Here is a 70,575-nt window from a genome sequence, read left to right on the forward strand (position 1 = left end):
TTATGAGCCCTGGGTGAGGGTAAAATTGGGGAGGAAAGAAATTTTGGTGAGCCAAAAGGGGGGGCAATTTTGGCAAGCCGAGATGGGGGCAAGCGATGTTTGGCAGACATTCACGGGCGCCTTTTTAAATAAAACGCTCTAAGGCGGCTTAGGAAAACAGTATGTAAACACAATAGATGCAAATTTTCCTGTTACACTGCGCCGCAACACACCCCGACAGATTATTATAATACTGAGATAATCAAATTTTCAGTCACCCTGAAAGTAATAGATCACTACTGCTATGGTTTGTTGAAATACTTCTTATCTGAAGGGTCAAGAGTGTCAAGGAAAACAAGTTCAAAGGTCACTTGATTCACTGACATTTGCAACATTTTAATTAAGAAAATAGCTGTGATTGGGCAAACACTTGCTGGAAATAAATGTGAAATTGTGCAAGCCAGAGGTCCTCTCTCAAAGGTCATCTGGGGTCAAATGGGAAGTTACTCGAATTTGAATGAAACCCTGTGGCAAATGTGCTTGACACTCGCACATTGGCCTAGTTGATTGGCCTAGGATAACCAACCAACCAACCAACCAACCAACCAACCAACCAACCAACCAATCAACCAACCAACCAACCAACCAACCAACCAACCAACCAACCAACCAACCAACCAACCAACCAACCAACCAACCAACCAACCAACCAACCAACCAACCAACCAACCAACCAACCAACCAAACCAACCAAACCAACCAACCAACCAACCCAAACCAACCCAAACCCAACCAACCCAAACCAACCCAACCAGTCAATCAATTTTACTTGGCGACTGGTGTGGAGAACGAGTAAACAAAGTCACATACGGGTCATTGACAGCATTACAAAATAGACCAAAAAACACATTTTCACACATTTTTTTCTTGATTTCTTTATTCAGCATGATAGATACAGATGTTTTCTTACGTGTAAAGTCACAATATATTTTTTCAGTAGGGAAAGCAATATTTGATCTCATTTAACCTTAAGGACTGAATTTCTTTTGATCTCTTTTTGACCCCCCCCCATAATTTCCAACCCCTCTATGCAAACTGACATCTTGGAAAGCCTCCAATGGTGTTGCCGGTTCTTTAGCTTATTTAACATGCATCACTTCATATACTGCAAATTCTTTTCTCGGTCCATGTGTTGCGTGATGTAACGCTTCATAAAACTACAATAAATCAGGAGGCAAAGACGACGTGGTTTAGTTGCTATTCTGCCATGATGGAGACTCCAAAGGACCCAAAGAGGGCGTGATTTATTATAACGCACCCAGGGTATCGGATCCGTTACATCTCCTTTCCTTTAGAAAAATGATTTAAAAAAATTCTCTATGCTCAAAGAATTTTTTCCACCAAATCTGTTCAAGTGTCCATATTGTCAATTTGACTGTCCATGTGGTCATAAATCAAACTGTTCATTTTATACCAAGCGATTTTTGTTAAAAATCATTATAAGTAACACAAGTACGGTATCTCCAGAACAAGGATTATGATTTTTGGATATTTTCCTTCAATGAAAACAATGACTTTGACAAATAAACAATATGCCAAAAGCTCTGCTCTGATGGTACCAGTTCATACTTGAAAAATTATTGTCTCTTTTTTAAACAGATGATTGGCGACAAAGTTTGGTATGCTGTGTAATTCCCAGAAAGTTTGTTCATCGTTGCTGAAGTCTCATTGTTCAAATTGTCCATTAAAAGTGTTGATGAAGTTCAATCATAGAATGATTTGTTATTAGATTATGTGACACATGTTATTTTAAACTTAAAGTTGCTCTATCTGTCATTTTTTTAGCAACAAACTTTTGATCTTCAATTTTGATTTTTGAAATGTTCACAATATAAATGTAATCTGTCCATGTAATGATGTGTTTTCCATGCTTGAAGAAGGCAGCAATGACCAGCAAGTCAAGTCCCATTAAAAGCAGATCCTTTCACCACTAAACAACATCCACTGTGTTGCTGGGCTTCTGTTGATATTTCTTGAGTCCAGGTGCATCTCATCTCTTGATGACCAACTAAGTCCATTTGCATCCTCACGGTTTTAAGGGTCTTGGATTACAAAATTTAACCACAATAGTATAGCTTCCTCACGGTTTTAAGGGTCTTGGATAACTATATACATACAGGTTACAGTTCAACTCAAGGCGGTTGAAGATTGACTCATCATCAACAAAAGTTCAATCTGTACAACTCACTGTCACTTGCTTTATTTAATTTATTATGCTTGCAATCTTGCTTACATTAGCTCAGCAAACAGTTTATGATACACGACGACTTACAAACGTCAGTTCTTCCAAGGACGATTATACAGTGACATTCTTAAATTTGGACCAGATTCACATTCATGCATTCGCCGATACGTACTTCCGTCAATTCTCTAAAACACAGCCGTAGGCAATTAGGTACGACAGCTCGTCACCTCAACTTTCGCCAATCGGCTTCTCACGGAAACTGACGAAGTTCGTTCAGAAAGCTTATATTTTACGCCCGATGACCAGATGAAATCTTGCATTTTCAGTCTTAACGACGTCCACAGGATTGGACTCGTTTCAGTACGGGCGGAGTCCTCCACAATGTCAGAAGACCACTCTGACACCATGTTGCGTGATGTAACGCTTCATAAAACTACAATAAATCAGGAGGCAAAGACGACGTGGTTTAGTTGCTATTCTGCCATGATGGAGACTCCAAAGGACCCACAGAGGGCGTGATTTATTATAACATACCCAGGGGTATCGGATCCCGTTACACCATGTTCCCATTTTGTTGCGTCTGGATCCGTCTGTTGTCTTGTATTCATTCTTGACAGGTGTCCTGCCTATCTCCATATTCCATTTCCTTAATCTTCTGTAAAATTTCTTTGACTGGAACTCCTCCTGGAACAAGCAGCTCTTTTTCCATCGAAGGAAAAGGAGATCTTTTTCCATTGACATCTGTGTATAAAGCGCCCTTCTTTTCAGTGAACTTAATTCCATCACACGTCTGATTAATTCTCTTTTTTTGTGGGGGATGCCCAGACTCATTATCAGACCTAGAGTGTGCCTTTGTGTATGCAATTGTAGGAGTAATGTTTCAGTTTTAATGTTGTCTTTCTAACTTTGCTAGCTACTACCCTGATCAGAATACTTGCCTAAGCCTAAATGTGCCTATGGATGTGTATGCAACTGTTTAAGTAATGTTGTCTTTCTAGAGTTATAGAATTATTGCTTATCTAGTATATAATGCACACCATGTTTATTATTGAAATTATGATTGTGATGATGCATGAATGATTATTTAGGATGGTGATGATTACATAAATTAATGATGATATTAATTGTAATACCATAATATATTTAAAGAAATTGCCCAGTATGCCAATCTTTCACACAACAGATGTACACTAATTTTTATTTCCTTTTGGTACGTGTTAAATTTGTTGTTCATGCATACCAAGCATAGAAGCACTGATTTATTGGCACATAGTGATTGTTTATTGCTTTATGCTGCTTTATCATTTTGCGCCAAAGTTATTCCTGAACTATTTAATTATACTATAGATTTTTAATAACATTGCAGCAAAGAGTATATTTAACAAGGTTTTAAGCGCAAAAACCATTAGGCCTACTTATTACTGCGTTTGTCAAACTAGTTCCCACAGACTACTACAGGCGAACCATAAACAATCTGTCAAAGTGAAGGCCAACCATTTCATGAAATGTGATAGACAAAACTGCTAAGCATATACCCAAGGGGGGTCACTCACATGTTAAGGTGGTACAGGTATGTGTAGTGGTCAAGAGTCCCATTTTCAGGCTCTCCTGCAGTTCTTTAAGGGGTGGGGTATGAACGTTTGGACAGTATTTATTGTGGGACATTAGAGCACATCAGACATATCGAATTGCATTCTGAATACGGAGAATGTCCTTCTGATATATCAAATAATTTTCATTTTTTGAAATTCGCAATGTAATACACATTTTATGGCAAATGATTAAAAATTGATATTAAATTTAAAAATTAGGTCTTTTGGGGAAAAAATCCATATCTTCAATATGAAAGGTCAAAATTTTCAATTGATTGTCGGCTTTTCCTCCCAGCTACATACACTTTAAGAATATGTCATTAGATTTATAAAATTTACTTCGAGGACTGTTATATATCAAAAATGTGAAAAATATCAAATTTTAATAATTTGTCATAAAATTTGTATTATATTGTGAATTTCAAAAAGTGAAAATTATTTGATATCAGAAAGACATTCTTCGTATTCAGAATGCAATTTGATGTCTGATGTGCTCTCATGTCCCACAAAAAATACTGTTGAAACGTTCAAAACGCTCATTCCAGATCCCTTCAGACCTACATTTGCATCATGCTCCAGTTCTTTGAGCCTAAAACTCTGAAAATTGTAGCTATTTAGCTCAAATTTGGAACCATTTTGAATATTTGAGCTCCAAAGCCTATAATTTGGCCCAATTTTCACAAAAATGTTGAAATTTCAAGCCCCTTTTTTGCCCCAAAATAAGTTCTTAGTTTCCATGAAGTTCACCTAAAGAACACCCTGCCAAAATTTAAGTTGAGTCCCCGATCATATAGCGCATATTTTTACGTTTTTTCGCGAAAATGCAAAGACACGCAATGCTCTATCGCATATACATTGAAGGCATGCAATGCTGGTGTGATTGTTAGACATGCATCAGCCCTCATGAATATGCAAGAATTCACAGCATACAAAGCATGTTGATGGAAAATCTGTAGTAGTCTGTGCTCCTTTTATACCCCATGAGAACTAACTGCCGATTGGCCAAAAAGAAGTTTTCATTATCAATTGGACGAATCAGCAACATTGTTGGAATAATTTCACCACACAAAAAAATTGGGGTGAATTATTTGCAAAGCTCTATTCTGATTATTGATTGAAGTTACGATATCATGTAATTGACCAATCAGAGCCAATGTTAGATCGCCAGGTAGTGCTCAGGGGGTTAATTTGGGAAATATATTGTACTTTGGCTGACAAAATGGTGAAGATTATTTTATCAAGATTGAAACTGTGGCATTATGTGTATGTTTCTTATTTCCCTGGTATAAATCTTCCCAGGTTCCAGTACAGGCTAGACACTTTTGAGACCAACAACATATTCATAAATATGTACCTTTCATAGATATACGTTTTGCAGTGGCATAGCTAAGGGTTGTGGTGCCCTGGGCAAGGATGTATAATGGCCCCCCCGCCCCATCTTTGAAACAATTGCGCGTGGAGCGTGCAGAAATTTGCAAAAACACCACTGTAATGAAATTTGGTTACAATGAAGTTGAATTTCAGTCTTAAATTGAACTTTCAAATGACTATTTGTGCCTAAATGTGGCACCGGGCATGTTGCCCCCCTTGTGCCCCCCTAGTTATGCCACTGACATTTTGATATCTAACAATATAAAAAAATTATCCATATTAATACATGAAAATATGGCTGTGAGTTTGAACTGTTACTGTTAAGATGGCGCTGTATCAAATACTGAAAAAAACACTTGCAAGTACAAAAATATCTATTGGATTATGAATTTCAATGCATTTGTATTATTTCAAATATGCGGAAAATATGCTTGCATATTAATAAAATCTATAGCACTTATTTTTAGCAGGCAGCATACTAAGAGTACACTATGTGGTTTATTTACTAGTGGTAATCTGACGTACTGTTGATAGGAAAAATAAATTATTTTATAAGAAATAAATTGGTTGTGTCTGCAATTATTTCGTGTGTAAGTAATAATGGTTAACACTGATATTAATAACATAGCTACTACTACTGATTTTGGCATTGATGAAGTAGCTATCTACTGCTGATATTGGTATTGATGAAGTAGCTATCTACTGCTGATATTGCTATTGATGAAGTAGCTATCTACTGCTGATATTGTTCTTGATGAAGTAGCTATCTACTACTGATATTGTTCTTGATGAAGTAGCTATCTACTACTGATATTGTTCTTGATGAAGTAGCTATCTACTACTGATATTGTTCTTGATGAAGTAGCTATCTACTACTCATATTGTTCTTGATGAAGTAGCTATCTACTACTGATATTGTTCTTGATGAAGTAGCTATCTACTGCTGATATTGGTCTTGATGAAGTAGCTATCTACTACTGATATTGTTCTTGATGAAGTAGCTATCTACTACTGATATTGTTCTTGATGAAGTAGCTATCTACTGCTGATATTGGTCTTGATGAAGTAGCTATCTACTAATGATATTGTTCTTGATGAAGTAGCTATCTACTGCTGATATTGGTCTTGATGAAGTAGCTATCTACTGCTGATATTGGTCTTGATGAAGTAGCTATCTACTAATGATATTGTTCTTGATGAAGTAGCTATCTACTTTGTTTGTCGTCTATTAGCTCCATGAGAATTAACATGAGGTTAACATGTAAATAATTGAAATAAACACACACAGGAGTCATATAAATTTTCATAATTTTGTTGATTTATTTGCAGTCAATGCAAAGAAGAATTCAAAATATGGATTTACATAAAATAGTCAAAATTGACATAAATCTGATAAAATGTCTCAATGTTTGTTGACATATAAATTGCTATTGGTAATACAGTAATCCACTCTTTACGGTGGTTTTATAGAGGGCGCTGACACTTCTCCCAAGATCTGTGGGATATATGGCGACTTCCAGTCGTTGTAAATCATCTGCGATAGTTCTTTCGCCTAGGTTTTTTGACTAAAATTTGTTCTATATTCTTTTACGAGAACTCGTACACTTATGGAAGACATGACCAAAATCGCTCTCACAGAGGGGTGTAGATGTAGGTAACCCATTCAGGTATTTAACCTCATGAGAACTACCTGCCAATTGGCCAAAAAGAAGTTTTCATTATCAATTGGACCAATCAGCAACATTGTTAGAATGATTTCACCACACAAAAAAGTTGGGTTGAATTATTTGCAAAGCTCCATTCTGATTGGTGATTAAAGTGAAGATATCATGTAACTGACCAATCAGAGGCAATGTTAGATCGGCAGGTAGTGCGCAGGGGGGTTAAAACCCCATTCAAAATTCACACTCCCTGTGTGGATGACCAAGGTCATGTCTTCATATAGGGGGTGTATGGATTTCAACTGGAATAGCCCAGTCTGGTGACAGACCCCAGAATTTAGTAATCAAATATCAAGTTGAATAAATTTCACATACAAATCAAATGGGTGTACTTCTTCCGATGATTGTCGTCAAAGAAATGACACAAATTCAAAACCCGTGCATACAGCAAATTTATTTGCAGTCAATGCAAAGAAGAATTCAAAATATGGATTTACATAAAATAGTCAAAATTGACATAAATCTGATAAAATGTCTCAATGTTTGTTGACATATAAATTGCTATTGGTAATACAGTAATCCACTCTTTACGGTGGTTTTATAGAGGGCGCTGACACTTCTCCCAAGATCTGTGGGATATATGGCGACTTCCAGTCGTTGTAAATCATCTGCGATAGTTCTTTCGCCTAGGTTTTTGACTAAAATTTGTTCTATATTCTTTTACGAGAACTTCGTACACTTATGGAAGACATGACCAAAATCGCTCTCACAGAGGGGTGTAGATGTAGGTAACCCATTCAGGTATTTAACCTCATGAGAACTACCTGCCAATTGGCCAAAAAGAAGTTTTCATTATCAATTGGACCAATCAGCAACATTGTTAGAATGATTTCACCACACAAAAAAGTTGGGTTGAATTATTTGCAAAGCTCCATTCTGATTGGTGATTAAAGTGAAGATATCATGTAACTGACCAATCAGAGGCAATGTTAGATCGGCAGGTAGTGCGAGGGGGTTAAAACCCCATTCAAAATTCACACTCCCTGTGTGGATGACCAAGGTCATGTCTTCATATAGGGGGTGTATGGATTTCAACTGGAATAGCCCAGTCTGGTGACAGACCCCAGAATTTAGTAATCAAATATCAAGTTGAATAAATTTCACATACAAATCAAATGGGTGTACTTCTTCCGATGATTGTCGTCAAAGAAATGACACAAATTCAAAACCCGTGCATACAGCAATATCTAACACTGTGGTATCCATTATATGGACATTTTGATAAATTGATAAAATATTGACCAAGAATTCACTAAAAATTTAATAAAACCAAAACTGCTCTATAAAGTTATACATTTTATACTTTTCAGTTAAAACCTGAAAAAATGATATAAAAACATCTAAAAATGTGATGAGAAATTGGGCTATTCCAGTTGAAATCCATACACCCCTGTGGAAGACATGACTGTAATCTCCCACACAGGGAGTGTAGATTACAAATGGAGTAACCCATTCGGGTAACCCCATTTGAAATTCACACTCCCTCAGTGGGAGATTAAGGTCTTGTCTTCCATGGGGGTGTGTGGATTTCGACAGGAACAGCCCATTGAAAACAAAATCAAAATCTGAAAATGTGCTTCTTTATACAACAGCTCACAGGATGTGCAATAATTTTAAGCTGGGGGGGGGGATTTCCAAATGGCATGCCATAATTTGCTTGCTCCTCCCTTTAGTATAATTATGCAAAATTTTTGGGAACACCATTTTCAAACCTTACTGGCCTAGATAATAAATGCAAGGAAATGTTGCATATTTGAATGCTTGCTACATCTTTTTGGCATTTAATTATTAAATAGGTGCCTGTCCCACCTGTCACTTGTCCCACTTTTTATTGAACAACATAAATTGCTTGTTCCCCTTTTGGCTTGCCAAACATGTGTTAACACCCCCCCCCCCCCGTATCAAAATTATTGCACATCCCCTTAAATGCACTATCAGTGACTGTCGGGACAGTGTGACAATGGGCTATTCCAGTTAATATCCATACACCCCCTATGGAATACATGAACTTAATCTTCAACACAGGGTGTAGATTTCAAATGGAGCCACTCATTCAGGTAACCCCATTTGAATTCCACACAGGTGTGAATTTCAAATGAGGTTACCTGAATTTATGACTCCATATGAAATGTACACCCCCTGTGTGGTAGATTAAGGTCATGTCTTCCATATGGTGTGTATAAATTTCAACTGCAATAGCCCAATGAGACCTGTTTCCACAAAGTGAGAGAAAAGATCTTTGTTTTTGAGTTGTGGCCAGATTCATGATATCTCTGGGTCAGTGTCGCCACAAATTTTCAATCCAAATTGTGCATCAAATCATTGAAAAGTAGCCAATTTTTTTCCTTAACCATTGTTTCCTATGCGACAGGCAACTACTGGAAGCCGCGGGAGCCAATGTTGAAAAGGCGCCCAATTTGTTTCTAAACCATTTGTTTCTTACCCTATGGAACAGGAAATGTTCAAACTTCACAGGGAAAACTTAAAAGTCACTTTTGTCCCCATTTGGGCGACTTTTGTCACCCAATGGGTCGACTTTTGGGCAACTTTTGTCACCCAATTGGTCGACTTTTTGAAGTTTTTATAGTCGAGTGCTCTTCCGCCCAATTGAACGATTTGCGTTCTAAATTTGGGTAAAACCGCCGAAATATCCGTTATTAGGCACTTTTTGGAATCTTAAAAAATTGGGCTATTTGGGAATAAGATCAATCAGAAATGCGATGCAAAAATGATTTTGGATCATTTCTTAGATTTTCTGATTTTGAAAACCAATCACTGATAGTGCCTATCACGCCAACAAACTGAGTTTGTAATGTGCCAAATTTGAACCCATAATGGAGAGAATTATAAATTTTTCAAAAATTATTAATAAAACTGAAGTTTACTTTTATTTCATAATATTTAATTTTATTGGACTATTCCATATGAAATCCTTACACCCCTGTTAAACACATGCCCTTAATCTTTCACACAGAGAGTATGTGTTTCAAATTGACTTATCTGAATGGCTCCATTTGAAGTCTACACTCCCTGTGTAGAAGATTAAGGCCATGCCTTCCATAGGGGTGTATGGATTTCAACTTAAACAGCCCATTTACTCATTAGCTACTGCTATAAACTAATATTTCTAACATCGGAATACTGTATGGTGGGAAATTTTTGCAGGGTTTAATTTTCACACTCTTCGTGGTCGAACAGGCAGGCAGCTGTGAATTTTTAACACCAAGAAAATATTACACTGGTACTAAAAGGGCATTTCGTGATCCACAGCCTTATCCCCCCACTTTTCTCAAAAAGAAAAAGATTTTTATATCAGTGGAAACCTCTGGCTACATAATGTTTTATGTACAGAAGATCTAATGCAGATTTATTTGTTTAGCGAAAATATCGCCAAATTGAACACAGTGGCCTATGGAACAGTGTAATGCACATAATCATGCATAACTCACAAACGCATAAAATCGGAATCAACTGAAATTTTTCAGAGATATCTTTTAAAAATGTCATAAAAAAGGATGCTAGGATCATGGAATCCTAGCATTTAATGTGAATATATTTGGAAACACAGATTAAACACTCACTAAACTGTCCAGAATTGATAAAATTGAGAAAAATTAATCCTGCAAAAATATCCCACAACACAATATTTCTGACATGTTCTGATAAACTTATCATGGCCTTACAGCAAAGGAAATATCTTACACTTCCCATAATGCATTTCTCCCATTTCAATTTTCTGTACTGATTTGCTATCTAGTGCACCATGGGTCGATAGTGACGAAATGTATCTCAATAAGGTATATTGCTGATAGCGTTCGATAAGCAAAAGTGATGCATGCTGGGAAGGAAAAGGGCTCAAATTTGCGATCTCGGGTGACAAATTTTATAGCTTTTGAGCCCTTTTCATTCCCAGCATGCATCACGTTTGCCCTTCGATCTCGATCAGCAATATACATTATGGATATCATCAGGTCCTGCAAAATATGTTTATTTCATGACTATCGACACATATTAAGCCAGTCTATTCCCAAAATGAAAAACCTGTAATTATACTAAACTGAGCTCAAAAAGAAACTTATAATTTTTTACAACTTTTTTTTCACAAGGCCATATCTTAAAATACTGTCAATCAAAATGAACCAAAATTACACACAGGATTACCTTAATGCTCTACTCAAAACACATGTCAGTAACCAAGCAGTTGTCCAACTGACACAACAGCAAAATGCACTGTCATGGGACAGCTTCCTGGACTTCCTTCACTTTCACAGCCCAACATTTGGCACCCAGGACAAAAAATCTGTGAGAATGCACACAAGATCCTTGCACAGATGATAAACCGGTGCTGCTTTCTGCTTTTCATACACTTTTTTCATGAATCAGGGCTGGGCTGTGAATGTGGTCCAGAAAGCTGTCCCATGTCAGTGCATTTTGCTGTTGTGTCAGTTGGATAACTGCTTGGTTACTGACATGTGTTAAGAGTAGAGTATTGAAGTAAATCTGTGTGTAATTTTGGTTCAATTTGATGGACAGGATTTCAAGATATGACCTTGTGAAAAATTATAAGTTTCTTTTTGAGCTCAGTTTATTTTGCAGTAAACCTTTGACGAGTGCGACTACCGTGATGTTGCAAATTCGGAGCTAACAACGCATACGGCGTACAATCCATCCATAAATTTCCACTCGGCAACAGCAGATCGCCTCAGCAGCCAATCAGAGACAAGTGCGTCCAACGCAGTAAATATGCGATGTATGCTTAAAATATGCACTCGTCAAATGTTTACTGCAATTGATCATAGAGTAATTAGTAATTAAGAGTTTCATTTGATGAAATGAGGTGATGTATCAGGCCAAAAAAAAAAAATTGTTGTGTTGCCCTCAACCGTCCTACCCTAAATCCTGAAAAATCAGGGTCGCAATTTTTTTTTTTTTTTTTTTTTTTTTTTTTTTTGATGATTTTTTACAGATTTGTTCAAAAACTCAATGTTTTTCACTTAAAATTAATATTTTATTGCAAGACTAGTCTTTAATTGTTGTCTAACAGGTATCCAGAAGTCAAAATTAACAAATGTCCCCTAATTGAACAAGCATTATTTAATATTTGAGGGGATTTTTAAAAACTGAAGGTTTAAAAAAGAAAAAAAAAAAAATAAAAAAATAATAATAATCCGACCGTCCTACCCAAATTTCCCATTTTTCCACTTGAGGGCAACACAACAATATTTTTTTTTTTTTTTCATTTACAAAGGATTCTCGGTAGGGTAAGATATCTTCTTTAGCTTTGCAGAGTTGTATAAAATAAGGTACAAAAAGTGAGTAAATTGGCGTCACATTTTTCAGTGCATCCCGGTGTGTCCATTTCTTTCTAAGTTGCAATTGATTTTACGATAAATCCATAAGCCTTTGCTGCTAGACCTGTGATGCTGTCACTCCAATACGCAGTAACATTGTTCGCTAAACGATCGGCGTGAAATCAAATGACGACATCTCAGGTCTAACTGCAAAGAATTATGGGATTTACCGATAAGGACAATTGGGTCACATATACGTTGCTGCAGCTGGGTTGCTAATCCCGATTCCAAAAAAAAAAATTAGATTAAAGAAATATTATTCTGCTTTGCTAAATAAAACATAGCTCAATCCTGAAATTGGATCTCACAATAAAAAGTCCAATTTTAATATTAGTCCGCTTTAAAAAAAAAAAAAAAAAAAAAGAGCCAAAAACATGCAATTTTTGTATGCCGTAACAATCGAGCCCAAATACTTGTATAAAATCTATAATATTGATGATCAGTATTAAGAATGTGTCAACAGTTTACTAAAGGCAGCACCTCACTTGCCTAGATATTTTATATTTTCAGGCGATTTTTGGATCATGTTTTTGATCAACAAATACAGCTAATACATTTTTATGCCAGTAATTAAGTCATACCAGATTAATGTCAGGATCAATTAATATTTTAAATAAAAAAGAAAAAAACCTATTTGCTTATTTATTGCATTGATACCATATACTGTAAAAGTGGAAATTTTCGCGCGATAATTTGTTCGCACTTTGCTAATTTTGAACAGTTACCCTTGTTAGACATGATCACATTTTGAACATGTGAGGGCGGGCTTCATTAAGCTTAGTTGTGCACCAAGATCCTGTCTTAACTGTGTAATCCAATAGGAAAATGAACAAAATTTGGATTTTGACCCTCAAAACTCCAACCTAGCATGATTTTTTTTTAAACTGCATTTTAATAATATTTGATACTATCAAGTAATGAAAGCCACATTTCATGAAACATTTGCGAAAGTTTTGTAAAATGGCCCTTCGTGCTCAAAAATTCCGCCATAAAATACATACACACATGTTATGACATAGGAAGCCATTGATAATGCTGGGACACACAATTTGGCCCATTTTCGGACATTCAGGCAAGCATACTTTTCCTCATAACATTGCCAATTATAGGCCTACATACATGATTGACCCCTCATTTTTTAAGTTAAATGATTCTCTTTTTAATGAAAACAATTTTAGATGAATTTATTAAATTTCAAAATTTTATGAACATGCCTACCCTTGTTTTTAAATTCGCGATTCTAAGTTTCCTTACATTGACCTATACACAAAAGGAATATATTCGAGTGTTTTATTTTCGCTGTAGCAGCTTAGAACGTGAAAAGCGCGAAAATAAATTTAGCGCGAAAATCTCCACCTTTTACAGTATTATCTAATTTGGTCAACTAAGAATTACGAGTACATGGCAGGTGAATTGGTATTCCAGTTGAAATACATACACCCCCTATGGAAGACATAATCTTAATGTCCCAACAGAGGGGGTGTAGATTACAAATGGAGTCACACATTCAGGTAACCTCATTTGAAATTCACACACCCTATATGGAAGACTAAGGTCATGTCTTCATATAAGGGGTGTATGGTTGTAGGCCCTATCTGCAATAGCTGCCCTGTAGACATTTGGCAATATCTGCATTCTATATTGTACACATGACACATGGCAGCTATTGCAGATAGCGCAATCTTTGCACACAACCCTTGATATTGATGTGAGCAAGAATACCCTATCTGCAATAGCTGCCCTATAGACATTAGACACATACGATACGTGGCAGCTATAGCAGATATGACAATCTTTCCCACAACCCCGTTATTGATCATTGTCTTCTTTAGCTGCTGATGGCGGATTCTCGTCCATCCATTGTAATATATTGCATTGTATTGTCTATTGATGTGAGCAAGAACACCCTATCTGCAATAGCTGCTCTATAGTCATTTGACAGTTTTTGCATTGGATATTGTACACATATGACACCTGGCAGCTATAGCAGATATGACAATCTTTCCTACATCCCCGTTATTGATCATTGTCCTCTTTAGCTGCTGATGGCGGGTTGCCGTCCATCCATTGTAGTATATTGCATTGTATTGTCGTTCCCACATCCCCGTTATTGATCATTGTCCTCTTTAGCTGCTGATGGCGGGTTGCCGTCCATCCATTGTAGTATATTGCATTGTATTGTCTTCAATCTTTCTATTGCTGGTTGAAACTCGGGTTGTAGGAGAAGTGTTGACTCGTAGTACTGTATGGCGTCGTCAAACCAACCCTGATAGAAAAAAAAACCAAAAAAAACCACACACAGATTAGGATAGAATTTTGTGGTTCTGAACAGAAAGTGTCATCCATAATGCCACCACTTTGATGCATGTTTAAACAAAAAATAGAGAAAAAAAAAATGCAAATAAGCTATTGCAGATAGGGCCTTAACACCATACCCCCCTTTATGAAGATATAGCCTTAAAGGAAGTCTCCGGCAATCACAACATTATGCCTTATATGTATAAGAGAAATAATTATTAAACACAAATCACATGGTTTTATTTAAAACCATAAAAATGAATAAAAACATCCGTCTCTCAGCACGCAATATTTTGTCGAGTGCAATGACGTCTCAGTAATACAATGAAGGCTGACGACAATGGAGCACAAATAACCATTACGTCATTTCACTTAGACAATTTCGGCGTGGGAATTTTGAATATCCCGTGTTGAGAGCCGACTGTTTTTATGGTCAATATGAGTTTGTTTTAAATAAAACCATGTGATTCATGCTTGATAATTATTTTTCTAACATGTAAGGTATGTTATGATTGCTGTGAGGGCACGGTGGCTCAGTGATTACGGCCTTGGACTCATAATCCGAGAGCTTGCTCGGCGTGCATGGGTTTGATTCCCCGTCCCACCACCGTGTTTATAGTGCTTTACCTCGCTTGCCTCACCCCACCCAGGTGCAATGGGAAGCTGTTAGGGGTAGTCACAGTCGTTGTACTGATGGACCCTGCGCCACTTGTAGGCTGCAAACGTGGTTCCGACATATTCTAATGACGGCGGAATAAATGTAAAGCGCTTTGAGGCTGTTTACGGCATAAAGCGCTATAAAAATATCTAAAATCTACATTTTTTTTATTTTTATGATTGCCGGAGACCCCATTTAATCTTCCACACAATCTAAAAACTATTTTGATAGGTAGTTATTGGTTAAAAGAGTGGTAAAGCATATATTGAGCCAATCAAAAATATGATAAGAATAGCAAGTAGATCTGAAAAGGGATAAGCTTAAAATTGTTGAGAATGCACACCAGTAAATACAAGTCTCCTACACCCTAGGAGAAAAAAATCAGTGTTTCAAATGAGGAAACGTGCAACGACTTAATTTAATACATTAGAAAAGGTTTAAAACCCAACTATTAGGCCATGATTCATATTTAATCCTCATTTAGGCCTGGGAAATAAATTGTCTGTGAAAAATGAGCAGGATCCGACTTTTTATAACAATTTGGCTAAACTTTCAAAATGTGTTACATTTCAGAAACACCAAGCTATTTGTGAGATGGTGTAAGCTATATGGGCTATAGGGTGATCTAGTCGCATTTTTCTGGAAAAATGCTGGACTCAGATATAATTTCTACAATGGATGACTTCATCTGACCTTCGACTTGCAGAAAGGGCAAGTTTTGAAGAACTGAGTCGCTCTGGAGTCAAGAAAATTATGTTTTCCTGGACCCTGTTTGTACAGAAAGTCAATGGGCGCTATTTACTGGTGTTCACCCTTGAGAGATCTCGAAGTTATTTTCATTGGATATTTAGAGAAAAATATTGCCTAATTAACCAATCACAAACACTGTAAGACAGTAGTTCTCAAGGAAGTTTAAAGACAGAAGATTTCTTACCCTTCCCAAAATCCTTTGCAAGATGATGCATCACCTCATTTTATCAAATGATACTCCCAATACTTTGTACATGTTCCTTTTGTATTTTCATTTTGAGAACTGACTGGCCAAACATGGGTCAATAATGCAAAATCTGGATGTGCTCTGTTCATTGAGGTACCCATGTTGCACTAGAGAGCAAATCAGTACAGAAATGGGAGAAATGCATTATGGGGAAGTGAAAGACATCTTCTCTGGGCTTAACCTCCTGAGCACTACCTGCCGATCTATCATTGCCTCTGATTGGTCAATTTCGTGATATCTTCACTTTAATCACCAATCAGAATGTAGCTTTGCAAATAATTCACCCCATTTTTTTGTGTGGTGAAACTATTCTAACAATGTTGCTGATTGGTCCAATTGATAATGAAAACTTCATTTTGGCCAATCGGCAGGTAGTTTTTATGGGGTTAATTAAGATAGCTCACCTTTGCGGAGTAAACATTAGCCAATGTAAAATGATTAATGACTAATTCTGGTGCGATTTCCACAGCATATTTAGCCACTGTGATCCCGTCATCATAAAACCCCGATGCATGGAATATATTAGCCAAGCTGATCAGAGCAATATCCTGTAATTAAATCATAACAAATAAACAAGTCAAACCAAGGCTTCCCAACTTTTTCTCTGTGACTCAAATTACATACAAAATATGGCGCAACCCGCAGCATAATACAAATCGTCACCCTGCAACAATAATTGCCAGAATAATTTGTGTAATTTTGAGAGCAAGTACAAAATATGGTTCAAGCATGCATTTAAACATATTTATTCACCAATTATTGCACAAGAACTAATAAGACAAATTTGGGTGTATTCATATTACATTTGGGCGTATTCCAAATACATTGGGTGTATTCCTAATACATTTGGGTGTATTCCTAATACATTTGGGTGTATTCTTATTACATTTGGGTGTATTCCTAATACATTTGGGTGTATTCTTATTACATTTGGGTGTATTCCTAATACATTTGGGTGTCTTCCAAATACATTGGGTGTATTCCTAATACATTTGGGTGTATTCCTAATACATTTGGGTGTATTCCTAATACATTTGGGTGTATTCCTATTACATTTGGGTGTATTCCAAATACATTGGGTGTATTCCTAATACATTTGGGTGTATTCCTAATACATTTGGGTGTATTCCTATTACATTTGGGTGTATTCCAAATACATTGGGTGTATTCCTAATATATTTGGGTGTATTCCTAATACAGAATTACGGAAAACAAAAATTTCACGGAATTTCAAGTAGAAATCAGAATATGGACTTTTGCAACAACAGGGAAAAATGTGACCTGCTCCCACTAAGTCACTAATTTTGTGAAAATTGAGTTTTTGATGTCATCATTTAGTATAGGTCTTCAGCTTTCATTTGATACCAAAATTATGTTTCTGGGGCATGTGGTTCTCATTGTACGGTCTTTCAACGGGAAATGGGGAAGCGACACATGCAAGAAAAATGGCTTTAAAGTTGTAAAATGATATGTTAAAGGGATTTGGTTTGGCTCGGAAAATGCTAGATTTGGGTGTTTTAGACGTAAAAAATATTTTATTTTCGATGGTAGGTTAAACTAAACATATTAAGGAATCAAAAAATAATGAGAACTGAAAAACAAAATCTGCAAGGTTTTTCACCCCTTTCCCAACCTTGACTCGCTGTATCTTGAAATGGCTGAGTGCGACTTATGGCGGGTTTCATCAGAGCGGGTCACAAATATGTAAGCTTATTCGGGTCCAATTTCCAATGTTCATTCAACAGAATGCACAAACCGATTAAATATTTCACTGAAATTTACTTCAAATTTATCATTACTTGCCTTTAGGGGTCATATATTTGCAGTTTCAGGACTTTTATTTGGCTATGTGTGCTTCACCATGTTGGATCAGTGTTTCTAGATCTAGGAACATTGTTTACATAGTGCTTTTTAAGAAATCGGATTCCCTAGAGTGGGCAACTTTTTATGGATATTTTTAGAAAACTGAAAACAACACATAAATTAACATTATAAAACGGAGAATTTCGGTCCCAAAATTAACCAATCAGGGGCCCTAATTTGCCTATTGCATGGTTCCGCCATATGCGGGGAGAGCCTCAAACTGACATGAAAGGAAGTATTACGTAACTTTACGCAATGTTATATGCCTGGTTCAATTCCCATTCATGCATGCTGCCAGATCAAGGCTCTCCTCGCATATGGCGGAACCGTGCATTGGGTGAATACTCATTCTTCTCACCTTTTTATCTTGTGGAGAGAAATATAACGCCACACGTAGACACGACACAGCTTCTCTCACATGACCTTGCACACGCCAGTACAACGCAGCAAGATTATACGGAACCCAGGATTCACTGTGCTGTAATGGAGTAAAACAAGGATATAGTATTATAACATAGATAAGAAAATCACTACTACAAGCTGTATGTAATCACTACTACAGGCTGTATGTAATCACTGATCACACGCCAGTACAACGCAGCAAGATTATACGGAACTCAGGATTCACTGTGCTGTAATGGAGTAAAACAAGATATAGAATTATAACAAAGTAAAATTTTTAATATTATTTCCGGGTATGCGACGGACATCGAGCGTGCAGAAGAGGCGGAGTCTCCTCCTGAAATAGCGTGTGAATTGGGCCTTAAAACAGGTTGAAAATAAATAAAAATGCCTAAATTTGGACAACAAAACTGCCTGAATTCAGGCAAAAGCCTGAAAATTCTCATGCCTGGGACACGAGGCACGACCCATTTCAAAAACGGAGCGGTCAATTGTCAAATTTCAAAAAGTATGTGATAGCTGATATATTCCTCAACCACATTGGTTATTTAGTTACGTTTGGTTTATGCCTTCCCGACAATACAGTTCTTCTGTTATTAGCCTGAAGGGGATTGTGCTTAAAATGATAAAACATCAAAGAGCTCTCTGTTGATTGGTTACTCAGATGATTATATCAAGTAATCAACCAATCCGAGGCATTGTAAGAAATACTGTTTTAAGTGATAAAGCAATAATCATTATTATTATTCTGCTCCCTATCTCCATGGTCTTGGCTTGTCTACCACTAAGGGTCAATAAAACCTGCATTTTGATTGGTTAATCAGATGATTATATCAAGTAATCAACCAATCCGATGCATTGTAAGAAATACTTACTGTTTTAAGTGATAAAGCAATTCTGCTCCCTATCTCTTCCATGGTCTTTGCCTGTCTACCACCAAGGGTCAATAAAACCTGCAACCAGGGAATAAATCAGATTGGGTAGTGACTGCTCTATATGAAAGTTTTCAAGCTATGCAGCGTTTGAAATAAGGCGCGTCCTTGCGTCGAATACCTGTGAAAGTAGGCGCGGACCCGCAAATTTCCTACGGTACGGGTCCGCATGACTCGTAAAAATTGAACCAAGCAAAAAGTAGAAAATCCTAGTTTTGTTGTTCCACTGGAAAATCTGGTTAACGTAATTCGTCCAACTCCCTGAGTACACTTTCATTTTAGTTTCCCATCAAATTTTCAACCCAGGTTTTCAATTTTCTACAATCTACATACCGTGATCGCCGTAGCTAATTATCTCTCAAGTAGGAGGTATTGCTAGTTATTATTTCTATAGTCTACATCAACATTTGATACTTCATAATAGTCGGACCCTTGTAAATTATAATTTTCAAAGGCAAGGGTCCGGGGTCGGACCATTGAAAATTGAGGGTCCGGAGGGATTTTTTTTCTTATTTCAAAGCCTGAAGCTATGGCAGCTGTCATTACCCTGTCATTGCATGGCCTGGAACAGGGAATAAGAAGAGTGGGAAATAACAGCAGGCTTCAGTAGCAGTAGTACAGCTCTACCACCAAGGGTCATTAAAACCTGCCTCAGGAATTACAAGCAGGGAATAAGGAGATTGGGAAATGACAGCGGTCTTCCGCAGTAGTACAGGTATGCAATCCAACGTTACCCTGTCATCAATTGTTTTCAAAAAGTTGCTTTAAACTGGTTTTTTACCCCATAATTTCCGTCATTTATTAAACCCCTGTCTGCTTTCCCAGCCTCGACTACAAAGTGGCTACACAATGGGCTATTCCAAAAAATCCATACCCACTATGGAAGACATGACCTTCATCTTCCACACATGGGGTGTAGATTTCAATTTCAGGTAACCCCATTTGAAATTCACCCTCCTTTCATGGAAGATTAAGGTCATGTCTTCCACAGGGTTTGTATGGATTTCAACTGGAGCAGACAACACTGAATGGGTGACGCCATTTGAAATTCACCCCCTGTGTGGAAGATTAAGGTCACATCTTTCACAGGGGGTGTATGGATTTCAAATGGAATAACTTATTTTGGAGCAGACAGCACTGAATGGGCGACTCCATTTGAAATCTTTACTCCCTGTGTGGCAGATTACGATCATATTTTCAACAGTGGGTGTAAGGTTTTCAACTGGAATATCCCATTTTGGAGCAGACAACACTGAATGGGTGACTCCATTTGAAATTCACACTCCCCATGTGAAAGATAAAGGTCACATCTTCCACAGGGGGTGTATGGATTTCAACTAGAATTGCCAATATATAACTTACATCTCTTAAGCCTTGTTCAGCAAATTCTCCCGTAGCTCCCATGGCCTCCAGGTGATCTAACATGTGCATACTAGTACCCAGACTTGACCAACATAAAGGAACTGTATCCAAACCAGAATCCCCGCCAGGATCACGGCCAAAGTCAACATAGTCGTCAATCCTGTTATTGAAAAATTACATATGTTTCATTAAAGGAAATCTGTACCATAAACTAATCAATGGCTAATATAGTTATATACCCCTAAATTAAACATACCAGACGCTCTATATGAATTTCGAATATTCCTAACAAAGAAAAAGCACTTTTAATCCTTTGTTTCTGCGATTCAAGGGAGCCGCCATGATAGCTGCTTGCAAATCCTTTCTGCCACAAGCGGTAGTGTAACCTTTCACACAGACCCACGGCGAGCGTGTGTTGCTGTATGGCATTCGCGACCCCTACAGCGAATTTTGGTTTTTGTGCTGTTTTTACTTTTTGTTCTCAAAAGACATTGTTGATCATAAATATTACTTAAAGGTGAACCTCATTGAAAATAAAGTTATATATCAATGGAAAGCTTATGATGTCAGGAAGCAGAAAAGAATATTTTTTATTTGCATAGCGTACCAGGCTAGACATAATCTCCATGCAAAGATTGGATTTTGGCACCCCCTAAATTACAAAACGAAATCGTTCAAATTGGGCGCTTTCGTTGATGACGTCAGCCCAGGGACACACAGTTACTTCCGGGTTTGATTGTAAACAAAATGTCCGTATATTACTGTGGCATGCATCGGGCCAATACACGAAGTTAATCATTGTCAACTTACTTAACATGAAAAATATCTTCAATAAAATAAGAATAATATGAAGGAAATATCATGATCAAATTAAGAATGAAGTTCCTGAATAAAGTGTTTGGATTTAAAATGGGAAAAGTGCTGGCGGGGTGATTTGGGATAGGCCAAGCCATCCACGATATGCATAGGGAATATTACAGTAAAGCACGAAGAGCGAAGATTCGCCAAGAACCGGAATGAAAACAGATTATAAAAAAATAACTGCTAGTGCTACCAGTTCAGATCGTCACACCAAGTTGAGATGAACTTATCACAATAAGAAAATGAAGGAATAGAAAAAGGTACATGTACAGGTTTTTTTAATTATTTCTTAGCTTTACAACCGGTCATGTATGATAGGCGAACTCGTATATAGATACATACGGGATGAGCTCAGTGACTGACTGAGTCTCACTACGCCGAGTGTTCAGTATCCGCGACTGTACTGTACTTGCAGACAAAATGACCGATTTGATATTCACATTCTGATATTTCCAACTTATTGCTACTTCATCAGCAAAATTTATTCCTGTAAATGTTCCAAATATAAGGGAACGATTGATCAAATTTGCTGAAACACCCCATGAAACACAGAGGACGAAGCCCGAAGCGAGTCGCTGTGTTTGTGCATATCCGTCCCTGCACTTCAGCAGCAATTTACGCATCGTGTTCGGTAATCCATAAAACATGAATGTTTCACAAATCACTAAATAGATTCATCAGGTTTGTAGATATACAGTAAAATAATTTTCTTTTGCACAAAACCAAAATATTTTACTCACTTGACGGTTTCGCCTATCATGGTCGATAGGCATCATCAGAATGATGTTGGATGATCCTTACTTCCGGTAGGACGTATCCCGACTGTAGAGGGTGTATTTACAGCCAGGAGAGGATCATACTGATTTACAACACGATTTAAGATAAATATCGCCACTCTACAGTCGGGATACGTCCTACCGGAAGTAAGGATCATCCAACATCATTCTGATGATGCCTATCGACCATGATAGGCTTAAACCGTCAAGTGAGTAAAATATTTTGGTTTTGTGCAAAAGAAAATTATTTTACTTAATGAATGTTTCACTTTTTCAGTACCGTAGGCTACACTGATTGTAGGCCCTACTATCATTAAAGAATCGTGACACAAGTGACAATATTTTAATTTTATTCAGATTTCAGAATTCCATCAAGTAACGGTCTACTAAGCCTAAATTGTATTTATTTTATAATAAAGTATCTGCCCGAGTATCTGTTTCTTTCAATCGCGATTGTGTGGAAAGAATGTATTACCGCAATACGCTATTATGAAAACCTTTATATGGGCTGGATTTGATGAAATCGGCGGCTTTTTATTAATTTTTGGATTACTGCAAGACGATATTTTTTTAATCGGACATTTTACAATGAATCAAGAATATATAGGGAATGTCACAAACAAGTATTTAATTTGTTATTCGATCATGTTTATTCAGTTCATAACATCGGTAGCAGCAAGCATTTGCGCATGGGATTGATCCCAGCGCGAAATTCAAACTCAATTACCCAGTTATACCCAGCCAGTTATGACTAATTTTGTCAAAAATTTACGAAAAATTTATGTGTTGACAATAATTCTATTATTTCTAATATATATAGAAGGAACCAGCAACTTGAAGATTCCTCTAATTTCAAGCTTTATTGTGAAAATCAGACTTGCCGGGCAGCTTGCAAAGTACAGGAAGCAAGTCTTGTTTACACGCTTCCGAGTAATATCACGTGACTCAAGAACCCTGAGCTTACGTCCACGAGCATTCCCAAGGTCATAGACGATTGATTTGGGTGCTTTTTGGGCGCCTTAAAAAAGACCAAAAATTCAATCATTTTTTTAATTTTTCAGCTTTATTTGCCATCAAAAAAATCGGAAAAAATAATTTTTAATATCCTGACATCATAACCTTTCCATTGATATATAACTTTATTTTCAATGAGGTTCACCTTTAAAATAAATTTTTTTATGTTCTTCTGTAGTTTTATGGGTAAAAATTGTCGCGTTTTCTTTTGAACGAATGTTGAATCTGAACTTTGGTAGTATTCGCTTCGTGTCACCAAAGTTCACGAGGGACGAGGCTTGTGGTACGGATTTTGCTGGTTTCAAAATCGGGGTACCGTTACAGCGTAATAAAAAATACATCGGGTATCAATATGGCAGCCACCATGGATCGCAAACTCACCGCTGATCGTCATAAGGAATTAAGATTTTCTCCTTTATTTGGACGATATATAAGCTTGGGACTTTTTACTGTTTGTCGCTTTTATTATTACTGCAACTATATAGCCATTGATTGGTTTATGGTACAGATTCCCTTTAAGTTAATACCTCACACTTATAATGAACCTTTGCCAGGGGATTCAAAGGGCAAACACATAGAGCATACATAGGTTATTTTCAAGGGTCGTAATTCTGAAGGTTCATTACTCCAAAGGCTTGTTATCTACGGCAAGGGTCGTTATTCCAAACGGCAGTGAACTTATTTCAAAATTCAGAGTAACGACTTTACATGGAGCCCTTCGGAATAACGATCCTTTGTAATGGGGGTGTGATTTATGTATCAATTGGTTTCACATTACCTGACATCTCCCAAATTCACCCAATATATCTCCCAAATACACCCAAATGTCTCCCAAATACACTCAAATGTCTCCCAAACACACCCAAATGTCTCCCAAATACACCAATATATCTCCCAAATGTCTTCCAAATACACCAATAGCTATCTCCCAAATACACCCAAATGTCTCCCAAATACACTCAAATGTCTCCCAAACACACCCAAATGTCTCCCAAATACACCAATATATCTCCCAAATACACCCAAATGTCTCCCAAATAAACCAATATATCTACCAAATGCACCCAAATACATCAAAACATTACCTGACATCTTTTGCTTCTACAGATACCCATGTGCTATAAAATGCCCTTAAATTAAGCCTCTTGAAGTGCTGGCATTCCTCGGCTGATGGCCATGGTAGCTGCGTGGAATGTAAAAGCTTTGATAAATCTGAAAATGCAAAAGGGCAATAATTATAGACGATGAAAAAGAAAGAAAATTTATAGTGCACTACACCTGAATGTCTCCCAAATACACCCAAATGTATCCCAAATACACCCAAATGTCTCCCGGATTCACCAATAATCTCCCAAATACACCCAAATGTCTCCCAAATACACCCAAATGTCTCCCAGATTCACCAATATATCTCCCAAATACACCCAAATGTCTCCCAGATTCACCAATATATCTCCCAAATACACCCAAATGTCTCTCAAATACACCCAAACCCACAGGCCTCAGCACACTTTACAGATAGTTGCTGAGCACCTGGCCCAGGCATACCAAATAAACCATTTGTCATCATTCAGGGAACACAGCTCTATAGTACATGCAGTACCCTAGTCAGCCTAAATTTAGAACAACCATCACAACCAGGATCAGTCCCCATGCTATAAAATGCTCTTCAATTAAGTTAAAATGCTGGCATTCCTTGGAAAGCGGCATGGTAGTAACTAAGTGGAATTTTAAAATCTGAAAATTGGGTATTCCAGTTAAAATCCACACACTCCCAGGCAGCGAGTGGCATAGATAGAGAGACGGCAAAAACTGCTCCGCCGTGTGGCACTTTCCATACAATCGAACACGGAAGTAAATCGGGACTGAATTTTGCAGCTGCCGTGATCACTGGTACGCGCCATTCAATTTGCACACTGAGTGATCGGAGCCTAACTAACACGGCGCATTTAAAACAGTCACAGCGACTTTCACCCAGTAATAATCAAATTTCACTGTATTTAATTAATTTGAAGGTCAGTTTTGTGGGGTTCATTATCGAACCCCAATGGTTTTAGCTTGTATTGATATTATTTATTAACATAGGCCTACTTGTTAAGGAAATTTACTGAATTTAGAGAATGCACGGCGCTCACTACCTGCACACTCCCTATGGAAGACATGACCTTAAATATCCCACACTGGGAGTGTGAATTTCATATGGGTTACCTGAATGAATGCTCTACACTCCCTGTGTGGAAAATTGAGATCATGTCTTCCATAGGGGGTAGTGTGCATCAAACGCCCTCATTTCAAGATATTTTGCCTTGTTAAAAAGGAAGCCCTGCCAGCAATGCAATAACATGGTCAGAAACCCACATACAGGCATCAACATTGGGGGGGGATGATTGTATGGACCACCCCGCAAAATATTGGGGGATTTACCCCGGATCTCCACCTATGGTAACATCCACCAATTATCTGTGCAGCTCCCCAAATTCCATTGGATGAAGGAAGTTTTTGATAAGCAAACAACTAATCACAGATTTCTGACAGGAGGAAACCGGAGATCCCGGGGATAACCTGCAAGCGAGCATGGAATCGGGATAAAACCAAGTGCACATGAGACCTTGCGCCGCACAGGGGCTTGGACCTGGGACCTCAGTGGTGCAAGGCGAGGGAACAACTGCTGCGCCAACTCGCTCTCCCAATTGCTTGGCAAAAGACAAAATGTTAAGATTTTTACAATTCCTTCCAAACAACTGATACGCAGTAAAACGCCTTCTGCGATTTTGACCTTTTCACTTGCAAGTATTTAGTATTTTGACACCACTAAATACCCATCACTTACCTATGCCTGGAGCAGGAGCTGCTGGTATCTGTGGGCCCATTGCATGATTAGGCGCTGCTTGTGGGACTATATCCTTGATATCAAACATCACCCCTTTTCCGGCACCCAGTGGTTCCAACATGCGCACATTAAACACTTGTTTTTCGATAATTTTCCTCGGCTCTTCCACCTTGTGCATTTGCCCGCTCCCGTTCATTTGCCCTGTACCATGGGAGGGCGCCTGAGGCGGTTTCTGAACCCCATCTGCTGATTTTCGTTGCTTTCCCTTTTCCTCTCTCTCGCCTTTCCGTTCCTTTTTATTCTCGCTTCCATCAGAACAAGCGCCATCATTGTCAACCGTACGGCTGCGCGTCTCTGTTTTGCATTCCCGTTTTCCATTCACATGTTGACATACCGTTCGACTTTCACGCTGTACATTCCCTTCGGCGCTTCTCATCGACTTCCCGACATCTCCCGATTCGTGTCCGTTGTTCACACCATGTGCGTATTCTTTACCAGCATCATTCTCCAGGGGGCAAAGTCTGTCAGGTTGTTTCAAATGACATTTGATGACCTTAAGAGCCTCAAGTGCTTTTGTATAATCAGGATTAAAGTTGAGAGCCAGTTTATATTGCTGTGCTGCTTGACTGTAGTTCTTCTGCGCCGCCAATGCATTGCCTAATGTAAAATGTGTCATAGGCTGTTGAAAAAATTGAACAAGATGATATATTATTATAACAAGAGTAACAATAGTTGAATAAATACAAAATAGGCTGGACTAATAACAACAATAAGTTTGATCGGTTACTCAGATCAGACTACTACAGACTAACCACAAACACCAGCATCACCCGATAAGGAGGGTTGATCATTCCATGAAGTGCAACAGATGAAACTGCTATGCACATACCGCATATTTTTACTGTCTTTTGTGTAAATGAGAAAACATGCAATGCTCTATCGCATATACACAAAGGCATGCAATGCTGGCGTGATTGATAGACACACACTCATGAATATTGATAGACACACACTCATGAATATGCAAGAATTCACAGCAGGGATTTTGACTGTTGATGGATAGTCTGCAGTAGTCTGTGATGATTCAGATAATTAGGCTATATTATGGAATTAAGCAATCAGGGCTCTGTAAGGAAGTAAGTTGAGAGCCAGTTTATATTGCTGAGCTGCTTGACTGTAGCTCTTCTGAGCTGCTTGACTGTAGCTCTTCTGAGCCGCTTGACTGTAGCTCTTCTGAGCCGCTTGACTGTAGCTCTTCTGAGCTGCTTGACTGTAGCTCTTCTGAGCTGCTTGACTGTAGCTCTTCTGAGCTGCTTGACTGTAGCTCTTCTGAGCTGCTTGACTGTAGCTCTTCTGAGCTGCTTGACTGTAGCTCTTCTGCGCTGCTTGACTGTAGCTCTTCTGAGCTGCTTGACTGTAGCTCTTCTGAGCTGCTTGACTGTAGCTCTTCTGAGCTGCTTGACTGTAGCTCTTCTGAGCTGCTTGACTGTAGCTCTTCTGAGCTGCTTGACTGTAGCTCTTCTGAGCTGCTTGACTGTAGCTCTTCTGAGCTGCTTGACTGTAGCTCTTCTGAGCTGCTTGACTGTAGCTCTTCTGAGCTGTTGACTGTAGCTCTTCAGAGCTGCTTGACTGTAGCTCTTCTGAGCTGCTAATGCATTGCCTTATTGCCCAATGTAAAATGTGTCGTGGGCTGTTGAAAAATGAGTACAAGACATTAATTATAAGAGTAACTATAGTTGAGTAAGTACCCAATAGGCATAGCCATACACCCCATATAGAAAACATGACCTTAAGCTCCCACACAGGGGTGTAGATTTCAAATAGTCACCCATTCAGCCCCATCTGAAATTATGTAATATTTTACCAACAAGTGTTCCTGTCAAGCATGTCCCTAACATGAGCCTCCCTCTTCAGTAACTTTCAGTGGTGTACTGGCCAAAATTCTAGACATTCGAGGATGACTTTTAGACACATGCAAGTGAAAATTTGTAACTCCATTTGAAATTTACACCCCTTGTGTCAGAACTTAAGGTCTTGTCTTCCATAGGGTGTATGGATTTCAACTGGAATAGCCCATTGTGGTTTTAAAATTGTACCAGAAAAATTCCTGTAAAAGTGGTAATTTTTGCACTTTGATGATTTTGAACAGGAAAAACCTCCAATGTACTTGTGGCCCTTGAACATGTTTAATCAAAACTGCCAAGATGTTACATAGGTTTTGCTTTAAACATGTTAAGAGGCTAATGACGCATAAAAAGGTTTTTCCTCTCATACGACAATACAGACCTGTACATAGCAGAACATTTTCCCAATTTTTTTTTTCGTGGTAGCTGCGAAAAATAATATTCTGCGCAAATGTCTGCTTTTACAGTGCCATCAGAGAAGACATAGTACCCTTCCCAGAATCCTTCGCAACATATTACATCACCTCATTATATCAAATGACACTTCTATTACTTTGTACAGGTTCCCTTTGTTTTCAAGTTGTGAATAGATTGACTCAACTTGGGTCGATAGTCATGAAATAAACATATTTTGCAAAATCTGAATGTGCTCTGTTCGTTGAGGTACATTTCGTTACTTTTGATCCAAGTTGCACTCGACAGCAAATCAGTACAGAAAAGTGAAATTAGTAATGCATTATGGGAAGTGTAAGACATCTTCTTTGGTACTTGGCATACAGCAGGCAGTGTTGCCAAAACATTTCAGCCCAAATGGCAGGGGAAAATAATCAAAAGACACCCACTTTTTCTCTTATCCAATGGTTTCTATGGGACAGGAAACTACTGGAAGTCCCGGGAGCCAATGTTGAAGTTTTCCCAATTTTTTTCTTAACCATTGGTTTCTATGGGACAAGTAATTGTCAAAAGAAACAGGAAAAATCTTCCAAAGTTTCCCAATTGGGTTAACAAATCGTAGTTTTGGCAACTCTGACAGCCACAACAAAAAACATTTACCTCAGTGCTGTTGACTACTAGCGCCATCCGCAAAAGTTGTATGGCATCCTGAGGGCGCTTTAATCGTAGCATAACACTAGCTGCATTGACTAGTGGTATGTCAGCATATTCTATTGGTGTGTGATAGAGTGCACGGCGAAGGCATTCAATGCCATGATAATTATTGCCACTGATCTGCCAATAGAGCCCACCAAGGTTGTAAAGCATCCATTTCATATTAGGCTCCTGAAATAAAATGAGAAAAACAATGACATTTTTGAAGAAATTTGGATGATAGTTGGGTGCATGTGGGGTGTGAGACAGCTGCTTGCATTTGGGTGTATCTAGGTGATATTTGGTGTATTTGGGAGACATCTGCCTGTATTTGGGTGTACTTGGGAGACATTTGGATGTAACATGGGAGACATCTGCATGTATATGGGAGATATTTGGGTGTATTTGGGCAACATTTGGGTGTATACAGGAGACATCTACATGTATTTGGGTGTATTTGGGAGATATTTGGGTGTATTTGGGATACATTTGCATGTATTTGGAAGATATTTGGGTGTTTTTCAGATCAAAGGCATGGTGACACAGGTTATTAAAAGAACAGGTACACTGCATACAAGTAACATACCCTAGATTGACACACTCAGTTGTCAATGTTCTAGGTTGACAATTACAGAATCTGGAGGAATGGGCTATTCCATTTCAAATCCACACTACCCCTGTGGAAGATTCAGCTGAAGTCTTCCACAAAGGGAGTATGAGTTTTGAATAGAATAGACAATTGGGTAATATACATTTGGAATACTCATTCCACTTATACGAGGTATAGCCAAAATACAGGGGGAGTATGAGTTTCAATATGATTAACCCTGACCAATTACATTTGAAAAACATACTCCCCTGTGGAAGATATTTCCAAATTCTTCCACAGGTGTAGTGTGGATTTTAAATAGAATAGCCCATTGTGTCAAGTTAACCTCTTGACATGCATCTAAAATTTGACACATTTATAAATATTCAGGACATAATCATGTCACATGGTTCGCAAAAAAGTCATGTGCAATATTTCTGGAAAGCTCTTCATCTAAAAGCTCTACTTTGATTGGCTAGTAGGTTGATTATATCATTTAATTGACCAATCAGGAGCTCTGTAAGAAATTATACTGACCTTATTTTCTTCTAGTGATGTCAACACTCTGTGTCCCATTTCATCCACATTGATATAGTCACTACAACCATAGCCAAGAAAAATCTGAAGAAAAAAACCCCACAAATTTTGAGTTATTCAAGCCACTGCATTGAAGGGGTGTGGTCTGATTATTTCATGTTCTGTATCCATCTTATATAGAAGCGTATTAAAAAATGTTTCTAAATTTTGAGTTTTGTTGCTCCAACGGTTTTGATAATGAGAAGCAAAAATGTGTACAAAAATGCCCCATATAGGATAGTACATACACTTCTGATGCGGTTACCACAATTAAGAACGTTTTTGTTCACACAAAAAATATCTCAGGTGTCAAATTTGGCTGGGGTAATGAAAAAAATATGAACTTTCTTCTCATACCAAAATCTTAGTTTTGATAAAGAAAAATGCATGGGGCTATCGATCAGGTCAAGGACCTTTAAGGCATCACAACGAAATATGTTTGATCTTGGGATTGACATACAATCCTGCTTTGATACTTGTTATTAAAAGGGCATTTTGTGATCCAAAGCCTCATCCCTCACTTTTTAAATAAAAAGTTCAGATTCTTATACCACTGGAAACCTCCGCCTGCCTACATAATGTTTATGTACCAAAAATTTCTTGCAGATTAATTCGTTTAGTAAAAATATCGTCAAATTTGAATTTCGTTCTGGTATAACGAAATTACAACAGTGGCCTTTGGAGCAGTGTAATACATATAAGGCTAATGAAAGTTGACTCCCAGTTTCCCGTTACCCGACTCCGGTCAGAAAAAAATGCCGATCAAATATTTCATTATTTTCCATTATTTCATTATTTCACATTTTCAAGTTTTTAAGAAAAAAGGATAGTTTTAATGTCATCTTTCACGTCCGACACGTATTTTAAGCACTTTTACGCCGACCCTGACCGGCTCGAATAGTCTTTACAAACGCTGGGTTAAACTACGTGGTAAAATGGCGATATCGTAGGCGCCTTTACTGGAGACTAGGAATTCCCTGCATCTAAGTTTCTCCTACCCCTAAATGGATAGACCGAACACAAAGAGAGGCAGCCAAGTTCGCGGGAACCAGCGTATGAACAAATATGAAAGCATTTCTACCGTGCACTATGTAGCGCTATATATAGACAACATCAAAATAAATAAAATAAACAAAATTTGAAGTCAAATTTATTCTGCTTTTCTTACAAATATTTATGTATTTAATAAAATAAACTTATAAATAAAATGATTTATTTGTCAATTTCTTGCATGGTTGTTTTATTATTAACATGTGCACCCTGTGATGATTTTTTACCAGCAACCTCCAGTTTGTGCAAGTAGACAAACTAATTTCCGTATAAATATTGCTTCCAAAGATGTGCTAGTGGAGAGTAAGTTTGGTTTGTAAAAAGTAGTGTGCAATAGAACACACAGACACCGTGTATTTATATGGAAAAGTGGTTCTCCAAAGACTATCATGGACTTCTGGTGCTTTCATATGTTGCACAACCTATAGGTTAATTTGAAGATTCCAAAGAAGATGTGCTTAATTAAAATTTGTTTTGAAGTGAAGCATGGTCATTACTAACTATACTTTATTATTTTATTTGGGCCTCAAAACATAGCATTCCGTAATTAACTTTGCAATCGATAATCGAAAGTTTGAAAATAATGAATAATGAATAATGAAACAGTCACCTACCCAGTCATGAAAAACTATGTAACGGGAAACTGGGGATCAACTTTCATTAGCCTAATCATGCATAACTCGCAACCGCAAAATCGGAATCAACTCAAATTTTGGGAATAAGCTTTTTTTGTGGATATCAACTGAAAAATGTCCTAGGATGCTAGGATCACGAAATCCTCCTTTAATGAACTAATCAACTAATTAATCAGAATGTTATTGGTCTACATTTCAAAAAAAAATTTAATGTAACTTCAAAATAATGCCAGGACTCTTAGCAGTGAAACTAGGCCCAGCCAAGTTTGCATGTTACACATCCCGAGTACAAAACATCCAAAATGTCACAAATCACAAATTTGATACATGTATCAGGGTGCTGCATTCCCCCCTCCCCCTCTCCACCCCCAGGACTCCAAATCAGTCAAAATAAGCTTGGATTGATGTGGGCTGGAAATGGGCACCAATGAATCAACTTTCATTAGTCTTAAGTGAAACTTTGTCTTACTTTCTTGAGACTATCCAGCGTATCCGTCAGTGGTAGTTTGGTCCTCTGTGCTACGCCATCTACATAATCCATAGCTGTATCACCCTCATCAATTGGTTCCACGGTAACGCAGACAGGTGAGAACCATGGCAACATCATCATCTCATTGGGTTTTAATGATAAGTAATCAGTAACCGTAGGTGTGACACTGTGAACGTAAAAAAGAAACAGAATATGAGAAAATACCTGAAAAATTATAACCAATTTGAGATGATACTTACTTAAGGCCTTTATTTTCTGGAGCTAAATGAGTCGGTGCAAATTCAAACCAATCTGGTAGTCCACCAGTGATTTCATTACAGTCACTAGTACTCGGCCAGTCAGGGCTATGCTAGGGTAGTGTTGTACCATGCCGAGGAGGGCTCAAGTACAAATTATAACCAATTTGATGATACTTACTTAAGGCCTTTATTTTCTGGAGCTAAATGAGTCGGTGCAAATTCAAACCAATCTGGTAGTCCACCAGTGATTTCATTACAGTCATTGGTACTAGGCCAGTCTGGGCTATGCCAGGGTAGTGTTGTACCATGCCGAGGAGGGCTCAAGTACAAATTATAACCAATTTGATGATACTTACTTAAGGCCTTTATTTTCTGGAGCTAAATGAGTCGGTGCAAATTCAAACCAATCTGGTAGTCCACCAGTGATTTCATTACAGTCATTGGTACTAGGCCAGTCTGGGCTATGCCAGGGTAGTGTTGTACCATGCCGAGGAGGGCTCAAGTACAAATTATAACCAATTTGATGATACTTACTTAAGGCCTTTATTTTCTGGAGCTAAATGAGTCGGTGCAAATTCAAACCAATCTGGTAGTCCACCAGTGATTTCATTACAGTCATTGGTACTAGGCCAGTCTGGGCTATGCCAGGGTAGTGTTGTACCATGCCGAGGAGGGCTCAAGTACAAATTATAACCAATTTGATGATACTTACTTAAGGCCTTTATTTTCTGGAGCTAAATGAGTCGGTGCAAATTCAAACCAATCTGGTAGCCCACCAGTTATTTCATTACAGTCATTGGTACTAGGCCAGTCTGGGCTATGCCAGGGTAGTGTTGTACCATGCCGAGGAGGGCTCAAGTAGGAATTATAACCAATTTGATGATACTTACTTGAGGCCTTTATTTTCTGGAGCTAAATGAGTCGGTGCAAATTCAAACCAATCTGGTAGCCCACCAGTTATTTCATTACAGTCATTGGTACTAGGCCAGTCTGGGCTATGCTAGGGTAGTGTTGTACCATGCCGAGGAGGGCTCAAGTACAAATTATAACCAATTTGATGATACTTACTTAAGGCCTTTATTTTCTGGAGCTAAATGAGTCGGTGCAAATTCAAACCAATCTGGTAGTCCACCAGTGATTTCATTACAGTCACTAGTACTCGGCCAGTCAGGGCTATGCTAGGGTAGTGTTGTACCATGCCGAGGAGGGCTCAAGTACAAATTATAACCAATTTGATGATACTTACTTAAGGCCTTTATTTTCTGGAGCTAAATGAGTCGGTGCAAATTCAAACCAATCTGGTAGCCCACCAGTTATTTCATTACAGTCGCTGGTACTAGGCCAGTCTGGGCTATGCCAGGGTAGTGTTGTACCATGCCGAGGAGGGCTCAAGTAGGAATTATAACCAATTTGATGATACTTACTTGAGGCCTTTATTTTCTGGAGCTAAATGAGTCGGTGCAAATTCAAACCAATCTGGTAGCCCACCAGTTATTTCATTACAGTCATTGGTACTAGGCCAGTCTGGGCTATGCCAGGGTAGTGTTGTACCATGCCGAGGGGGGCTCAAGTACGAATTATAACCAATTTGAGATGATGGTCCGGTGCTCAGATTGAAACAATTTTCCTCCTGCAATACAAGATAAAATAAAAATGAGGTCATTATTTAGGCAATAATAACTGAGTGCTTTCTGTTTTGAGGTCATTGCGGAAAATTGGAGAGGGTTTGTTTTGGACCGAGGTAATTTTTCAAGGGAGCACACAAGCTCCAGAAGAAAAATACTGAAGCCCAACACAAACCCCAACGATTATTTCACGCAATGACCATAAAACAGATGGTGCAAATTTATTTTTGTTATTCGTTACTGCCATTTTACAAATTTGTTTCATGAAAAAAAAAAAAAATTTGTATGCACTATAAGTAGAGATATTACAATCTCATGCAAAACGTGCTGTTCTGTCGTTAATAAACAGCTTTCTATCTATGCTACTAACAAAGGTTCACAAAAGTGAATTTTGATAATTTTACAATTTTCCAAATGAGCAAATTGTTGAATAGGCTTTTAACATCGCCTTCTATAGTTATAATAGGACAACGGGACCAGTTTATAGAATTATTGGATTCATTAGTAAGCGGTAACCATGACAACATAAACTTACCCCATTAGGAAGTCGTATGCAGTTGTTATGGATACTCCTAGTGTCCGCTGCTTCAATTACCTAAAGGGACAAGAAATGATAACAGGTGAAGGAAACCAGCAAGTGATATGACATTAATTAATAACATGCATATTCCCAGTGTCTGCAGCTTCAATTACCTAAAGAGAAAATAAATGGAAACAGATGAAGGAAACCAGCAAGTGATATGACATTAATTAATATCATGCATATTCCCAGTGTCTGCAGCTTCAATTGAATTACCATGAGAATATTCAAAGATGAAGGAAACCAGCCAGTGATATATTTGAAGATGCAAAATGCTGTTTATTTATATCCAAAGACTTGTCTAGCATTAGTTCTAAAATAAATATTGAAAATATTTTCTTTTTGCCTAAATACACACATAGAAATCGGTAAAAAAATGTAGTTGTGACTTCCTTTATAGTCACAACTACAACAAATAGTCGATTTAGTCGCTATCCTAATTACTACTTACAGCTGTTTCTAGCGGCTGTCCAAATACTTCCCCTTGTGGATAGGAGTCTTGCTTACACACATAGAAATGTGTTTCAAATCCCACTTCAGTCAGCTCACAGTTAGTTTTGTCAGCAGCTGCAAAAAGTCATATCAAGGAAACAAATTAATCACCCAAATGTCTCCCAAATACACCCAAATGTCTCCCAACTACATCTCAATGCCTCTCAAATACACCCACATAACTCCCACATACACCCAAATGTCTCCTATCTACATCCCAAGGTGACCATTACCAAAGAGGAAGTCTCCTTGACAACAACTTTTGATAAGACCAAATAATATACTTTTAATTGCTTGAAACAGATGGCAAAACAAGGCATCAAGACAACACTACAGGGTATCAAAGGCAGAAACCTTAAGTGCTTTCGGTTATTTTTGAGTATTGGCATATGATATATTCCTGACCGATACCGAAGGTAACCGTCACCAGAGAATAAGACGTCTACTTGACGACAACAACTTTTGATAAGACCGAATAATATACTTTGAAATACTTGAAACAGATAGCAAAACAGGGCTTCAAGACAACACTACAGGGCAAGAAAGGATGAAATCTTAAGTGTTTCCAGTTATTTTTGAGAATTGGCCTATGATAGATTCCTGACAAAAACCAAAGGTGACCATTACCAGAGAAAAGGGTGTCCCCTTGACAACAACAACTTTTAACAAAACCAGAAACAGATGGCAAAACAGGGCTTCAAGACAACATTATAGGACAAGAAAGGAAAAAATCTTCAGTGTCTTCAGTTATTTTTGAGAATAATTGGGCTATGATATAATCCTGACCGATTTTCAGTTATTTTTGAGAATAATTGGCCTATGATATATTTCAAATTTTAATGCTGATTTGGCTTATCGCTTGAACAGATGGCAGAACAGGGCATCAAGACAACCCTTCAGGGCAAGATAGGCAGAAGAACCTTCAGTTACTTTTGAGATCTGAACTAAGACTGATATGTGATCCAAGATAAATTTGAAAGAAATAACATGCTTCTAATTAAGTTACAGTATTTTTAAGAGTATACCGTCAGTGATCCTAGTACCGTTGCAGCTGGTCCGTGCTTTTGTCAGATACCATAGAATTCAGTCTACAAGCATACATTCCTCTGAACAAGGTTTTTTTTGACGCAAGAGACAAAAGGTAGACACTCGCCACACAAACATTATTTGAAGTGGTTGTACAAATATGTATTATGGTAAGACCAATCTATTGTAATGCTTTTGTGGAGGGTGTTTGCCTTTTGTCTCTTTCGACAAAAAAACCTTGTTTAGAGGCATATGCTTGTAAACGAAATTCTACGGTATATCTCAGACTTCATCAGGATACATCTTACGAAAGCTTGGCCACTCAGTGCACTCACACAGGTACCGGCTGCACGGGTATTGTGGGTACCGACAGCATACTTGTAGAAATACTATAATTTATTATTAATTCCTGTCAAGAAAGCCTATCTACTTCCATGCTTTGAATTACTTTTAAAAAATATAGCAAGCCAGGGCACCAATATAACACTACAGGGCATCCAAGGCAGAAACCTTCATCGTCTTCATTTATTTTGAAAACTAGCCTTAGATACCACCGGTGACGGCCACCAATGATGCCAATAATACCCCAGGAGTTTGTAAGATATGAATAAGACTAAACCTCAAGTAGAGGGCATTGTCAACAAAACGAGGTAACACACCAATAAATCAAATAAATGGATACTTTTGACAAATCAAAAATATACATTGGGTTATTCTATTTAAGCTTCACACTACCTATGTGGAAGATTTTAACATATGGAGATATCTTCCACAAGGAGGTATTAATTTAGGCACCTCCATTTGAATTTCATACACCTTGGATAAAGATTCAACCTGAATCTTGAGTTTCAAATAGAGTTGGCTAATATGCTAATTCCATTTGAAATTCATACTCGCCCTGTGGAAGATATTGCCAAAATCTTCTGCCAGGCATGTGGACTTATTATACTTCCCCTGGTTTTCAAAAAGGGGAGTATGGACTTTAAATAGAATAGTTTTCCTAAACTATCACCAAAACATCCTCATGAACCTACCACCAAAATGAATATCTTGTTCAAGGTACTCTGTTGATGAAAACAAACAAATAATTGGGGTATAAATGCAAGATTGTCTTTTCTGCAATACAGCTAGATATTTGACCATTTCTGCATTTGATAATGCAGACATCTATAAAATATGACACCTGGTAGCTACTGCAGATAGGGCCTTCTTACACCAAATGTATTAGGATTGCACCTTAATGTTTTAGGAATACACCCAAATATATTAGGAATACAGCCAAACGTATTAGGAATACACCCAAATGTATTAGGAATACACCCAAATGTATTAGGAATACACCCAAATGTATTAGGAATACACTATTAGGAATATGCCCAAATGTATGAGGAATACACCCATATGCGCAGAAAAATGTACCTCTTCAGCATCATGTACAGTTCCAATATGTAACAGGCATCATAATCATGATGAACTTTTGCACATTAAATGGTGAATGAGAGAGATACTTTTGCCAAGGATTCTCAAGTAATAATACTCCATATGCAACAGTGGTGTCTTGTGTAAGAAATTGACTTGTAGAAGAGATGATGTATATTTTGTCATTATTTTTGAAAAAAATTTAGATGATGAAAAATTATGAACATTTGGCCTTTTCTTTCCATTTCTACCATAATGTGATGTACCTAGTAGCCGAGGTGTTAGTTCAACATGTTAGGAAAATATTTTACCTGATGACACCATGTTGACATCAACATCTTTCGGGATTATGATTTAGCAGAGGGTTCTAGTCATTCCCCTAAGCTGCTGTGAACCACTGACTGGCACATAAGGATTACTAATATACACCAATCCGAGAAGCGTTTACTGTATTTGGCCCTCTATTGACAGACCACAGGTTTACCAGTGCAGGAGATTTAATTTGTTCAATCAATTCATGATCGTGGATTGAAAATTACTGTTGTGTACAATTCTGTATAGCACACTAACAAGTAAATGATGGAACCCCCGAACCTTGGGACACCGCAGTTTTACGTCAGGGACACCGCAGTAATGGCGTTTTAGGATTGGTGTATAGTGCTCTGTTGCCTATATCTGTGCTTGACATAGTCATTCCTAATGGGTTATTGTTCACCTTGCATGTTATAAAAATAAAATAAAAACCCCACTTACTGAATCCCTGTAAGAGTTTAGTGTGGTGAAAACTCAAGTTACTCTCATACTGTTCATCTGGATTGCGTCGAGACTTCTTGACCACCTTCTGAAGCTCCTGGAGATGTTCCTGTTTCACCTGGTAGTCTCGTAACTCTGACAAGGTGCGCTGAAGAGATCTGCATTGACAAAGATAAAACATGCATTATTTGGGTTATTTGGATGTATTTAGGAGCTATTTGGTAAATTAATATATGTGACACGATCAAGGGAAATGAGGGATGTCGCTAATATTGATTTTGAGATATGGGCAAAGAAAGTGTTGAAATTCATTTGTTTTATATTGTTTTCAGCGATTCATAAACTGACGTAATTTGGCAAAGAACAGTCATATCAACATGGGGTTTTCAGTTTCTGAAAGCTCTAAATGTCCTCTTTAGAAACCTATATATAACTCATTCTCGACCAATGTCGACATGTGACTCATTCCCCTTGATCATGTCACATATTATAAATCGGGTTTGAAAACAATTAACCAATTTCATATTATAAGATCGTAAATTATGGTCTTAAATTGTGCTAACTGAGCTACTTACTGTCCTGGCCTAGTCCGATCCATTTAAACTTAAACTTCAACCTTTCAAAACCGAAGCGCACATGACTTTTTATTTTAATCGCATTGTGCAGCTTGGAATCAGCTGCCTTTGTCTACAAGGACAGCCGGTTCCTTTTCTTCCTTCAAATCCCAGGTGGTTGAATTTTTGAATTCTCATTTTATTCAAAATTTTGTTCTTTGAATACATGCTCTTGGAGCTCTTACTGTAGATGCTCGAATTGCAGGCTTATATAATTTGGGATGGGGCTGTGTTTTTTTTCCCCATATATTGTTTTCAAAAATCGAAAGGTGGGATGGTCCTAGAGGTGATTTTGCACCTGTTTGTCCCATTCTTTTCGCTGGCATTTTATTCTATTTACTTTGTCTTGATTAGTACGTGCAATATATTTGTCTTTGTAATTGTATATGAGCCAGTGATGAAGCATAATAAATAAATAAATAAATAGTTATGTACACTTACGTGTGTTGTGCTTCCAAAGCCTTTTCTAATTTTTGATGACACATGACCGCATACATTCGTTTTTCTGCCACGCTCAAATCGGGACTCAGAGCCAATGCTTGCTTAAAACGTGCTATTGATCTGCTGTACTGGCCTAGTGCCTGCAATTCAAAGGAAAGAAGAAAAAAAAAGGATTTATATATGCGATTGAAAACGTCATGGCCTGGTTTGATCTCCATCCTAGTGTTTTAAGGATGTGCACAGTCTTGAAGGTGTTGTTATAATGAAGCCCAGCCCAAGTTAAACTTTAAAAGTTAGATTTTGCAAAGAAAAATAAAACCAAGTACAATTACTGATAATTACACCCCTTTTGGCCAATTTCACTCCTAGCTGGCCAAGCCCACCCCAATGATAAACCACAGTGGATAAACCAACTGTTACATTTCAATGTAATGTAGTTATGTTATTACAGAACCTATTAGCACACTTTTCACACCCTGTTTTAACAGGTTTTAACAGGCTGTTAAAACAGCTCTATCAATAAGGGATCAGCAGGGGATAATTGGGAGTAGCGGTTTTAGATTTATTCCTTTTTTGTAAGAAAACTGGACTATATATCCTGTTGTCAGTTCACACAGTCTAATGCAACTGCCCTGGACTTGGGACGGGCGGCGGTGGGATGAGCGCTTTGGTCGCAAGAACCCTCCCTCTCCAGCTTCAAATACTGTCATAACAATTAAGCTAGTTTTAAGTTATTTATAAAATATGTGACATTGGATAATTGTTAACTGATACTTATTATTTTGATGTATCTTTTCCAGAAGTGCTATGGGGTGCACATATTTCAACGTAACTGGAATGCAGTGGCAGAATCTTGGACAACTATCCAGTTACTACCACACGGAATAAAGCAATCCCTATTGTGGTAACTGGATAGGTATCCAAGATTCTGGATTCTGCAACTGGAATAGCCCTTTACTGATGTTTACAGAAGACAGTGATAGGCAATCAGTAGCAGCCGCCAAGTACATCATTTTGACATGGAAGTACACACATATAGAGCAATTCTATGAACTAGGCTTGTTTGTACTTATTTTAATGCATTTTTCATGCTAATTCCAAATATGGTCATGCAAATGTACAATTCTGAAATTTTTGAATTTTTAAAAGAAAATTTGAAACTTATCATCTGTACCGACACCCATGTAGGTTAACTTACAGCATATATATTGCCCAGCATAAAATAGATGACCTCCAAATCTTGGTCGCCCTCTAATGCAGCCTCACCCAAGATGGCTGCATCTGTGGAGTAGTGAGCCCTGTGTAATGCGTTGGCCATGTTTAATAGTGCCACATTCTTCCATGCACTGAAAAACAAAATGAAAGTGCAATTCAGAAATTAATCTCGAGCCAGAGTTCCGGGAAATTCTGGTAGTATTCTTTAGCAATTAAAATACACAGAAATGGTAAATTATAAATAACTAGAGCTATACCCGTATGCGTAAATGATTATTAAGCTCAATATGCCGGTATCTTACTATAAAAATGGTATAGGCCTAATGCTATAGGGACTTTTATTGAGACCGATTCCCCCAAGTTAAAAAATTGACCTTCGACCTCCGATTTCGACCGAAGGTAGCGTAGGACACTCCCCATATTTTCCTTGATCTCCCATATGAATTACAGCCCAATCGGACCAAGTTTAAAATTTGACCTTTGACCTTCGACCTCCGATTTCGACCGAAGGTAGCGTAGGTCTCTCCCCATATTTTCCTTGATCTCCCATATGAATTACAGCCCAATCGGACCAAGTTTAAAATTTGACCTTTGACCTTCGACCTCCGATTTCGAGCGAAGGAAGCTGAGGTCACTCCCCATATTTTCCTTGATCTCCCATATGAATTACAGCCCAATCGGACCAAGTTTAAAATTTGACCTTTGACCTTCGACCTCCGATTTCGACCGAAGGTAGCTTAGGACACTCCCGTATTTTCCTTGATCTCCCGTATGAATTACAGCCCAATCGGACCAAGTTTAAAATTTGACCTTTGACCTTCGAGCTCCGATTTAACCGAAGGTAGCTTACGACACTCCCGTATTTTCTGCATCCCCGTGCGAATTTGGCGAGGCTGGGATCAAAACTGACGGAGCCTTTAACACACATACATACACGCAAACACGCATACAACATAAGGCAAATTATAGTAAGATGATCAATAAATCATATATCATTTTCTTGTAGCCAATCAGCAGGTTGTACTCATAGGGTTAACCTACCACCATTCTTACCATGTTGCTGATTGGCTCTATAAATCATGATAAGCCTTCTTGTAGCCAATCAGCAGGTAGTACTTATGGGTTAAGCCTCTTCAGCCTACCATTCTATGCATGTTACCATGCTTACTGATTGGCTCAATAAATCCTAATAGTCTTCCTGTAGCCAATCAGCAGGTAGTACTCATGGGGGTAAGCACCTTCAGCCCTACCACCATTCTTAACTTGTTGCTGATTGGCTCAGTAAATCCTAATAGTCTTCTTGTAACCTATCAGCAGGTAGTACTCATGGGTTTAAACTTACTGTGGGGCAAAATGAAGAGCTTTCCTGGCACAATCTATGACCTGCTCAAGCGTTGCCATGGACACGCCAAAAATATGACGCAAAATTGTACAACACCCATGATGTCTTGTTCTGTAAATAAATGAACAAAAGAGAACAAAATAATGAAGCACATTCTCAGAAATAAATATAATGCAAAGAACTACAATGTAAATAACATGGTGCTAAAGTAATATTCAGATTTCCTTTGACAGCATAACCATCGCGTATACGCGCGCGTCGTCAAGCGCGTGCATTGGATCTTGTGCAAAATAATAAGCGCTGGACGGCTAGCATTAGCAGTACGCTTAATTTGTAAAAGGAAATCTGAATATTACTTTACTAATATTTTCATTTTAGGCCCAAAAAAGTTTCTATTGCCCTTTCACAACCAACCCAAACCCACATACCAAAAAAGAAGAAAATTACTTTAAAATCATGAGACATGATCAAGGGGAGTGAGTCGCATGTTGGCAATTTTCAATATGAAGTCTTTTACATCATTTTCTGGTAGTTTACAATTGCTTTAATTAAAGGAGGATTTCATGATCCTAGCATCCTTGTTTTATGACATTTTTTCAGTAGGTATCCACGAAAAAAGCTTATTCCCAAAATTTCAGTTGATTCCGATTTTTTGGAGTTATGCATGATTACAATGTATGTGTATTACACTGCTCCATAGGCCACTGTTGTAATTTTGTTCCGGTATACCAGAATGAAATTACAATTTGACGATATTTTTGCTAAACGAATTAATCTGCAAGAAATTTTTGGTACATAAACATTATGTAGCCAGAGGTCTCCAGTGGTATAAAAATCTCAACTTTTTTTGAGAAAAGTGGGGGGGATGAGGCTGTGGATCACGAAATGCCCTTTTAATATCTTCTAACTACAAAAAAAATATATGTCTGAAACTAAGCAATGAAAAAAAAAAAAAAAGCACAGTGATTTATAGTGCGCTACGCACAGGCACAACGCCTAGACGTTGATCCACAAGCCTCAGCACACTTTACAGGTTGTCGCTGACCACTCACGGCCCACATCATTCCACAAACCATTAAACAACAAATCAGGGACTTTGCTGCTTCAAGAGCGCACACCCTAGACATTCCACAAATAACCATCACAACCAGGATCAGCTCCCAGAGTTTCGCACGGGTTACAACGAGACAAATTAGCAGTGTGTTCCTTGTCCAGGGGAATTTCAAGCTAACTCAATGTTCTTTCCATGTGAGCGTACTAGGCACCGCCAGGGTTCGAACCCACAACCTCTCGCACCACAGTCCAACGCCTTATCGATTGAGCTAACTTGACTGCTATGAAGTGGTTTTGCTTATGCTGCTGCTGCTGTGGTTGTTTTTGTTGTTTGTAATTTGTCCATAATATTTATTTTCATCTTGAATAATAGCCACACCAATATAATCACCGATATCATCATCATAAATTTCATTATGAAAACATTGATCAAGCTCCATTACAGTGTGTGCATTGTTTGCAATGAGTAATTAATGTAATTTTAATTGATCTTTAGGGTATAGGTGACAATAGTATTGGTAGTGAATGGAGAATCACACCTCATCTATCAGGGCACAGTTCTTTAACCCTAATACATTCATTGAATGACCTTTAGAAATTTGGGTATAAAAACTCTGCAACTTGAGGTCACATTTTGCACTATGATTGTTTAATTGAGGTTATTGAACTATGCCATTTGGATGAGTATGAATTAATGAGGTGCAGCACCTGTCATGAAACATCAACATAGCTAGTATTGGGCTATTCCAGTTAGCACAGGTTCTGGGCTGGACTCTTAAGCCTCCAGCATACTTTCCTGCCGCTTGCCGCTGCGGCAAGCGGCAGGGCGTTTCAACCAATGACAAGCCTTGATTCAGTCCGTTTGTCTGCAATACGCGTGCGCCACGCCGCTCAGCGGCAAGCGGCAGGGTAGTATGAAACCAGCATCATACCTGTATGATGATGAGCTAAAGATTTTCCAACTGTGTGGAACTACTTGGTGTACCGCCTCGTTGTTCCACTTTAAAATAATGTTATCTCCCATGTTATATCAGAAGAGAGAGAGAGACGCACAGATGGGTCTCTAAACAATTCTTTTATTCTCTAAATATCTCAACAGAAAATTGTAGGTTTGCAGAAATATTGCACAGGGTTTAAATAAGATGTTTAGTCACTCTGTGTCAAATCAAGCGAGTTGGAAAGCAATAGTTTTAAATTTTAAATCAAAACCAGAGAGGGTGACCAGCCACGATTTTCAGCAAATTTGTTTATGTGGCATCGAATGACCCTGCTTTCAAAAGCAGTTTGTAGCAATTCATAATTAAGAAAATTGAAAATATCCACCACTTGCAAAATGGAAAATTTTTAAATTTGTTAAATGTATTGAATACACAATCATTTAGTGCAAATTATTGAGAAAAAAAATATTGTAGTATAATATGGTTCACTTTTCAATAGCAATGACTTTATAAATATATGAATGGATAGGTAAATAATAAATATAACATAAGAACAAATTAAATGAATTTAAACATTATAATAAAACTAAAATTATAACTTTAATAATAATATATTATTATATAAAAAAAAGTGTTGTTAAATTTAACATTTTACTACCTTGCTCCGCAAACAACAAAACATGAAAAAAATTTCACACTAAATTAGAGCTGTATAATTTTGTTATACCCCAAGAGCTGATTGCTGAATTGTAGTCATTATACACGCATCAATACCCATGAATGCAGCATTAACCAGTATTGCCAGGGTTGCTAAACCAGCCATTTGGTAGCCCAATTGGGCGACTTTTGAAGATAATTTCATGTACCATAGAAACCAATGGTTAAGAAAAAACTTGGGTGACTTTGCAACATGGGCTTACGCGATTTCTGTAATTTCCTGTCCAAAAGAAAGCAATGGTTCGGGGAAAAATTGGGTGGTTTTTTTTTCATTTATTTGACTCCAGTGCCTCTTTGAAACCGCATAATTAAGGTTACTTTTGAAAAGAGCACCACACATCAGAAAATGATACAGCGCCTTCCTAAAAATTGCACTTCGTTTGCAAAGTACGTTGTTTGGAATTCAGATGACCAGAGAAGATATCTGACCCTTCCCAGAATCCATTGCAACATGACACATCACCTCATTACAGCAAATGACGCTCCTATTACTTTGTACAGGTTCCCTTTGTTCACATGTTGAGAATAGACTGGTTAAAACATGGGTCGATAGTCAAGAAATAAACATATTTTGCAAGTTCTGGATGTGCTTTGCTCATTAAGGTACTCTTTGTCACTATAGACCCATGTTGCACTAGATAGCAAATTAGTACAGAAAATTGAAATGGAAGAAATGCATTGTGGGAATTTTTTATGTCAAATGAAAAACCTTCGGGATGATAAAAACTGTCAAGCACCCAAATATTAGGATTTTGGGTGTCTTTTTCTTTGACTGTGCAGTGTTTTGCTGCACCTTTGGTCTGGCAACACTGGCATTTAACCCACACTCAATATGGTTACTTGTTGCATTCAGTCAACACGTGGCACGTTATTCAGCTACCATGACAACCGTATGGTTCATAAAATGAAGATATCTTACCCTTCCCAGAATCCTTTGCAACATAATGCATCACCTCATTTCAAAATGACACTCCCATTACTTTGTACATGTTCCATTTGCTTTCATGTTGGGAATAGATTAGTTAAACATGGGCTGATAGTCAAGAAATAAACACATTTTGCAAGATCTGGATTTGCTCCGTTCATTGAGGTACATTTCGTCACTACCAACCCATGTTGCACTAGATAGCAAATCAGTACAGAAAACTGGAATGGGAGATGAGCATTATGGGAAGTGTAATATATCAACTCTGCATGTTTGGCTCAGAAATGAACTAAGCGTAGCAATCAGAAAAGATATCTTACACTTCCCATAATGCATTTCTTCCATTTCAATTTTCTGTACTGATTTGCTGTTGTGCCACATGGGTCGATAGTGACGAAATATATCTCGGTGAACACATCCAGATCTTGCAAAATATGTTTATTACTGACTATAGACCTATGTTTAGCCAGACTATTCTTAAAATGAAAACAAAGGAACATGTACAAAGTAATGGAACCGTCATTTGTTGAAATGGGGCGATGAATCATGTTGCAAAGGATTCTGGGAAGGGTAAGATATCATCTCCAGGTATTAATTAACTTGTACTACTATGTAGCTGCTTTTTAAAAGCACTAATACATTTGTTAATCTACCATTTTTTACTGTTTCGTGGCAATTTTTCTACCAAACTGATCGTAATTGCTCAAATAATTAATCAAGCCTGACATGTACTTTTGTTATTAAGATTCTTGCTACTGAAACCACGTTCCAAGCTTTAGAATACCGCCAATGGAGGTTTTATTAATTTCCCCTTTTCTGAATAAATAAAACACACAATTATATTTCCCTGCTGGTGTTGACTGCAGACGACAAGTTTCAACTTTATTTTTATTATTATTTAAATATTTCAGAATTTTAAATTTTATTTTTATTATTATTTAAATATTTCAGAATTTTAAATTTCCATGACCATATTTGGCATCAGCATGAAAAATACATTGTATTAAAATGAGTACAAACAAGCCCAGTATTGGTTTAGTGGTTCTTGAGATAGCTCTTGATATTTTGAAAATATCGCAAAACTTGGACTTTTTATGTTGAAGCCTATGGATACCACGTAGAGCATTAAGGTTCACATATTAGTGATTCAATCATGTTTCACAGTTGTTCATCACCGCTTAACAATGATGCGTCCGCGCCATCTGCGTGGTTTACTTTGCTACCCGATTTATATGAATTTTATGACGCACAAATCATTTGTGGGATAAAAAATGTATTAAAAAAAATGTGTGCCGGTCGGTGCGGTGCCGGCCGACGCCGACCGGCATAGCTATAACCCAGGGTGTGATGTGTGCATGTTCATACCTGTTTGAGTGCCTTATAGATGAGATAACCTATCCTATCCAGTCCTTCATCTGCTGGTAATAAATAGATCAAATCGGGCTCTGCCACACTGCTCAAATTCTTCCTCTCCTGCACTGCCTGTAATGGTAAAACAACAAACCAATAAATAGAACACCATTTGAAGCAGACGGCACGTTCCAAATTTCATTAAAATTTTTTAGAATTGTACATTTTCATGGCCATATTTGGAATCGGCATGAAAATTGCATTGAAATGAGTACAAACAAGCCTAGTATTGGTTCAATGGTTCTTGAGATAACTGTTAGTATTTTGATAGAATATCTCAAAACTTTAAAAGATTAAGGTCATGCCTTCCATATAGGGGGCAGGGTTGTCACTACACCGGACGGGGCTGTCTGGCAGGGTCCGGCACTAACAAAAAAAAGGGGGTACCCTCAAAGGTTATTCCCCGATCCCTAGTGTTCACTAAAAAGATATTGCGAGGCGCCAGAGCTCTGCTCCCTACGCTTCGCCTTCAATATTTTAACCAGTACTTTTTTGATCCTGGTGACAACCCTGATAGGGGGTGCAGGTATTTCAAATGGAACAGCCCATTATTTAAGAAATAAATGGTATCAGTGTTCGAAATTTTGGTTGTCCGGTTGCCCGGGACAACTAAAAAAGTCGCCGGACAACCAAAAATACTGATTCGGTTGTCCACAGGACAACCATAAATCTAGCCAAAAGTCACATTTGTAGGCTTACGGACAACCATTTATTTTTCCTAAATTCGAACACTGAATGGTATTAAATGGCACATCCTTCTTTGGGTTTGGTAACTCAAGGTCGATGTGTTCATACCTAGTCATTAATCTCTAGTATATCTTACTTCTAAGTGATCATAAGCATGCATACTGAATGGAAGGTCTAATATCTTTGTACAGTTGGGTTTACGGTACTTCTTTGGGTTTGGTAACTCAAGGTTGATGTGTTCATACCAAGTCATTAATCTCTAGTATATCTTACAAAAGTGATCATAAGCATGCATACTGAATGGAAGATCAAATATCTTTGTACAGTTGGGTTTACGGCACATGTACTTCTTTGGGTTTGGTTAACTCAAGGTTGATGTGTTCATACCAAGTCATTAATCTCTAGTATAGCTTACCTCTAAGTGATCATAAGCATGCATACTGAATGGAAGGTCAAATATCTTTGTACAGTTGGGTTTACGATACTTCTTTGGGTTTGGTAACTCAAGGTTGATGTGGTCAACAGCCCTGGAAATGAGACATAATACATGAGTAACAATCCATCAAAATATGCACAAAAAAATTCTTCAGCTATCGAGTCAATTCCAGCCCCCCCCCCCTTTTTTGTAATTTAGTTTTAGTATCTTTCAGAAATTGCTATTTAAAGTGTACGGACTGATACTTTTTATAATTTAGGATTTCTTTTTGAACTTTTGATCTCAACACAAGATTAGACATACCTCAAATTTTCAGTTGTAACTTTGACCTTCATCGGGAGACTGGCAACACACAAGTAAGGCATTACTGACCTTTTGGACACTTTGGATACTCAACCGTGATGGGGGTCGATACCAGTTACCCAGAGTGCAAGTGTTGAGGTCAAGTGTCCAAGTTACGACTGAATATTTGAGGTACGCCTAATCTTGTGTTGTTGAGATCAAAAGTTTAAAATCCTAAATCATTATGACTAACAACACAGATGAACTTTCATGCTAGTGTAGATACTTTTATGCTCAGTATGCATAAAAGCTACTTTGGTTATCAGCGCTGACCTCTGACATTTCATATCACATGACTTACCTAATACCTTTATTCTCCAATGACATCACAGTCTTAGTGTACAAGTCAATGTCAGTGATGGCAATGCCAGCTTCCATACAATCCGGATCCGTCTTCAGGAATCGTTGCTCAAAGTCCGGATCCTTCTCTATCTCACAATGACCTTTGACCTTCCATATCACATGACTTACCTAATGCCTTTATTCTCCAATGACATCACAGTCTTAGTGTACAAATCAATATCTGTGAGTGCAATGCCAGCTTCCATACAATCTGGATCCGTCTTCAGAAATCGCTGCTCAAGATCTGGATCCTTGTCTTCGTTCTTCTCTATCTCTGTCTTCTGATACTCCAAGACTTTCTCAAATTGATGAACTTCATGTGACCTTGACTCTTGCTTCATGAAGGTGATGAGGTCATATGGTTCTTTGAGGTTGAACTCAGAATTGACCTAAAATAATAATAATTTTAAAAAAAAACCTTTACAATAACAACAATACTACTACTACTACTACTACTACTACCACTACCACTACCACTACCACTAATACTAATACAGTGGAAACTCATTAAGGGTTGTTTCACATATGCTAGGCCTGACATTTTCGGGTAATTTTGTACCCGGGTACCCGGCGCATTTTTCGGGCGGGTAACCGGTTACCCGAAATTGAAAAGAAAAAAAATTCGGTTTTGTAGTGCCCTTGGACCTAGACCTAAATGCTAGGATCATTCATGGTTGACCTAAAAAACCAATTGAATTTTGCACGGTGTTTTGTGTTTTTAATATGAAAATTGATATATTGAAAATATGTCATACTCTAATAATGATATCAAAATACATTCAAATTCAATGCATTTTGATATCATTAATAGAGTATGACATGAAAACAAATTATCAATTTTCATATTAAAAACACAAAACACCGTGCAAAATTCAATTTTTTGGTTTTTTACTCTTTTATGATGAATAAAACATTTGTGGGAAAAATTAAAAAAACAAACATTTTTACTCTGTCCGCCAAACAACAACATCGCGTCAAACAAACAAAATCTTGCGTCTTCGCGTATCAACACGCCGCGTAAAAAAAAAAACGCGCATCATTTAGTTCACATCGTCTCGCGACATCGCGTATCAACACGCCCAGCATGGGTGACCAATGACCATCAAACTTTGCGAACATGGCAAAAATACAAATTAATACCCGTTGTAAATTTTTTGAGCATTCGACCTACTTATAGTTATACTGGCTTAAAAATTGTACATTTTATGTTTCACATTCACAAATTTTTTAGCAGTTGACTAGGAAGATTTTTAAAAGTACCTGTACTAAAACCATGATACTTGGTACAAAGAAGAAGTTGATTAAAATTAATGAAATGACACGACTGATCAATCGGTAATAAATTAGGAAGTTGGTAAAATGTTAGCAATAAAAACTCGGAAGGTGGTGATGCATTTGTAAAATTGCATTTATTTACGAACCGCGAAAGACGGGTGACCGCTAGTATATTTAATTAAAGCCATATTATAACATTTCTGTAAAAATAGATCAGTATTTATTTTCCATAAAATGCAGACGATGGTGGACGACATTATTCATGTGGCAACAGCAAATATCGTAAACAAAACAGACAATATGACGGCAACACTGCCTGGACAATGGACGCCCCGTGCCGAGTGATGTTTTTAGCTCTATCTGCCCCGTTAAAGAAAAAAAATGCACAAAATATATTTCTCAGTGAATGTATACATTTTCACATAAAAATAAATATTTTGGATTCAAAATGAATGTGAAATGTTTTTTTTTTTTATAACCGGGAGTGAGCGGGACTCGATCTCGGGATCCTCTGCATAGCAGGCGACAACTTCACCATTAGGCCTACACCACGCTAGGGAGCTGTAACTAGGCGAGTTAAAAAAAGGCGAGTTAAAGAAAAGCGAGTTAAAAAGGCGAGTTACCCCCACAGAGATTAGGTTTTTTTGTCAATTACCCCCCAAGTAAGCTAAAGGCAAGTTACGACAAAGCCATCAAGTCCTATCGGCGAGTTACGACAACACCAACAAGTCCCGTAAGCGAGTTACGACAACACCAACAAGTTAGTTTCGACAACACCAACAAGTCCCACAAGCGAGTTACAACAACACCATCAAGTCCTGCAAGCGAGTTACGACAACACCATCAAGTCCTGCAAGCGAGTTACAGCAACACCATCAAGTCCCATTGGCGAGTTACATGTAGGACTTGATCATTTTTGATGTAGGTTTTTCCTGTGAGATCTTCAATTTGGAAAGTAATGCTTTACCTTGTAATATTATAATATTAATTAATTATCCATACAAAGTTTGCAGATCTGTCATTTGTTACATTGCTGGGCCTCACTGACAAGTGGTTCCTGCTTAAAATTATTATTTGCTCCAAGGTTACCCAATACATTACCCTGAACTAAGGCTGGCATTTTCAGGCGGGCTCACGGGTACCCGAAATTTTAAAAAACAAAAACAATTTTGCACGATGTTTTGTGTTTTTAATATGAAAATTGATACTTTGTTTTCTGGTCATACTGTATTAATGATATCAAAATGCATTCAAATTACCCGAAAATGCCAGGCCCTGGCCTACATGTACCCTATGCCCTGAATCATCATTAATTACCCAGCATTAGCCTTCTTGACTTGACAAATGGCAGACAACAACAGATGGTAAGAATTAAATATAAAACATTTGAGATTTGAAATTATCACCAATGGGACTTGCGGTAAAAATCTTAACTCGCTTATTGGACTTGCCGTAACTCGCCGGCGGGACTTGTTGAAATTCTTAACTCGCCAATGGGACTTGTCGTAACTTCGCCGGTAAGGACTTGCCGTAAAATCCTAACTTCGCCAAGCGGACTTGCCGTAAAAATCTTAACTCGCTTATGGGACTTGTCGTAACTCGCCGGCAGGACCTGTTGTAAATCTTAACTCGCCGATGGGACTTGTTGTATTCTCAGCAGGGGTCACTCTTTAATCTCTGCAGGGGGTAACTCGCCAATCTAACTCGCCCATTCTTAACTCGCCATTTACCTGTCCCCACCACGCTAACCGTGATACACATTGGGGGAAAATTTTAGGTAATTAACATACCGTGCGTTATTCATACAAAACATTCAAAAAACAGTAAGTTTACAATGAGGTTCACTGTCGAACCTCAACGGATTTAGACTGATAAAATAGTGCTTAATAACATGCGTACAGTTTTAGAATAATTTGAGACATTTTTGTGTTTACGTGTAAAACCAATGACGACATCAAAATTCAGCCAATCTTGGCCGGCCCCCCCTGATAAAATGTTAGCTTTTACTGTCAGATATGCCCCCATTTAATTTTGAGCCGACCAAGTGAGGCAAAGTATAGTCATAGAAAATTGGAATTTACTATAGCCAAAATAATAAATTCTCGATCATGAGAGCCAACTTGGGAACGCACAGTTATTTGCGCCGAGCGTACTACGCAAAGACTGGCGCTTACGGCGCAAACACAGCTTTTGAGAATTGACCAATCACACGGTCGTTGCTAGGCAAGGACAAGGTCAAGGTTCGGTCATGCAGGTCGCGCAATCGTGTTATTCTATGAAAAATACGCTGTACGCAGAAGGTACATCCTCTCATGATCGAGAATTTATTATTTTGGCTATACTAGCGCCCATGCATGTTACTCCCGCGGTTGTAATACATGTAGGGTACGATCCTCGGGGTGTGTGTGTATGTGTATCCCGCATGCCGTGCAGGGCTGTCAACTTTTTGGAATTGCTTGGCGTGAGGCAGAGGCGTACCGGGATTTGTCGACTCCAATGTTCATTTTGTACTATATCCAGGCTGGACACATCACACTACCGTGTGATGTGTCCAGTTCGTCGCCGAACTTGCATATAACATGGAGAGCTTAGCATAACGGCCTGCCTATTTACGCTTCCTGAAAACACTCTTGCACATAACATACAAAACCACAAATTCACTAACTTCAACTTGCACTACCGACACCATGAAAAATATTTTAATTATTACCGATCCTTCAGAATACTTGCAAATATTGGCAGTTTCATAAAATCCTGCTGCTGAAAATCGTAAATTCCACAATCTTCTGTCAGATCCAGGTCAGTAATCACAGGTGGGCGAATCTACCAGCGTGACAAGACCAGAGATAATAAGGATGAGAGGCCACGCCGTACAAATAGCTAGCCTGATTGGCAAGCGTCGTACTGGCCAGATCTTCTCTGGTCGTGTATGATGAGTAGAGACCATAGAGCCCTATAGGGCTCTGTGGAAGAAACGGTTCCTAATGTTGAAGCCATGGATAATATGTTCATTTATACGAGAACCATATTGTTGTACCAATCACAGAACAGAATTTCACTTACTCACAGCTGTCAATCATTCTAGTGAAACGTAAGCTCCGCCTAGTATCAAGGTCTTCTTCTGCGCATTGGTTGTGCGCATTAACTAGCCTCCAGCACAAATCCTGTGCACACGATCAGGTTGGATGGGCGGTTTACGCCTGGTTTACACAACAGGAACTGCGATGCATCCTAAACTGGATCGTTTCCGTGTATTCGCATTGCATGGTGGGCAATTTGCGTAGCTCCACGTTCACAACAAAATTGACATAGCTTATGTAATTCAAATAATAAAATAATAAAATGTAATATTATCATGATAGATGCACGTTTTATTAAAACTTGAAAAGATTATTAAGTCCAATAATTTGTTTGTGTTAGTTTGCACGAGTCACAAAATGGCGACCCATCACGCATTTTCTGCATGTGCCGACATTAGTAACTCATAGTGACTGTCCTCAAACTAGCGCCAGTGTGTCTCATTCCTGATAACGACCCCAGGTAATTTTATGCAGAAAGTTTTCTTGCGAACAGCTGCAGGTGACAATTAAACAATGAACACGGCTTGTTTATGTACATGCGTGGGGAGGCTTGTACGTCAGCTGACGTGTTTTGGACATGTTCCGGCGTAAAAAAGTGTCGTTTTTCTTCATGTAAAATACCAGCGATGACCAGTTTTTTGTGGGCTATTTGATTTACAGGTATGTCGGTTCGTCATAGGGTAGAAATGATAGCTGTACAATTTGTATAACATACAGTTTAACATAGGCCTAAACATTTATGGGCACAAATCGACCTTCCGTATTATACACATGTCACTTGTATGACCCACCCTATGACCCCCGGGAGTGGTGAGTCACTTTACATAGGTGCGTCGGATTTAACTATACCATGACCCACATGTGTGTCTAAACAATGACTGACATTTGCCGACAATGACTGAGCCCCTGGTCAAAATTGTGACGCACATGTTAAGGATTATGACTGTCCTCATGACGCAAATTTGACTCACCATTTTAGGCATTTAGGTATTTTGACTGACACTGATGCGCCTAACCATTGACGCACCTAGGTAAAGTGACTGACACTGACGCACCCCTCGGGGTATGTTGTGACGCACATATTGAGTAAATGACCGTACCCTGCGTCACTAATTGGTTGGTAAATGACCCAACCATGACGCACATCCCCCGGGGGTCCTAGGGTGGGTCATACAAGTGACATGTGTATTATGCACAAGTATGTGGAAGTGGCAGGCATAATTTTGTACCATGATTATTTGAGCCACGGCGCTCGAGAATGTGAAAAGCGGGGGGGTAGGAGCAACAAATTATTCATGACGATGTGTGAGATTTTACTCATTTCCCAGCTTTTTGCATGAGATTTACTATTACATGTAGGTGTGATGTGAGAAATACAACCTTGACGTGAGACCGTGCCGTGAGAAAGTGACCCAATGCGTGAGAGTTGACAGCCCTGATGCCATGTACATACTGTGCATACGTGTTCGACTAATATAAATATTTCCATCGTACCGTAATAAAAAACGCCGGTTACATCGTTTTATTCAAAATCTCGGATTTTGACAAAACTACAGCACCTAAAGTCTTGATTTTTGCAGAGTATCTTTATTGACTAAAGTACATTACAATCGTGTAAAAACCAGAATTAAAAAAAAAAAAATTTGATGGCGTTCTCTTCAGCAAATAAATATGGCTTTAAGGCGGAGAGAGAGTCAGTCACTCACCATGCTCACTCTGCATGCATGTGACAAACCGTTCAAACCCAAGGGAACGTCCATTATATATGAGCCTTATATGGAAGTCACCACTTGACTTCGATTATTCCATGGTATCAAAAGCCACAAGTACTTGAGTACCATCACCCACGGTCAGCTGACATTATTTTAGCAGATTTAAAAATAAATAAAAATACATTTATTATAAATGAAAATGAATCATAATATTATGATTTAAAAAAAAAAAAAAAATACAGGAATTATTAGTACTAGAGATTTATTATGTAAAATAATAAACAAAGTCGTCATTTTAGTAAATCATGACAAACTTATAAAATTAAAATCATGCTACTATGCTAGCCGCTACAGTGCCATCTAAATAAATTTAAATTAATTCATGAATGATAAATAAATGAAAGTTACCTGAAGAAATTAACAAAAATAAGAACATAAACAAATAATATATTGTACAAATAAACGAAAAGGCCTATAAAAGAAAAAGATAAAGAAAAAATCTGAAATGAATTCAGTGTAGGCCTACTTTTTAATTGTATTTTTACAAATTCAAAAATAAGATAGTGATATTAAATAATAAATAGTAAGGCAAAATAAAAAAATAAACATGTTTCACGTCCCCTCCCGCTTCCTTTTTTGAGGTTTCCTCAAATATATTTTTATTTTTTGAAATTCAGTTATAACTTTTCAAAAAATATGTCTAGGATGTTGGAATGCTTTCTATAGCCTTGTTAAGATACAAGAAACACTTTAAGAAGGTTTTGTGATCATTAGAGGGGTGTAACTCTCAGAACAACAAATAAAAAGGGCCTCCTCCTTTTTCCAGGCATTATTGTATATGCTAAAACAGCTCTAAGTATGGATATTTACACCAATTTTGCGATAAAAATAGAAAATAAAAAGCCCCTCCTCCTCCTTTTTTCAAAAACCCGGACGTGAAACATGTTTTATTTTTTACTTGGCCTAATAGTAATATTAGGTCTAGTAATAATAATAAATAATAATAATAATAAAATAATGATTAATATTTATAATAATAATTTAATAATATAATAGTAATAAATAAAAATAAAAATAATAGATAATATAAATAAATAAATAAATAATAATAAATAGTAGTAATATAATATTTAAAAATAATATTGATTACAAAAAAACATAAAAAAAAAAACATTCATCCCATTCATTTATATCGTGTTATTTTTAATAATATTAGGCAAAATAAAAAAATAAACATGTTTCACGTCCCCTCCCGCTTCCTTTTTTGAGGTTTCCTCAAATATATTTTTATGTTTTGAAATTCAGTAATAACTTATCAAAAAATATGTCTAGGATGTTGGAATGCTTTCTATAGCCTTGTTAAGATACAAGAAACACTTTAAGAAGGTTTTGTGATCATTAGAGGGGGTGTAACTCTCAGAACAACAAATAAAAAAGGGCCTCCTCCTTTTTCCAGGCATTATTGTATATGCTAAAACAGCTCTAAGTATGGATATTTACACCAATTTTGCGATAAAAATAGAAAATAAAAGCCCCCTCCTCCTCCTTTTTTTCGAAAACCCGGACGTGAAACATGTTTTATTTTTTTTACTTGGCCTTATCAAACTTATTTCTCCACTGAAAATAATAAAATAACTGTAAACAATTATAACTAAATATATTATAACTAAATATTAATTGAGTGACAGCCAATCGATCAAAACCCATCATAAACATCCAGGCATCCATTGCCAAGACGGCGTAAGAGGATTAGGTAAATAATAACAAAGAACTAGTATTATAATAATAAAGGACGTTCCCTTGGGTTTGAACGGTTTGTTGCATGTGCACTCACTCTGCCACTGATGATGGTGGATGAGCCTAAAATGCTATGAAAGCGCGACTGAAAAGCAATATTTAGTGTATGGAGTCTATGGAAAGTGAGCGCCAGAGACAGACAACACTTACCTGCTGAGTTATGAGTCCTTCTTCAGTAACTACCCAATGAGTGGAACCAAATGATAAGGGTAAATATAACCATAATAACACGGCGGCCAACAGGACACTAAAATTCCGTGTCCCGCAGACCGCCATCTTGATTGTGACTGATTGTGATCACTGGCCAGATCGGAACGTAGGGGGGCGCTATTAATCTTTTCCAACAGTGGCCAGGCAGCAGATGAGTGGCAGGAATAAAAAAAAAAAGAAGTTTGATAGGGATAGCTTTGCGCAAAGCATTCGACCGTACCGTCTATCACGTCACGACATCAGTAAACCTAAAAAATTGGGTGCTTCTGTCACTGCACATGAGTGGTTCAGTTCATATCATATTTATCGTGCCGCACCCAGAGAGTGTGTTTTAAAGATACTGTCAAACTCACGCCCTGTTTCAACAGGTGTCCCCCAGGGCAGTATAATATACTAGGTCCATTGTTTTTCCTTTCAAACCATTTATCAACAGTATGAACAAAGTCATTTCCCATGGTCAAATATCTATATGTATGCTGACGACACAACACTCTCCGTCCGCAGTGGTAAAGACCCTCAAGATATTTCTGGTAAATTGTCTTCTGATCTAGTGATTCAATAATGAAATGGCCAGTTGAAGGTTTAATAATTGTTTTTTGAACACTGCGGATAACAAATGTTAGGGCCTATGTTGATTGGAATGAATGTTAATGAGAAAGATTTTTCTGTATTTGTTAATGATATTAAACAGCTTGAAAGAGTAAGAAAGGCAAAATGCCTAGGTGTTGTTATTGATGATCATTAAAATGGCATTATTGGCATGATCAAGTTAGTAGTATTATTTGTTACGAGTCGTGAATATGACTCGAGGCCAAAACACCCTTTTCCCAAATTCACTTCAGAATATATACACAACAAAACAAACTGATTAATTAAGTTAACAATATCTGAGTCTTTAATTGAAAGTAAAATACGATTGGTACAATATATATGACAACAAATGCACATACAATCAATCATACATGCAGATACAAGCTGGGCGAGATGGCCGAGCGGTTAAGGCATTGCGCTGTCGGCCGGGAGATACGATCGATCGACGAGAGTCTTGGGCTTGCCTTAGGTGAAAATTCTCCTGCCTCCCAAAAAGTTCCTATATGGTCGGGAATCCTTCAATTAAGTTCAGTTTCATCACAGAATTTAATTGTAGAATTTCTTCTCGCCCCCATACACTGCTTAGCACGTGCAGATATAGGTACTGTGTGTGCGATGTCCGTGGTTCGGAAGTCACGTAAAGCCGTTGGTCCCGTGTTCAGGAGGATTCATCACTGTGCACGTTAAAGTGTCAGAGCTATTCGAAAAGAGAAGGGGGATCATCCCCGGTTCTGATATCTACAATCAATCCTAGGTTCCAGGATCAAGTGTTGACGAAATGTGACATATTATAAAGTCGCTCTGACCGAAAAAGAAGCTGATACACTCATTTAGCAAAGATACTTATCCCAGACAGCCTGCATCTTGTAGTTGGTTGTAAGGTTCTTGTTCTCATTATTCTTGATGTATACGGTATCCTGGGTCGCTTGACCTGCGAAGATCACTGTTCAGCGAAGTCCACTCAAGACTTGCAGTTATAATCCTATGCGTAAAATCCTTTGCGTATAAAATCCTCGCTCATAAATGGTGCTGCTTTCTCCACACTTAACTCCTTGCCCAGTTGCATTAACCTTTCTCATTACATCACTTCCTGTTGGGTTTTCCCAGTTATGATGTCATTTTCACTTTACAATCTCAGAGGAATTCCCAACTATCTAAAATTAGAAATGATCCAATTTGTCAAGTTGTTGCTCAATTTGATGCAAGAAAGGGGAATCTCTAAAATGTCTCATGAAATAGATTTTAATTGTAAACAAAGATAAATAATCAAATTAAATTACTCAGGGCACATCACACCCTCCCCCTTAAAAGAAGAAAGTTTGAATGTAACAGTTTTTTATGCAATTCTGGACAAGGCGTCAGCCATTACATTGTATTTTCCCTAAATATGTTTGATGTCCAGATTGTACTCTTGCAAGGTCAAACTCCACCTCACCAGTCTTTGGTTTTTGTTCTTCATCCTGTTGATGAAGGTGAGGGGATTGTGATCTGTAAATACAAGCACAGGGTACCGGTATACCGTGATACCCAAATACACATCGTAATGTAGCAATGCTAATAGCAATGCCAGACACTCCTTTTCAATTGTGCAGTAATTTCTCTGGTAGCTTCTGGTGCTTGTTGAATTTCCTTGAAAAGTAACATATAGTGGTCAATTTGATCTTCACCCTCTTGCATCACAACACCTCCACAGCCTACCCATCACTGGCATCAACAGTCAACTTGAGCTGCTTCTGAAAATCAGGTGCAGTATAAGTACTGGTGAACTCATATCGTTCCACCAAACACATCTTTTAATGGTAATGTAACATTTCCTGTGATTAAGTACAGTAGTTTATTACATTCACATTTATTACATTACATCAACGTTGTCACAGAATGTAGCTTCATTGATGGACTATTCTTGGATGACATGCCTTTAATTGGAATGAATGAGACTCTGCTTCAGAGTCGTGACCAATCCATGTGATGAATATTGATTTGACTTTGAGAAAAGCATTTTCACACTGTTCTGACCAAATGAATTTTGCATCTTTCTTCAACAGATCAGTCAAAGGACTTGCTACCTCTGAAAAGTTAGACCAGAACTTTCTATAATAGCCACCCATAGGCCTACCGAGAAATGTCATGAGTGCCTTCTTGTTTACAGGTGTGGGGTATTGCTCAATTGCTTCAACTTTGGCTTTGATAGGTTTCACCTGACCTTGACCTACAACATATCCCAAGTATGTGACTGTGGCATGGCAAAACCCACTTTTTACCAGACTGACTGTCAATTGTACCTCAGACAGCTTCTTAAACAATTGATGGAGTTGTTCCATGTGTTGTTCCCAAGTTTGACTGTAAACAATCAAATCATCTACATACGCTTGACATCCCTCTATCTGGCACAATTTGGTTCACCATTCTCTGAAAAGTGGCTAGCGCGTTTTTCAAACTGAATGGCATAACTTATTGGTAAAGACCAAATGGTGTACAAAAAGCAGAAATCTCTTTGGCACGGTCTGTGAGTGGAACCTGCCAGTACCCTTTCAAAAGATCAAATTTGCTAACAAATTTTGCATTCCCAATTTTGTCTATGCAATCATCAATTCTTGGAATAGGGTAGGAGTCTGTCTTTGAATGAACATTTGCAGCTCTCATATCTGCTACTAATCTGTATGAACCATCAGGCTTGGGGAACAAGGATACATGGTGAACTCTACTCACTACTACTTGGTTCTATGATATCATTGTCTAGCACACTCTCAGAACATTGGTTAAAAAATGAATGGGCAGAAAACAGTTGGTTAAAAAATGCCCAACGATGGTTAAGATTCTTGAAGTTGGGCAAAATACAGTTTAATACATGGTTGGTCAAACCTGTCAATATGGTATTTACACAATGTTGGTTAAAAGTTAACCAACCTTGGTAATAAAACATCCTTTTCCCGCCAATAAAGTTGGGCAAAGTATGGTTTTGCCCAACCATGGTCACATGGTGTTCCTTTGCGAACTGTGATTGGTCATTGTGTTGGGAAAAAATGCATTTCAGAAAACAAGATGGCCGATATGAGTGGCTTGCTGCAAAGCGGTGGATCGGGGTCTTCAAGATCTGTTGGAGACATTTGAAGGTATGAAATTATATTATAAAGTATATCATTTCATCGGGTATAACACTTAGTTTAAGTGTGTGCGAGGCCGAGACTGCGAGCAAGACTTACGATGCTTTATCGACGACAACTACCACCACAACCGGTAAAGCTTAAGCTTAAGCTTACCGGTTGTGGTGGTAGCTGTCGTCGATAAAGCATCGTAAGTCTTGCTCACAGTCTGGCCTCGCACACACTTAAACTAAGTGTTATACCCGATAAAATGTTTATAATATAATTTCCTGCCTTCAAATGTCTCCAATTGGTTAAAATATGAACAATGAAATGAACTTCCCATTCATAGTGTTTAACCAACTATTGGTTATATTTTGCCCAACATGCTTTGCCCAACTGGTTGGTTACCGTAATGTTAACCAGTAGTTGGTCAATGTTTTTAACCAACCTGTGGTTATATTGTTAACCAACCCAGGTTGGTTAACAATATAACCAATTGAATACATGAATACAAAAGCCACCTAAGTCCATGCGAAGTTATTTTGACAGAAAAACCCGTGTATCATTTTAATTCCTTCAGTTAGATTTACCTGGTCAATATGGTAAGTTTTACGTGCAAATGAGTGGATTAACCTGTATTAGGTATGACGATTAGCATTTCAGGGACTTCGTGGGGTTCATTTTAAATTTTGGACTTTTTGAATCATATACAAAGACAACAATGTTAGAATGAGATTACCACTAGTAAGATAATACAAAATAAAGCACACAGGTATGTATAATGTTGATAAGCATTCTGCCATGTAATATACAGGCTGAGTCAAAAAGAAGTAAACCCAAGTTTGAGGGGCTGTAACTCAAGATCTGTAAGGAATCTGCCAAAAATGAAAATACCACTAGAAAGAGCAGATTCTACACGTCTAAATAAAAAACGAATTGTTGTAATTGCTCACAGGAAACTCAAGTTATACTCATTTGAATGCAACCACCCATTTTTGTAGCTGCACACGGTTTCACTTCCCAAGTAGGGGCCTATCTATTATATTGATTGGTAAGGCGCGATATTCAAATGCAAATAAAGTTCTGTGGCAGGTGTGGTTTCGATCAATAATTCCTACATGTTAAAGGGTTCTTTTCAATATGAATTTTACCTCACTGCACTACATTATAATAAAACGACAAATGACAACATGGCACCACAATTTACCGCACGGGAGCGCACGTTTCTGTCGATGAAGTATCATGAAACTAAGAGTCTCACTGAAGTTCAGCGTCTTTTTCGTCTCCAATTTCCTACAGCTAACCGGCTTTCATGTAAGGGAGTAGTATATAAGAATGTGAACAAGCTCGATGTGCATGGGACACTAAGGAACAGACAGTCGGAACTTCGGAAGCTTCAGGCAGACCACGAACTGCTAGATCACAAGTGAACATTGCTAGAGTTAGACATGCGTTACAGCAAGACCAAAGATCAGCTCAATCCTTTACCCAACATTCCCCAATCAAGCTTCTGCCGGATCGTTCGTAAAGACTTGAATTGGTATCCCTACAAACTATAATACCGTCATGGACTTTGTTGAATATTAATTAAAAGCAAAAGTTGTCTTTTCAACAATAAAGCCTGCTAGCACTTTGCTGATTCGTCGACATTGAAATGGATGAAAATCAATCAGCCGTGTGCAGCTACAAAAATTAGTGGTTGTATTCAAATGAGTATAACTTTAGTTTGCTGTGAACAATTGCAATAATTCCTTTTTTATTTAGATGTGTAGAATTTACTCTTTCCAGTGGTATTTTTATTTTTAGCAGATTCCTTGCAGATCTCGAGTTACAGCCCCTCAAACATGAGTTTACTTCTTTTTGACTCAGCCTGTAAACCACACACTTTCCTTTATTAAACCCATTTTTTGTTCAAAAGTCATTCTCTAGCAATGAATGTGTTACAAGTGGACTTTTATACATACTGGATTTCAATCAATGTGTTACAAGACTCAAATCATGGAATTGGGTGATTCTTTCATACATGCTATTTTTCACATGCCCAATAGACACAGAGGATGAATTTGAGTTGTTCTTTCATGCATATGACAGGCCTATGTATAGCAACAATTTCCCATGCTTAACTCAATTTGGCCAAAGTATGGACTTAGGTGGCTTTTGTATTCATATATTCAACTGTTGGGCTGTTCACCTGTAAGTACATGGTTGGTTAAAATTTTAACCAAGTTGGTTAAAATTTTTAACCAATGTTCTGAGAGTGCATGTAATTAATCTCATTTTTGAGATGTTCCATTTTCAAAGGATTGACTCTGTAAGGATGCTGCTTAATTGGTTTTGTATCACCAACATCTATACATCATGAAATGCAGCATTTGTTCTACTTGGCGTATCAGGAAATATATTGTCAAATTTGTGAATCAAATTTGCAATTTGACTTTGTTGATCTTGAGGAAGATTACCTAACTTTGAGTCGAAGTTAGTGAGCACATCAGAATTATTAAATTTTACATTATACTCTTTGTGCTCCAACTCATTATCCGGTCCTGGTCAAATGTGACATCAGAATTGTCATCTTTACTCTTGTCTACATTGGCGATTTTGTCTACATCGGCATGTTTGTCTACATTAATATCAGCATGTTTTACTGTACACACATGTTTTGAAATACCACTGTCAAGTTCTTTCAACATACTCTTTGGGCATATTTATGTGGCATAACTGCCTGCTCTTGCGTCTACCAGGAGTCTTGATAATATAATCTACTTCACCCACTTTTGACTCTACCTGACATGGGCCATGATATCTGGCTTGCAATGGGTGTCCTAGAATTGGAAACAGTACTAGAACTTTGTCACCTGGTTTGAACACTCTTTCTTTGGCATGTTTGTGTCATTCCATTGTTTCATTTTGGCCTTTGGCGATATCAGTTACTCTGTTAAGGGATCTAAAATGAGCGTTTATTGCGTTTCGACAGTATTTTTTGTGGGACATGAGAGCACCTCGGACCTATCGAATTGCATTCTGAGAACGAAGCATTTCTTGCTGATATCAAATAATTTTCGTTTTTTGAAAATCACAATATAATACAAATTTTATGACAAATTATAAAATTTGATATTTTTCAAATTTTGATATATAACAGTCCTCGAAGTAAATTATATAAATCTAATGATATATTCTTAAAGTGTATGTAGCAGGGAGGAAAAGCCGACGGTCAATTGAAAATTTTGACCTTTCATATTGAAGATATGGATTTTTTCCCCAAAAAGACCTTTTTTTTTTGGTGTTTTGGGAAAAAAAAATCCATATCTTCAATACAAAAGGTCAAAATTTTCAATTGATCGTCGGCTTTTCATCCCACCTACATACACTTTAAGTATAAATCATCAGATTTATAAAGTTTACTTCAAGTACTGTTAAATATCAAAATATCAATTTTAATGATTTGCCATAAAATGTGTATTAAATTGCGAATTTCAAAAATCAAAATTATTTGATATCAGAATGACATTCTTCGTATTCAGAATGCAATTCGATATGTCTGATGTGCTCTGATGTCCCAAAATAAATACTGTCCAAACGTTCATACCCCAGCCCTTAAGCCTATGCTTAAAACTGGAGGCTTAATGCAATAAGTAGATATCTGATTTCTCGTTGAGCCACTTTTCTTTCAACAACTTCAAGGGCCCACGTACTGTGTGTCCAAGCACTAACTCAAAAGGACTAAATCACGCAGTTTCCTGAACAGCTTCCCTAGCAGCAAACAATAGCAAGTGTACTCCCTCATCCCAGTCCCTCTGAGATTCCAAACAGTGTGTCCTGATCATATTTTTTCAAAGTTTGGTGGAACCTTTCTAGTGTACCTTGTGATTCTGGATGGTAAGCACTTGAGGTATACTGTTCTATACCTGATTGATACATGACCTGCTGAAATACACCAGAAGTAAAGTTTGATCCTTGGTCAGATTGTATGGACTTGGGGAGCCCCACAAATGTGAAGAACTTGGTTAAAGCATTCATTATAGTCACTGCTTTAATATTTCTCAAGGGTATGGCTTCAGGAAAACGTGTTGACGCGCACATAATTGTCAGCAGGTATTGATTACCTGACTTAGTCTTTGGTAGGGGCCTACACATTCAATAATAACCCTACTAAATGGTTCACTTTCAAAGGCTGGAATTGGCTTCAATGGAGCATGAGGTATTTTCTGATTTGGCTTCCCTACTACTTGGCATTTGTGACATATTTTGCAATATTCAGAAACATCCTTTCTGAGAGTGGGCCGCCAGAAATGTCTTAGAATTCTTTCATGAGTTTTCTTTACACCCAAATGCCCTGCCATGAGATTATCATGTGCTATGTTAATAACAGTGTAGTAAACTTTTGGTACCACAATTTGTTGCACTACCTTCCACTCTTCATCAGCAGGTGCATCAGGTGTGCGCCATATTCTCATTATCACACCATCTTGTTTGTAAAAACAGACAGAATTTTGTTCTGCTTCTTCTAAGGTCAATGCCCTTTGATTGATCTCTTTGAGTTCTGAGTCATTTTGTTGCTCCAGAATTAGCTTGTCATGACTTAAGGGGTACTACACCCCTGTGGTAAATTTGTGACTATTTTGCATTTTTCTCAAAAATAATAACACACTGGTAACAAAAGTTATGTATATTATTGGGGCAAGGAATCCAATTACTACACTGGAATTTCAGTGACTCGAGACAAGCAGTTCGTTATTTATGATAAGAAAAGAGGTACATCCTAGCGGTACCTTATTTCTCATCATAAATAAAGAACCACTTGTCTTGGGTCACTGAAATTCCAGTGTAGTAATTGGATTCCTTGCCCCTATAATATACATAACGTTTGTTACCAGTGTGTTATTAGTTTTTGAGAAAAATGCAAAAATAGAGACACATTTATCGAGGGGTGTAGTACCCCCTTAATTATGGTCTCGCATGGTTTGTTCACGCTCAGAGGCTGTGTCATGTTTTGGCCTCTTTTTTCCCCTCCTCATTCAACTTTGACACAAATGTGTCTTCATTGTAGCCTAAGTCATCAATTTGGTTGTCCTCAATTGTTTCTACAGAGGCCCTCTTACTCATTGCCCGTGTCACTTGCACATGCAGGAAATATCTCCTTTTCCTCACTATTATCATCCTTAATACAGGGTTTATCTGTAACTATTGGATCAGGAAAACCTGCCCCCCTGCCAAATCATTTCCCAGCAACATGGACACTCCTTTGACAGGCAATTAATGTCTAATTCCTATATGGTTACCGGACCAGAAACCAAGTCAGATGTCAAGTTAATTTTGTGGAGAGGTACACCAAGTATTTCCATCCCAATACCCTAGATCAAAGCATTACCAGCTGATCTATATCCTCATTAAAGGGTAAAGTTCCTTCCAGAATCATAGACCGTAGACAACCGTGAACATGTGTCTCGCGCAATCTTACTGGGCTGTGGTGATACTTACACACTGCACATCCCACAGTATTACTAGTAGATGATTGCTGCTTTTGTGATTCTTGTTTAGCTTTCAAGGTACGACATGCGGTCATTGTATGGGTGGAAGCTCTATAGTCCGAAGGTTCTTTATTCCGACGGTTCTTTAGTCCGAAGGTTCTTTAATCCGACGGTTCTTTATTACGAAGGTTCTTTATTCCGACGCTTCTTTATTTCGAAGGTTCTATAGTCCGAATTTTAAAAAAGGTTCCCTAATCCGAATATTAAAAGAGGTTCTTTAATCCGAATTTTAAAAACGGTTCTCTAGTCCGAATATGAAAATAGGCTCTATAGTCCGAATTTTAAAAAGGGTTCTACAGTCCGAATATGAAAATAAGATCTATAGTCCGAATTTTAAAAAAGGTTCTATAGTCCGAAATTGCAAAACGGTCCGAAACGGATACCGTGTTCTTTAGTCCGAATTGGTAAAAAGGTTCTATAGTCCCTTTTTATAACATTAAGGGATCTAAAATGAGCGTTTATTGTGTTTCGACAGTATTTTTTGTGGGACATGAGAGCACCTCAGACCTATCGAATTGCATTCTGAATACGAAGCATGTCTTTCTGATATCAAATAATTTTCATTTTTGAAAATCACAATATATATAAATTTTATGACAAATTATAAAAATTGATATTTTTCAAATTTTTGATATATAACAGTCCTCGAAGTAAATTATATAAATCTAATGATATATTCTTAAAGTGTATGTAGCAGGAGGAAATGCCGACGGTCAATTGAAAATTTTGACATTTCATATTGAAGATATGGATTTTTTTCCCAAAAAGACCTATTTATTTTTGGTGTTTTAGGGAAAAAATCCATATCTTCAATACGAAAGGTCAACATTTTCAATTGATCGTCGGCTTTTCATCCCACCTACATACACATTAAGTATAAATCATCAGATTTATAAAGTTTACTTCAAGTACTATTAAATATCAAAAATATCAATTTTTAATGATTTGCCATAAAATGTGTATTAAATTGCGAATTTCAAAAAATCAAAATTATTTGATATCAGAATGACTTTTTTCGTATTCAGAATGCAATTCGAAATGTCTGATGTGCTCTAATGTCCCAAAATAAATACTGTCCAAACGTTCATACCCCAGCCCTTAACGTATACTACATTTTGAATACAGAACCAACAAACAAAATGGGAAAGGAAATGAAAAAATATCGAACGAAATCAAGAATGAAACAATGAACAAATGATTAAAGAACAAACTAAACGACGAACAAAAGAAGAACGATTCTGAAAAAAGTATAAAAATAACGAAAGACAGAATGAAAACGAACACAAAAAAGGGACAAGCAATCCCAGGACCAGCCGCCATCACTGCCAATTGCATGCATGTTACCCGCTCGCATCCATGATAAAAGCCAGCCAGGATATTTTACACCCCCTTCAAATCGCAAGATAAAATCATAGTACTATTCTGTAAACTAATTTGTTTTAGGCAAAAGCCGCAGCATTTACATGCATCGCAGGATAGTGCTATTAAAACTAGAGCTGTTGAGTCTCTTACTAGTATGTAATATTATAACGGAATGAATAACAGATAAAAATGATGAAAATCAGAATAAAGATAAACGTCAATGTATGCTACGGAAAATATCCAGAAAAGGCAACCATGTTGAACTTCATCGGGTATGTATTTCAGTGTCAAATCATTGTTAAAACAATTGATGATTTGACACTGAAACAAATGATGAAAATAAAATTCGGACTATAGAACCCGTTTACCAATTCGGACTAAAGAACACGGTATCCGTTTCGGACTATAGAACCGTTTTGCAATTTCGGACTATAGAAGCTTTTTTAAAATTCGGACTATAGAGCCTATTTCCATATTCGGACTATAGAACCCTTTTTAAAATTCGGACTATAGAGCTTATTTTCATATTCGGATTAGAGAACCGTTTTTAAAATTCGGATTAAAGGACCTCTTTTAGTATTCGGATTAGGGAACCTTTTTTAAAATTCGGACTATAGAACCTTCGAAATAAAGAATCGTCGGAATAAAGAACCTCTTTTTATTTATTTTTTCGGACTAAAGAACCTCTTTTAAAATTCGGACTAGCGAATGCTATGAACACATGTTCGGACTAGCGAACCTAAGAACCTTCGGATTATAGAAGCGTCGGATTATAGAACAGTCCCCATCAGAGGTTGTTTAAATGTAAGCCCAGAATACATTGCAGCCACTGACAGCATGTTTGAGAAACACATGGTTATTTTCAGAAAATATCATGCTGGGCTCCTGCTGTGCATGGTCAAGGTTGTTATACAACAAGATAAGCTATGGGTCTGCATGCATGCATGTGCAAGAAAACTTTGCTGGTTCCAACTTCTTTTCCCAAGCATTTAAAATATCTAAAATTGTTTTAAAAACACACGACTTTTTAACTTTCTTGGTAGCAATGTATCCACAAACATTTCCCGTACCCAATTATCAATTCAAAACATAAAAGTCTCGATGAATATTCCATCAAAACTACTGGTTCTTATTTTGTACATAAATTTGAATGTGGAATGGTGTTGAAATGGCTCCTTTACCACATTGCACATAATATCATACTGCATGCTGGGATTACATTGAATCAACCTCTGAGTCCCCATTGTATGTCCCGATTTCTTGCAGTAATAGCAAGTTACTTGGGATTTAAATTCTGTCCTACCTGATAGTAATTGGTACCTGAACTCCATGAGGTCCCTCTACCACCAGCACTATGCTGTGAATTAGACGGAGGTTTCCCTTCTAGTGTACCACCCTGATTTGCTTTAGGTTGGTTATGGCTGAACCTGTTTGAATAACTTCTGTTATGACTAAATTACTTGCATTCAACTTGTGCGTTAAGCCATGGTAGCTCATGGTCGTCAGCCATCGTTGCCGCCTCACTCAGTGTTTTAATTTTGCTAGCGCTTTCATCCAAGTGGGTTTTAAAGTCAGCGTGGACACATTTCTTGTACTCTTCTATAAGAACCAATTGCCTAAGTTGGCCGAAATCATCTTTGACTTCTTTTGAACCAAGCCACCTGTCAAACATTAGTTCTTTTACATTGTCAAAATGTGCCGGATTAGATAGTGCGTCTATTACAAAAACAAATTTACCCTAATATGGTTCAGTTTTGCAATTGTGATTATTTTTCCAAGTGTAAGGATACTTTCTTGGTTTTCTTCGGTTTTTTTTTCAAAATTTGCCATTTCAAAAATAAATCATGACAATTTGAATGACTTATCCTGCACTTTTAAGCAATTTATAAACAATTTTATTTTATTTTACACTTGCTCTGGGATCACTGAATGGGTCTTTAATTGACACTTACCTACAATTACAGAACTTTGAAGAAGGCAGCCAAAAGAAATAATTGTTCAGTATTCTTCAGGCAAGTCAGAAATACTTTCAAACATTTGTTACAACGATCTGGTCACGGAACATTAGCGCTGTCCCTCTACTATTTACATGATGTATGATGTAGTGATATTAATATTAACATATTCATGAAACCATTTCTTCATAAGAGAAGTTGGTCACACGAGACCGGTGCAAACCTATCCCCACTTAAATTGTAACATGCACTAATTATCTCAGCAGTTGCACAAAGTCCATTTTGGTGAAGAAAGTTTTTGATAACTTATCGCCGATTTTGAAAGCAGGAGGAAACCGGAGATCCCGGATTATGATACAATTTCAAATTTAACCAAAGCATACAAATGCAATATTATAAGTACAGTATGATAAAAGCAAACACACCAACATGGTAAAATGTGATTTATGTGACCGCGAACTAACCGACCCATAAACGCGTAATAACCAGGAGAGGATAAATTACCAGCCCTTGCTCTCAGCATTCATCAAGATAAACCGTACAACAGCATTAATGAAAATGTGAGCGTTATGAATTAATGAGTGCCGCCTCCAAGAAATATTCTATATCACTAGCTTTGATAATAAAATATTATCTAGAACCACACAATTGTCATGTGCCGTCGACACCCGTGTGGAGAAAGTTAACATCTGCATCCCACGTTTGGTATACAACTCTCTCCCGTTGTACAGCATTGATACTGTCTTGGTAGATACTCGCAGGCTATCTCAAGCCGGGATCTCAAGAACCACTGGACCA

The 70,575-nt window shown here is 37.7% G+C and overlaps 2 protein-coding genes across 2 annotated transcripts in view; one reads left to right on the forward strand and one right to left on the reverse strand.

The window, feature by feature from the left end:
* The window catches only part of LOC140168440 (uncharacterized), a 16,166-nt gene extending 15,102 nt beyond the window's left edge, over window positions 1-1,064 (forward strand). Inside the window, exon 9 of the mRNA XM_072191831.1 lies at window positions 1,013-1,064. The gene's annotated coding sequence lies outside the window, so the exon portion shown is untranslated. The remainder of the gene's footprint in view (window positions 1-1,012) is intronic.
* Window positions 1,065-12,613: 11,549 nt separating this feature from the next.
* LOC140167720 (tetratricopeptide repeat protein 17-like) lies at window positions 12,614-57,318 on the reverse strand. Its single transcript, XM_072191015.1, is given in 24 exon segments — window positions 12,614-14,525; window positions 16,617-16,760; window positions 18,434-18,553; window positions 19,353-19,430; window positions 20,772-20,931; window positions 24,508-24,634; window positions 26,253-26,931; window positions 29,210-29,434; window positions 30,369-30,452; window positions 32,562-32,748; window positions 33,534-33,710; window positions 34,246-34,451; window positions 34,982-35,041; window positions 35,478-35,593; window positions 38,717-38,874; window positions 39,772-39,911; window positions 40,970-41,117; window positions 42,329-42,375; window positions 42,377-42,439; window positions 47,327-47,443; window positions 48,195-48,317; window positions 48,474-48,585; window positions 49,308-49,567; window positions 57,193-57,318. Coding segments are annotated over 24 exon segments (3,816 nt in total). The 3' UTR covers window positions 12,614-14,366.
* Window positions 57,319-70,575: the final 13,257 nt, after the last annotated feature.

Source organism: Amphiura filiformis, chromosome 13, assembly GCF_039555335.1.
Source record: "Amphiura filiformis chromosome 13, Afil_fr2py, whole genome shotgun sequence".
Taxonomy (NCBI): Eukaryota; Metazoa; Echinodermata; class Ophiuroidea; order Amphilepidida; family Amphiuridae; genus Amphiura; species Amphiura filiformis.